At 39.2% G+C, this 72089-nt stretch overlaps 1 protein-coding gene and 1 non-coding gene across 2 annotated transcripts; both read right to left on the reverse strand.

Moving 5' to 3' along the window:
* Window positions 1-15575: 15575 nt before the first annotated feature.
* On the reverse strand, window positions 15576-16353 carry LOC141607627 (putative mitochondrial protein AtMg00860). Its single transcript, XM_074426976.1, has 2 exons — window positions 16200-16353; window positions 15576-16060 (listed from the first exon to the last, which is right to left on the reverse strand). Exons 1-2 carry the CDS (start codon window positions 16351-16353, stop codon window positions 15576-15578), a joined length of 639 nt encoding a protein of 212 aa, XP_074283077.1.
* Window positions 16354-52185: 35832 nt separating this feature from the next.
* Window positions 52186-52292, reverse strand: LOC141609893 (small nucleolar RNA R71). The gene has a single exon (XR_012527797.1). It is a non-coding gene; the product is annotated as a small nucleolar RNA R71 (small nucleolar RNA).
* Window positions 52293-72089: the final 19797 nt, after the last annotated feature.

Raw genomic sequence — 72089 nt, forward strand, 5'->3', positions numbered from 1 at the left:
CTTATATCGTTGTTCAGTCTCAACTGTGGCTATATTGTCGCACATAGTCGTGCGAATTATATAAGTTTCGATGTTATGTGTATGAATTAAAATGCTAAACCAAATTGTCTCAGGTAATCTCATGTTTAGGGGTTATACCTCTCGTTGCATAGTCTGTATAAATGTATAAGAAAGTAATTGATGTCATGACTGCTAGTTGATGATAGTATATCTCGTGGTGTGATTTCTGTTTTCGATGGTTTCGTATTTATATGAGTCAAACTTGTGTAATGTCAAGAAGTATATTGGTTAACATGAGTCAAGGTTTGCATTGCGGTTTGTAAGTAATGTCAATGTGGTATTATATGTATCGGTTTGTGGGACAATAAAGTTGTTTACTGGTGAACTTCGGGGACGAAGTTCCTTTTAAGAGGGGAAGAGTAATGTCGCGTAGAAAATGAAGTAATTGTAACAATTTTATAGTGTTTTCATGACATCTTAAAGTATTATAAATGGTGGCTTGGATGATTTTGTAGTAGTTATTGTGTAATTGAGTAGCAGGTTATAATTGTTGAATAGAATAGCGTGTCGTTGTACCTTATTTTCAATTAGTTGTTCATTGTGTTGTCATGTTAATTGGATGTTATTAGCAGTAATGGAGTTGCTATTAGTAGAATTGTGTTGTGTGGTTAAAGCAATAGAGTGGAATGAATAATGTGTTGTTGTGAATCAATAGTAGGACCGTTGTTTTGGGTGTTTTTTAACTGATAGTTGTTGGCAAGTAATTGATGAAGGAACACTCTGATAGTTGCGTTGGTCTACATTTGAGTAATATTATGTAGTAAGTGCAAGTGATAGTCGAGTTAGTCGTTCTTGTGGACAATATGCGTTCGGTGATAAAAAAAGGAAGTTGGTGATTCGTTGGGAGTCGTGTGTGTATTATGTGCTAGGGTAGGTGATGATGATGTTTGATGAACATACACAGGGGGATGGTACTCTTAAACGATTATGTTGACCTGTGTCGGGTACACGGTGGTGTTGACCTTGGTTCCTTTGTCTTGTGTCGCGGGGGAGGATGAGTCGAACTTCGGGGACGAAGTTCTTTTTAAGAGGGGAAGACTGTAATACCCGTCCTTTTAGGGACCCGTTGACCGACCTTGACCGACCTTTGACACCTATCGTGACCTTCGGGAATCTTACAAATGATGTATGGTGACGATGTGAGCTTTGGTTTGCGTGTTACTCGATCTAGCTGAGGCTTCTCGATCGAGTAACTTGGGAGCTCGATCGAGTAGAGGTCACTCGATCGAGTAAGTTAGTTACTCGATCGAGTAACGGGTTTGCAGCGGGGAATTATAAATTGATAATCGTGAAACCTCAAATCATTTCCGAACCTTCTTTCTAAACCTAGATGCCGTCACCTTCCTTTCTCCTTCACCATAATCCTTTCTCTTGAGGTCCTTGAGGATGTTTACACCATGGGGATGGAATGCTTGAGTCAGGTAGCGATCTTGACGCCGGTTTGCTATATATAGTTATGTTATCGTCATCATCATCATCATCATCGTTGTTTTCAGTTAGGTTGGTAGAAATAGTGATAGATGGTTTTACTGTTGGTATAGGTGGTTTGCTTGGTTGATTGATATCTTTTGGTTGGACGCGGGATCTCTGCGGTTCGCTAAAGGTAGGTTCGCCTACTCAGTACTGTTGATTGTCTAGAGAGTCTGTTGATGTTGTTTGGTTGGTTTAGTGTCAGTATCCATGATTGGTTGTGGTAATTGGTTGGACTTGTGTTGTTTCGATAATCATTGTTGTGGTACAACTGATTGTGATTGTTTGTCTGTGCTTCTCGAGGTGCGTCCTCGGCTGAGTGGAGTCACTTGCGGGAGTAGCTTCACACCCGTAGTTCGCACTCCGTGGAACCCGCCACGGGAGGGGATGTGCACATTAATGGACATGGGTTTATCGCTCGGATAGATGAGCGGGGCTTAGGTGGGAACGGCTGCGGTCCCCCACTGGCAGGGCTGGTCCAGTGGACAGTCAGTGATGGTGGTTGGTTGGAGGAGATGTGGTGTGTGTGTTGTGCTTGTGTGTGTCTGTTTTGTATGTTCATTACCTTAGTTACTGACCTTGTGTGGTTTTGTTTTGTTGTTTGCTTCTGTTGTGTCTGCTGTGATCCACTATGGTGAGCAGTCAGTCTTAGCAGGTTGTCGTTTGGATCATAGCTGGGTGCTTGGAGGGACGAGTCTATCACGAGTCACGACAGAAGTAGTTCACATAGTAGATAGTGGTTTTGAGTTGTATCTTTCCATATCGTCTGTTGTTAGTAATCACTTGTAATATAACTTACTTGTTCTTTTATCGACATTTGATTATTACTGTCCTCGGGCAACCGAGATGGTAACGCCTTTATATGCTAGGGAAGATCTTGTTAAGGCTCCTTGGTATATGGGGGTGTTACAGTTAATTTTAATATTACTATTATTAATACCTAATTAATTTTTCATATACGAACTTTACTCTTTCACATACACTTTTTCATAACGTTCTATTTTGTACCCTTTTCACCTAAAACTGAACCAAGTGTAATACCCCGTATTTTGATAGTAGTTTATGATAATAATTTATGTAATTTAATAATTGATTAATGGCATTTCTAATAATAATAAGACGTTAATTAAATAATAAATTAAGTATCCAAGTCGGGAATTGGGCTTAGCTAATAATTGAGCATTGGGCCGTGTGATATGGATTAATAGGCTGATTATATTTAGGCCTAGTATGAGTAGTAGTCGGGATTTGAAGTGGGATTTAATTATAATATAATAATAAAATAATAAGTATAATAATATGCTAATTCATAATAATAATTAGAAAAGGCAATAGTTTCCTAATTGGCCTCATATACTCCCTAAACCTAGACTATAAATACTGCAGCAGGAGCTGGATCAGGGGCTCCCAATCCTGACCAAGCCACAGTCCAGGTCCAGGCAACACCCACTGCACCACCAGAGATACCTGCCAAGATATTCACAAGATCAAGCTTTCAGCTGCCACCATGGCCAGCTGAAAGGAGCCTCAATTAAAAGTCCAAGCAAGGCCCTAAGCATCCACACCAGTCATCCTAAAAATGCAATGTAATCCAGCAGGAAATTCAGCAACAAAGCAAGGCTGTCACATGTTGAAGTTAAAAGCATAAAGCAACATTTCCTTATTTGGTGAAGCATTTGTGAGGCTCCTTATAAAGAGCACTGCAACATTTTCCACAAAGCCTGCCACAATCAACAACAAGAAGCCTGGCCTTGACTTCAGCTTGCCACAAATGAACAGGAAACTGTGCACAAGAAGACAAGTGACAGTGACAGCCTGCAACAATGCTTTATTTTCAGTCTGTTTTACCCATTTGCTTTTATTTTCACTTGTTCACTTTATTTACCAGTTTGTAAGATAATTTATGTTGTTTGTACTCATCTTAGATTAATTCTGGACCTTTGGATGCTAGGGTTCCGAATTGTGAAGCAAAGACAAGGCCTATATAAGGACCTGTGTCTCATCTGTTTCAAGCAGATTATTTTGAATGAAAATTAGCCTTGAGACTTCTCTCATTTCTTTCAAACTTGTGTTTAAACTGTAGTTTAGAACCCTGGCCTGATAGTTAACCTGTGATCTCTGTGGTTAATTGATCAAAGTCAGTTTGGCACCATTAAATTGAACCTATGCCTGTCTGTGGTTCAGTTTGATTGTATTGAACAAAGTTCAAACTTTAATCCTGTGCTCACTGTGGATTTTAGTCTGAAATTTGTTAAGTTAATATCTTAAATTTCCTGTGAATCATCTGTGGGAGTTTAAGGTCTTGACTATATCATTTCTTTACACAAAAACAAGTCATACACTCAGTTGAATCAGTTGTCTGCAATCTCAGGATTCAGGCTGTTTCAGTTGGGATTAAAAAATACTTAGAGTCCTCCTAAATTTATGAGAATTGGTATAGTTTTAGATTAACATTAAATCTTAATCCTCACAAAATTTCAGATTTTTACAAGCTCATTTGGTATTTTTGAAGTGTACTGCAAGCCAAGGTAGCATTATTGCCTGTCCATAAGGTTTATATTGCATTTTGGTAATCAGAGCTCAAGTTTAACACAATTCCACATTTGTGTTAATCTTGGGTTGAGAGAAGCTGTAAGATTATTACCCCTACCTACATTAAAAACACAAAAAAACAACCATGAGTGAAGAGAGACTTGCTGGTATTGAGACCAGAATAGAAACACTTGTAGGAAATGTAGACACACTACTCAATGCTGTTCATGTGGTGATGGAGAGGTTTCCAAACCATGATCCAAGGAGACAGCCACCTCCAAGAGGAAGAGGCAGAGGCAGGGGCTTCTTTGTAGGAGCAGGGAGAGGACAACCACCGGCTGGTTATGAGTCAGACTCTGAGGAAAGTATCAGAACACAAGAGGAGGCTCTTGAGCAAGCAGACATGCTTCTAAAGGTAGAAATTCCTAAATTTTCTGGTAGTCTTAACCCTGATGACTTACTAGAATGGATTAGGGATGTTGAAAAAATATTTGAGTTCAAAAATTACAATGATGCTAAGGCTTGTAAAGTTGCTGTGTTAAAATTAAAAGGATATGTATCACTATGGTATGATCACCTTAAACATCAGAGGTTAAGGGAAGGGAAGGGGGCTATTAAATCTTGGTCCAAACTTAAAAAGAAATTGTTGGATAAGTTTGTTACCAAAGATTACACCCAGGATATGTTCATTAAGTTATCTAAGCTTAGGCAGGATGAGAGACCCTTTAGACCTATTTGAGGGAGTTTGAACAACTAACCTTACAGTGTGAGATTAATGAGAAGCCTGAGCAAAGGATTGCTAGGTTCTTAGAAGGGCTTGATAAGAATATTTCTACTAAGGTTAGAATGCAACCACTTTGGTCTTATGATGATGTTGTCAACTTGGCACTGAGAGTGGAGAAAATGGGGAAGTCTAAACCTGCTACACCTAAACCCAAACCTATCTTTAAACCCTATACTGGTGTTAAAATTACTAAAGCACCTAAACCAATGTCCCAAGCAGGAGGAGACAAGGGGAAGGCACCTATGTTCCCTAAGTCCAACCCACCTCTGACCAAAGAAACGATTAAATGCTTCCAATACCAGGGGTATGACCACTTCAGAAAGGACTGTCCTTCCAAGAGAACATTGACAGCAATGGAAGTAGAGGAGTGGGAAAGAGAGGATTCAGTTGAGTATGAGGAGGAGCCAGTAAATGAGGAGACAACTCTTGAGGAGGAACCCAACTAGGAACAAGTCTTGGCTCACCCTAATACAGGCCGTAGTCTTGTTCTGTGGAGGGTGATGCACTCTCAACAGGCACCATTGGAGGAGGATCAAAGATCCCTCATTTTTAGGAGTAGATGTACTATTCAGGGAAGGGTATGCAACTTGATCATCGATGGTGGGAGCTGCACCAATGTAGCATCTGTCACCATGGTTAACAAACTCAACCTCAGCACCCAGGAGCATCCAAACCCTTACAAGCTCAGATGGTTAAACAAGGGAGCAGAGGTCAAGGTGGATAAAAAATGCCTGGTTCTATTTTTAATTGACAATGTTTATAAAGATGAGATCTTGTGTGATGTGGTCCCTATGGATGCTTTCCACCTGCTGTTGGGTAGACCATTTTTAATTGACAATGTTTATAAAGATGAGATCTTGTGTGATGTGGTCCATGGCTCCACTTAGCTTCTCACTAAGGCAGCAAGAAGATCACATTGACCCCTCTACCACCCAATCAGAAGAACTATGGGAGTCCAAGTGTGACTGATGGACTCAATGGGGGTAATGTTCCTATCTGAAGCAAAAATGGTCAAGGAAATGCAACAAGAGCAGCCTGTTCTTATCTTGTTGTCCAAGGAAATTCATGAGGATGTGGAGCATCAACTGCCAGCAGAGGTTAGGCCATTACTGGAGCAGTACCAGGATGTCTTCCCTGCTGAATTGCCTAGTGGATTACCTCCACTAAGAGGTATTGAGCACCAGATTGACCTTGTGCCAGGATCTGTACTCCCTAATAGACCTGCATACAAGTGTGATCCTGATGCTACAAGAGAATTGCAGAAGAAAATTGATGAGCTGATGAACAAAGGATTTTTGAGAGAATCCTTGAGCCCATGTGCTGTCCCAGCACTGTTGGTACCTAAGAAGGCTGGCACTTGGAGGATGTGTATTGATAGCAGAGCCATTAACAACATCACAGCCAAGTATAGGTTCCCTATACCTAGGTTGGATGGCATGCTGGATGAGTTAAGTGGTGCCAGGATCTTTTCTAAAATTGATCTTAGGCAGGGTTATCACCAAGTGAGAATCAGGGAGGGTGATGAGTGGAAGACTGCCTTCAAAACTAAGCAAGGGCTTTATGAATGGTTGGTTATACCATTTGGGTTATCAAATGCCCCCAGCACTTTTATGAGATTGATGACAGAAGTGTTGAGGCCTTGTTTGGGGAGATTTGTTGCGGTGTACTTTGATGACATCCTAATCTACAACAAGTCCACATGAGAGCACTTGAGCCACCTTGAAAGTGTATTCCAAATCTTGAGAGGCAGCAAATTGTTTGGAAAATTGGAGAAATGTACCTTCTTGGCTTCTGAGATCAAATTCCTAGGATACATCATCTCTGGAAGAGGGATTTCTGTAGACCAGGATAAAATTAATGCTATTAAGTCTTGGCCAATCCCTAAGAGCATCACTGAAGTGAGAGGCTTCTATGGTCATGCTTCCTTTTACAAAAGATTTATCAAAAACTTTAGTGCTGTTGCTGCCCCAATCACAGAGTGTATGAAGAAAGGAGAGTATAAATTGACCGAGAATGCTCAACAAGCATTCAACTTGATCAAAAGAATGCTGTGTGAGGCACCTGTTCTCAAACTACCTGATTTCAACTGTTTGTTTGAGGTAGAATGTGATGCCAGTGGAGTTGGCATATGAGCTGTATTAATTTAGGAGAGAAAGCCTGTGGCCTACTTTAGTGAGAAGCTAAGTGGAGCCAAGCTGAGCTACTCCACTTATGACAAAGAGTTCTTTGCAATTGTCAGGGCTCTTATGCATTGGAGCCATTACCTGAAGCCAAAACCTTTTGTGCTGCATTCAGATCATGAAGCTATGAAGTCCATCAATGGCCAGCACAAGCTAAATCACAGGCATGCCAAATGGGTTGAGTTTTTGCAATCCTTCACATCCTCAAGCAAGTATAAAGAGGATAAGAAAAACATTGTTGCTGATGCACTGTCTAGGAGGTATTCATTACTGACAGTCATGGAACAGAAAGTTATTGGGTTTGAGTTCATGAAAGAGCTATACAAGGATGATCTTGATTTTTATGAAGATTGGTTAGCTTAAACAGAAGGGACTAGGGTTCAGGGAACCAAATTCTTGTTGCAAAGGGGTTTCCTGTTCTGTGGAAACAAGCTATTGTTAGGTTTATTTACCTCTTATTAGACTCCTCTAATAATGAACTAATTAACTTCTTAATCAGTTGTTCTTTAGATCTAGTGCATGCATAACAAAATGAAAGATTTATAAGAAAAACAATGTCTCTTAAATTGAAGCTTGGTTCGAAAATATGGGCATAAGTAAGGTCACCTTCCTTCACTTGTTCTTGAGCTTAATATGATGGTTGATCCTCCTAAGACTCCAAGTATAGAAGACACTCCAATAAGTTGCACCCAAGATTTAACCCAAAAATTCCTACTAATATTAACTAGATATGTAGTAGAAATGCTTCCTTAATATCACTAATATTTCTAATATTACTACTTCTAGTAATAGTTGGAGAGTATTAGTATTTTAGAGTGTTTGGAGGATTTTGCATGTGAGGAAAGTATGAGAGAAAACAAGCAAAAACCAAGAAGGAAAAATGAGCAACAAATGCTCATATTTAAGAGCCAAAAACCGGTGGCCTCTTACATGAGGGAATCTTTTCCTCTTGTTTTTACTTGTTTGTATAGCATAAGTAGGGTGTAGGGGACAATTATGTAAGATGTAGTATGATTAAGGTTATGTGATATGTCACTATCACACTCTAACCAAAATAAACAAAAGACAAATGGAGCATCCTTTGCTCTCCTTTTGGCCGGATTTATGGAGCTCTTTTGCTCTATTTTTGCCTCTTGTCATTTGTTCCACAAATGCTTATAAGTCATATGTTTAACTATCTTACATAATTAATTATTAATGTAATCATTTAACACTTAAATATTACAATTAATAATATAATATACACTTCACTTTTTGAGTAGTATACTACCATTATATCAACATATAATGGGTCCTATAATTACTAGTTAGTTAAAATTACAACTTCTTGTAACTTTAAATAACTAATTACCTCTACCTCAAAACTTATATAAAACCTCAACTAATTTAGTAATTTAATACTTAATTACTAAATTAAATCTTATTTAATCACATTACAATAAGACATAAAATTGCACTCCTATAATTAAGGAATTAATCAATTTGTATCGCATACAATTAATTAAACATCTATTTGGGCCTCATCCAATAGGTGTGACCTAAAGGGATCAACTGACCACCACCGTCACACGACAGTAATGTCAAACTCTAGTTAGCCAATTATTACCGATTAATGACGATCAGTTGACTATACAAAGAATCATCCCTCACGTATTTTTAGTATGAGATTTAATTATGATATTAAATCATGTGATCGCACTATTGTTGAGGACACATTTTCCAACAATCTCCCACTTGTCCGAGACAAGTGTACGTCACCAATTCTCTTGTCCTATTACAATCTCCCACTCAATGCAAGGTGTCTTGCAGGTCGTACTTACACTTGATCATATCTTGAGTGGTTTCCTCGATATGGAGAGTAACTGTCTGACCGGAATTATCTACCATAGATACCTTCCGAGCGTGGTCACGCATTTCCAGTTAACTACTCCTCGAGTGGCCTTGAGATTTCAAACAACCCTGACAAGGGGTGGACAATTCCTATCGCCCTATTCCCTTCGTTCAGCCACAGTCCATCATAACCCAAAATATACCCAGTTTGACCTCATTTACGAAATCGTAGAGTATAAATCAAAGCTAATAAGAAGTTGTTCCAACTTGGGCAAATAGTCTCTAGTAAAAAGAATTGACTCATAAGAATACTATAGTAGCTCTTGCCACGACCAGGCTTTATGAATTACTAGAACTCTATAAGAGGTCACTGCCCGACAGAGTGTCCCATATAGTCTGCCTATGTGATCGACTAGTCATCCCATATGACTCTATGACACTTGAACTTGCCATCAATCACATCACAATCTAGTCACTTCCAGACGTCACCTCATATAAGTAACTAGGGCGAATACCATGTCAATCCAGTTCACTTTAATGGGGTTCAATTTGTCTCTACAACCCATTCGGATACGACAAGGTAGCGGGTGAGTTTAATGAAACTCAAACGATAAATGCGATTATAACATATGAAGAGTCAATACACTATTACTACTTCATATATTATAATCTTTAGTGTACTATTAACACTAGTTTAGATGCAATAAAAGCTTGGAAAGTGAATATACCCTACATCCATATATTCCAACTTTTCAATTGCTTTTTCCTTCCATTCAATGTCATCTCCAATGACATGAATTTATCTAAGTATATGTCTAGACTTATTACTAGACTTGGGCTCTTTAACTTGAAAGATGCTCCCACTGTTATCGCATAACTTGTGACAAAATCATTTGTAGAGGGATTCACACTTAATCCCTACATTGACGATTTTATCACAATTTACTTAGATTCCTTTTGTAGAATTTGCAATGTGCGAAACTAAAACACTTTTCTAGTCGCTTACTCCTTAGTCAATAAGATATCCTAGGATTTCAACAAATCCCTTTTGGTTTGGAAACTAAAGTTTGTGCAACCCTTCAACACATAACTTAGTTTATCATCTAAACATATGAACGAATCCTTAATTCTTCTCAAGAATCTCAAGGATGTTCTTTAAGGCTTCCACAAGCCATATCATGGGAATTATCTTGTTATTGACTTATCATGTTCTTAACATATATCATATCATGGCATGTGCGTCTGTTGGCATACATGATCGTTCTAATGGCGGAAACATTAACAATCGATTTCATGTGATCAACAACTTAATAGGTTCAGTGAATGACTATGACTCCATCATAGTATTTCCACTTCTATCAACATGAATATCCTATTTGACCTTGTTGATGTACAATAGGTATGAAAGATCTTATCATCATAAGACTCTCTACTCTATGCCAATATTCTCTCACATAGATTCAAAAATCTAGAATACTTTGCATCCCATTCCAAGTCTCTCAATCACTCTTGCCAGAAGAGAGCATTAGTACATTATTCTCAATAAGTAATATGTCTTCAATATATAAGACATGGAAACATGATTCTGGCTCCCACTTAACTTCATGTATAATTATGATTCTTCAATCATGTGTATGAAACCATTCACTATTATCACATGAAAAGTATAATCCTTTAATGCTTGCTTAAGACCATCCTAGGTTCACTTAAGAAAGCTACACATAAGATGTTAGGACCCTTAAATCTTTATCTAAGGTTTTGTGTTTCGAACACTTCCTTCTCTAAATTCCCATTTTAGAAAAGCGAATTTTTATTTGCCATTCTTCATTAGAATAAAATGCGGCAATTCCTAACACAAATTATCTTGATCAACATCTTCATAATCTTATGCATTTGTGTACTCTGAAGCTCTATTTACCTTTAAAGAGACCTTCACTTTAAAGTAAATCTACTCATGAGCAACCATTTTTGGATTGTAATGCTTCGGCTCGTATGTAACAAGGTCATGATACTATCACTTTCACAAAGTAATATTTTTAAACAATAAGACATGTGCGATAAACTCCCACCGAACTATGCCCCCACTCTATAGTTTCATTACTTTTACAAAGTAACACTATAAGACATGTTTGTAACGATCCAATCTACTCCCACTCTATCTCTCAGAAATACATCTATCTTCTTGAGAGATAGCTTTATGAGTTACAAACATATATATGTTGGAGTATTAGGAGTTTATCTAGACTATGCATTAGCTTTCAAAAGGCCATCCTTATCATGGCAGTTTGATTCATGTAATATGCGAGTCTTATCCATGTCATCTGTTTAATAGACTCTCTATTCTAGGTATCTCCTGGTTGACCATCTGTTTAGAATAATGTGTCCGTATGGTATCGTAAATTCCCTACTTTATGAGTTCAATAGCTCATCACAACTTTATAATTGTACTTTCATAAGTAAGTTGTTACATTTAGTAACAATGAGATAAGGAGAATCAAATTCATAGCTTATGGACATATAATGATCTAATCATCATAATCGTCTATTTGATCAATTTGAGTTGTCTATCTAACGTTTTTCTACGCAAGGAATTAATGATGATGATTTTAGAACAAGTAATAAAATAAGTGATTTGGGTTGAAAACCAAATCACAAATATCCAAAGCACAACAATTGTTTAAAGGATTACAAACCAATTTCCAAGTCACACAAGGAAATCAAAATAGTTCTAAAAACTTCAAATACATCATAAAATTAAAGACAAAACAAATTAAAGCCAAGCTTCCAATGATCCATCACCACGGTTGGCTACTCTAGCTTCCCATATGATCCTCTAGGCTTGCTTCTCCTTGCCTTTGTCCTTGCTAGGAGGCCCTATTTACAATAAAAAGGGTAATCATCACAACTTGTATCATCATACCAAGGTTGAGATTGAAACATAAAAGATAGGGATCGTTATATACCTACTGGAATAAACTTTCCAGCTTTGATGTCGCCAAGGTATTTGGAACAGTTTCTCTTCCAATGCCCAACACCACAACAATAGTGGCACTTGTCCCCGGAGGAGGCACTGTACTTGGGCTTGGAGGAGCTTGCTTCATAAGTCTTAGCTTTGTTCCTGTTGGGAGTTCGCTTCATTTCCTTTTTCCCGCCTTTCTTGAAGGTTCCTTGCTCTTATGATTGACATTGAGCACATCTTTGGTGGTGCTAACACTTAGCCCCATGTCCCTTTCGGCTTGCACAAGCATTTTGTGCAACTCATCAAGGGAAACTTTCTTATCTTGCATATTAAAATTCACCCGGAATTGAACATATGCTTTGATTTTGTTAAGGGAATGAAGACTTCGATCAATTTCGAGTTCATCGGGAATTTCCACCTTATGCATTTTCAAGGTCTCAACATGCTCCATCAACTTGAGCACATGAGGACTCACTTTTTTGGCCCTCCTTAATGTTAAGATCAAAGAATACGGAGGCCGCCTCATATTGTATGACCCTAGGAGCTCGTGAAAACATGTTCACAAGCTTCATGTAGATCTCATGAGCGGTGCTAATCTTTATAGCACTTCGTTGGAGTTCGACCTCCATTGCAAAGATCAACACGTTTTTGATTGCGGCCGACTCCTTTTGGTAAACCTCATAGGCTAACCTACCGGCGGCGGTGGACATAACATTAGGTTCGGTGGGAGATGCCTCGGTAAGGTAACGAAGCTTGTCGTCACCCTCCGCGGCCAAGCGAAGTTGCACGTCCCAATCGGTGAAATTGGACCCATTCTTTTCTAACTTACAACGATCCATGAAGGATCGGAGCCATGACACATTGGTAAGTGTGGTGGAACTAGTAGATGTGCAGTGTAAACTATGGGGACATACACAAATTGAACACTCCCTGAAACAGACAAAGAGCAATGTTCAGGGAATGCAATAAACTTGAGGATTTTTGTAAAAATAGTAAATGGACTTGAAAAATTATGAAACTTGGTGAAAATTTAGTTAAAATGATAAAATTAAACTGTGCCAAATATCAGAATTTTACACGCATTCTAAGTATTTTTAATAATTAGAAGACCAGGCTGACATAGGTGAAATCTCAGACAGTTTCTCAGGAAGACTCTTGTGACTGTTTTTGTGATATTTTCTGAATAAAACAGGGATATAATCATCAAATTTACTCTCAAGCAAGCACAGAGACTAAATTTAATAATTTGGAGAGATTAAGACTAAATTGTTCAAGCAAGCACAGAATCAACTCAAGCTTAATCAGACAATGCACTTAAAACAGTTCAAGCAAGAATAGACCTGTTCTAAGTAACACCACAGATCCTTAATCACCTTCTAAGTAAGCACAAGAAGATATTAAGTCTGACTTACAACTAAGACTCAACAAAGTTAATAAGATTTGCAAATTTTGAGAGAAATCTCAAGGTTTTTTCATTAATCAAAGTCTGAGTAAAACAGACTGAGGAATGGTCCTTATATAGGCCTTCTTGTGAAGTTTTCAGTACATGATAAACCCTAGACAACTCCATCTAAGGGCCAGGATTAGACTTAGGAAACAAACAAGAGTAGTGAACTTATTTTAGAACGGATACAAAAGAAAATTAAGGCAAACTGAGTGGAACAAAAGAACTGCAGGTTGATAGTGACATGTTGTCCTCTTGACTGTTGCATTTCTTTGGCTGGTTTTTGGAGTCAAAATGGCCCTGGTCCAGGCATCTTGTGTAGCTCAAGGCTTCATCTATAAATGCTGAAATAAGTCAGTGCTTTCTTTGTGGAGAGTTTTCACCTGCTTGGCCAAAAATGGCAAACTTTGCTTTATCTGAATTACCCCACCTGCAACTTGCTTCAGTTTTGATTTTTCTATGGAATTCTTTAGGATTAGTCCCTGGCTCCTTAGGATTAACTTAATATTAGTTGAAAAGAGAGTCAGCTGGCCAAGGTGGTTGTTGGTGGCCGGCCTGGCTGCTGTTCTGGTGGCCTGATGAGACTGTACTGCCAGATGAGGTTGCCTGAGTGTTGTTCCTGGTTTGATTTATGCCTGGTATCCCTGACTCAGCATAAGTGTGCCTTGCTTGCTCTTGTTCAGCCTCCAAAAGAGTGTTGGCCTGGGTATCAGCTCCTACTGCAACTCCCCCTAGCTGAACAGGGCTTGACCTCTAGCCTGGATCCTCCTCCTCAGAACCTTCATAGAATGGACTGAGATCACCCACATTGAATGTACCATGAACCCCATAGTCCCCTGGCAAGTCAATTTTGTAAGCATTTGGGCCAATTCTTTCCAAGACCTCAAATGGTCCATCTGCTCTAGGTATAAGCTTGTTCTTTCTCTTGGAAGGGAATATTTCTTTCCTGAGGTGTAGCCAAACCAGATCTCCTGCCTCAAATTCTTTTTCCTTTCTAGGTTTCTTGGCTTGCTTCTTGTACAGCTCATTGGACCTTTCAATTGGTTTCCTTACAGTTTCATGCAGCTTCAGCAGTTGTTCAGCTGTTCTCTTGGCATCAAGACTGAGCTCTCCCCTTGGGTCAGAAGACAAGTCCAAGGGCATGAGTGGATTAACCCCATAGACTATCTCAAAAGGACTATGACCAGTAGCAACAGATGGTGCTCTGTTGAATGCAAACTCAGCTGCATCTAACTTTAAATCCCAATCCTTCAAAGTCTTGCTAACTAGACACATTAGAATCCTCCCCAAAGTTTTGTTGGTGACCTTAGTTTGGCCATTTGTCTTGTGATGGTTGGAGGTACTGAACAAAAGCTTTGTTTTCAGCAGCTTCTATAGGGTCTTCCAGAAGTAGCTCATGAACTTGGTATCTCTGTCTGATACAATTATCTTAGGAACCCCATGGAGTCTCACAATTTCTTTAAGATATAGCTCAGCAACACTAACAACATCCTCAGTTTTCTGGCAGGCTATGAAGTGAGCCATCTTACTGAACCTATCCACAACCACCATGATTAATTCTTTGCCCCTCTGTGTCCTAGGTAGTGCCACAATGAAATCAAGGCTCACATCTTCCCAAGGCTTATCAGAGATAGGCAGTGGAGTGTAGGGTCCTGCTTGGAAGGAGCTCTTGGCTTTCTGGCATGTTGAGCACCTTCTAAGGTCTGCTTGAACATCACCTATCATCCTAGGACAATAAAACTGATCCTGCAAGATCTCTAGGGTCTTCTGTACCCCAAAATGTCCCCCTAGTCCTCCTGAATGGACTTCCCTGATTAGAAAATCCCTGTAAGATCCCTTTGGCACACACAGCTTGTTACCATGAAACAGAAATCCTTCTTGCAGCATGTACTTCTTGCCCTGAGTTGAACCTCCTTTTGTGAGAGTAATCCACTCCTCAGAGAAGTCAGGATCCTCCCCATACATCTCCTTCATGAATTCAAACCCAACGACCTTGTTACTCATGACAGTCAACAAAGAGTGCCTCCTTGATAGGGCATCAGCTACCACATTTTGTTTTCCTTCCTTATACTTTCTTGAAAAGTTGAAAGCTTGCAGGAATTCTACCCACTTAGCATGTCTATGGCTCAGCCTGTGTTGGCCATTAATGTATTTCAGGGACTCATGATCAGAATACACCACAAATGGCTTAGGTTTTAGGTAGTGATTCCAATGTGTAAGGGCTCTTATTATTGCATAGAACTCCTTGTCATAAGTTGAATATTTCAGCTTGGCTCCATTTAACTTCTCACTAAAATAGGCCATAAGTCTCTGGCCTTAGATTAGGACAACTCCTATCCCAACTCCACTGGCATCACACTCTACTTCAAACAATTGTTCAAAGTCAGGCAGCTTTAGAATGGGAGTCTCACACATTAACTTCTTGATTTTCTCAAAGGACTGCGGAGCAACTTCAGTCCATTGGAAATCTCCTTTTCTCATGCACTCAGTGATGGGTGCAACAATTGAGCTGGGATTCTTAAAGAACCTCCTGTAAAAAGATGTTAGACCATGAAATCCTCTTACTTTTGTGATTGATTGTGTGACTGGCCAAGTTTGTATAGCCTTAATCTTCTCCTGATCAACTGATATCCCTCTTCCTGATATAATATATCCCAGAAATGCAACCTCATTGACCATGAAGGTACATTTCTCAAGCTTCCCATATAGCTTCTGTTCCCTGAGTATTTTAAAAATGGCTTCCAAGTGTAATAGATGTTCAGATGGACTGCTGCTGTAGATGAGTATATCATAAAAGTATACTACAACAAATTTTCCAAGGCAAGGCAACTTCAGTCATTAGCCTTATGAAAGTGCTTGGGGCATTAAATAACCCAAATGGCATAACAAGCCATTCATACAACCTATGTTTGGTTTTGAAAGCTGTCTTCCACTCATCACCTTCTCTCATTCTCACCTGATGATATCCTTGCCTGAGATCTATCTTTGAAAAGATTTGAGCCCCACTGAGCTCATCTAACATGTCATCTAGCCTTGGAATAGGGAACCTGTACTTGACTGTGATGTTGTTTATAGCCCTGCTATCAGTACACATCCTCTAAGTTCCATCTTTCTTAGGTAATAGTAAAGCAGGCACTGCACATGGACTCAATGATTCCCTCACAAATCCCTTTGTCATTAATTCTTCAATCTGATGCTGCAGTTCCTTGGTTGTTGTGGGATCACATCTGTAAGCTGGCCTGTTAGGGAGCACAGAACTAGGTACAAGGTCTATGTGATGATCAATGCCCCTCAGGGGTGGTAAACCACTAAGCAACTCAGCTGGGAAAACCTCCTTGTATTTCTGAAACAGAGGTTGAACCTCTGCAGGCACATCAGGATCCTCCTCAGTGTTGATTTCCCTTGACAGAAGAAATAGCACAGGTTGCTCTTGTTTTAACTCTTTGATCATGGCTGCTTCAGATAAAAACAATACTCCATTAACCTCCTCAGGCATATTAGGACTTCCATAACCTCTCTGGTTTGGTGGTAAGGGAGTCAGGGTGACTTTCTTGCCATTATGCTTGAAGACATAAACATTTTCCTTTCCCTGGTGAATGGCGTTCCTGTCAAATTCCCAGGGTCTTCCTAACAGCAGATGGCAGGCATCCATAGGGACCACATCACATAACACTTCATCCTTGTACACCTTTCCAATTGAAAAAGGAACAATGCACTACTTGTCAACTCTTACTTCAGTCCCTTTGCTTAACCATCTCAGCTTGTATGGACTGGGGTGCTCCTGGGTAGGCAAAATCAACTTGCTGACCATAATGGTGGAAGCTACATTGGTACAGCTCCCTGTGGACAGCGGGCCGCCCACGGGGGCGCTTGGTGAGAAGCGAAAACAAGCGTTTGCATTTTGTATGGAGTCGCCACCAATTTTTATGGGAAATTGGAACCGTTCGAATACCTCGTGTCATGTCAAGACACAAAGTAGTGACATGAACACTAAGCAATCGTTACCCTTAGCATTCTATGTCTAGAATGACTCTCGTGGATGCCAATGAACACGGGTGCTCACGGAGATCTGGAGTAAGGGGCGAGGGTACGTATTAGGAAGCTCTTTTGATCGAACACCTAATCCCGCCCGCCTCGATAGCGGCCTCTACTAATGATTAGGGAAGTTATTCGTACTTGATATATCGTCGGCTATAATGCATGCAATGCAACATCCATAGATTAATCCTAACATGTGAAGAATTAGACTAAGTCGGTTAACACGTAGTTTAGCATACAATTGATGTCGAAGTAAGATTTAATGTTGATTTACATGTGAAAACATACAAATGAAGAAAGAAATACAATAATTGAAAATTACAATAATGAAAATTACATTAATTACATTGGATTAGGCGATTTATGTCGAAAATACCGCTAAAACGGACAATTTGAGAAAAAGAATAAAAGAAAGAATCAAATAAATTAACGAACAGAACAGAAAGTGATAATACGGATATTAGTTAATTATACGTAGACTAATTAATTACGTCAAGGCAGAAAAGGAGTTCAGGGACAGAGCTCATCCTGGAACAGGCGCAGCAGGACTGCGCCCTCTGGAAGAGGCGCAACAGTTGCTGCGTCTGTTCCAAGGGTGAGTTCTGGCTGTGAAGCCGGAACTGCAAACCGTTAATGTCGATTAGTGAATTTAAAGGATGATTGATAATATTTACTCGGATGAAAGTGATTAGCAGATTAATTACATGTGAATGATGGTCATAAAAGCGATAAACATGAATGAGACGGAATATAACGAATTAATTACATGATGAAGCGATGTTAATGAATGAGTCCTCTATTGAAATCAATTAACTAGGTTGGATATGACGAATATACAATGAATATGTGAATAAACAAACGAAAACTATATCAATGACGAATCCCAGAAACCCAATATGAACAAATTGAATCTCTGAAATCCGGGTTTGAATATTAATGACGAAAACCCGTAAATATTGAATTACTTGGGATTTAAGTCGGATTTGAATAATTAAAACATGTTAATGATGAAGGAATTATGTGATACAATATACATGTGAATATTAATGATGATGGACGAAGAATTTAAGAAAACAAGTGAAAAATAAATAAACAAAGACGAATTACAGAGGACGAGGAAGAAGAAAAGAAGCAGGAACTGCGGCAGCCTCACGAAGAGGCGCAAAGAGAATGCGCTCCTTCAAGAGGCGCGGCGATTCTTGCGTCTTTTCTCGATCGTCGATCTTACGAAATCCGCAAAAACAGAGTTTTAAAGCACGGTTTTAGAAATCGGTTTTAATGGTGTATTCGACATAAATCTTACAATGATGATACGATAAATGAAATACAATAAATAAAGAGAATTATACACCCTCAGACTTACATGTTGACGAAACGAGATGAACTAAGAATCGACTAGTGAATGCTCGACGCGAATGCAAAGAGAGTGCCCTCGTAAGAGGAAAACGATTAAAACAAATTGATTAATTAGATTGATTGAGTGTAGTTGGTCAAATTGGTCGGTCATGCAACGGAGAGGCTGGTACCCGGAAAGATCCGAGCTTACGTGGTCGGAAGTCCAAGCACGTAGGCGCCAATTAGTAAGAACGAAGTCTAGAATGCAAAGGGAGAAGAGAAGGGCGGACACTCGCGTGAGAAATATGAGGAACGAAAGCTCCTATTTATACTAATCACGCGAAGGAATAGGGTTTCGGAGACTCTTTGGAAGTGAATCTCGGAAAGATATAAAAAAGATACGTAAATCATGCAAAGAAGGGCCTGGGAAGAGGCGCGGCGAGCCCTGCGTCTCTTGGAAGAGGCGCAACACTGCTTCGTCTATTCCCGGAGGTTTCCTCCCTTGAAGAAAGATTTCCGCGTTTGAGTTATGGTAGGACGGAAATAATCCGATTATCTTGTGAATATTACGGGATATTGTTTGCCAAAAGATAAAATTTGTAAAATATGGAATAGAAATATCCGGAACATTCCGAACATTCGACTCGGGATTTAACATTATCGAAAAATGGAGACGGTTTTTGAACCGGACTCCGAATGTACTCTAATTACTGCCAAAACGACCGTATCGGGACGTAGATGACAACTAAGAGGTTGACATTAATATTTGAGCAATCACTTGACGATAATCTTACGAATCGTCACAAATCGTTCCGCGTATCAAACATGCGGCCCAATCATCACCGGTGGTTTGCGGGAGGTGCGAAACGAGGTGTCTCTGAGCCCCCACTTTGACAGAGGCTTGTACAAGGCGAAAGTCAAAGTATAGCCATCAGGTCAATCGAAGATTACAACCTGACGACTATGGCGACGCGAGGCGGCTCAAGGGGTCTGAGCCAAGGACCTATCGTCGGGAACATTTTAGAGTCTGTCGACTATCGGGGAGGGTCGTTTAAAGTCCATTAGACTACGTAAGGAGGCTCGCCATCCATAAGAAGAGATCATACCTGAGACTTAATCGAACTTCGCGGGGAAACAAGAAATATTGAAAGCAGCAGGACGTCGGTAGAAACTGCTGGGGAATCCGCTTGCGTCGGTCTCAAGCGAACTCTGGCGAAATTTGAGGTTGAATCTGCTTGCGTCGGTCTCAAACAAATTCCTGTTGGGGAATATTGACGACTAGGAACATCTTGATCGTCGCGGAAGGAAATCTCGAATGAGCAGTACTGCAAAATACTACTGCGCGGGACAGACGACTAGGAACATCTTGATCGTTGCGGAAGGAAATCTTGAGTGAGCAGTACTGCAAAATACTACTGTGCGGGACGAATTGAATTTGGACAACACTGCAAAATACTGTCGCACTGGATAAAAATGCGCACCGAAACGAAAGACAATCATCGAAACGGACCAAAAGAATATAATAGCGTTGAAGAAGAGGCGCACCAAGGATGGGCCCACAAATAACGAACTCATAACGAATTTTTGAAAATTCGTATGGAGGGAACACAAGGAAGAGGCGCAGCAAGAGCTGCGTCTCTTGGAAGAGGCGCAGCGCCTGCTGCGTCCTTTCCCCAAATTGGCTATTTCCGCGTAAAAACGCGAAATCAGAAGGATTATAATTCATTATTTCGAAACTCAATTCCTTCAATTTCTCTCTCAAATCTTCACCATTTCCGTTGAGGTTGGATTCAAAAGCTTGCATTAAACATGATTAATCGAGGTATGTGTCTTAATCTTGCATTAATCATCTATATTTGTCGAATTTTGAGCCGCGAGAATTAGGGTTTTCGACCCTTTTGATCGAAAATTTGGGGCTTTTCCCCCAAATGGATTTGCTTTGCTAAATTGATGCTAGAAATGGATAGTAGGCAATGTTAGGAACATAACCATGTATTTGCTTCGAATTTTCATCGAGTTTTGAGCCCTTGAGCGAATTTTGAGACGGTTTCACAGCTGAACCGTAAATTGCTTCGAAAATAGCCTTAGGATTGCCCATTGGCGATGAAATTTGATATTTGGGATCCTTGGATGATGGGTAAACTTCCTGCCATCTCAGAATTTTGGTTTGTGACAACTTTTTCAGGACACTTCTGTAGGGCATAATCGCCGTTATAACGAAATGCTGCCGAACTTTCGACTTGAACCCGGAACTAGGCTTTGACTTGGACTTGACTTGACCCAATTTGTCACATGAGTGACTGGGTTGGCGGGAATATGGCCAAAGATGGCCTGGAAAGGACAGTTTTCAGGGCTCTGGGGCTCGAAAACTCCTTAACAAAGGCTTGTCGTCATGCGACGCGGCCTAAATTTACTTTAATGTTGCAGGTGATGAGGCTTCTACTTCTGGGAGGACTCCCATGGAGGTAGACGCTGCTGTTGAGGAGGCTTTGGAGCAGGTCTTCACCGATGCGGTGATGGCTACTGGAGGCGAGGCTCACGAGGAGGAGGCCGTCGAGGAGGAGGAGGAGGCCCCGAGACGGGCCAACGTGAGGCGAGGAGGTCGTTAGCTGAGGGGAGCTCCTGCGTGGGCCGAGACCTGGGAGAGTAGGCACCTCGTGTGGGCTGCAGAGGGTCACCTGTCCTACAGGACGGTGAAGAGCTTGGTAAATAAGAATTCACTACTCATTACCTATTCTCTTTTCATTCTTTTTGTCCAAACTTCTTGCAAATTTCATTCAAAACTAAAGATAGTTTTGTTTCAAATCATAATAGGAGGCCGGGAACATCAGGTCGTTCTCGGGTTACACGACAGCGATGGAGCACTACGAGCGGCTGTCGGCGGAGGAGAGGGCCATGATCGAGCGTGGAGCGTTTGGTCCTCTGGTTCAGGTTTGGAGGGATATCGTGAAGAGGAAGCTGCGGCCTAACCTTAGCCTGGTCCGCGCTTTCTTGGATCGATTTTGGGATACGACTTCCACGTTTCACCTGCCTTTTGGTGAGGTGGTAGTTACTTTGGAGGATTACGGCATGATTTCTGGTCTGCCGTGCGGGACCGAGGAGGTGGTGTGGCCGGAGGCTGCCATGAGGGCGGATTCGGCCGAGGCGAGGAGGTTGATCGGCTGGAACTTATCGCCAAAGGTCGTTGCGATCTTGGGTTTGGTACCCGCACCTACGTCCGAGACTACTTTGCGGGGAAGACCCGGTGTCGGTGACGATCGATGGGAGGGAGACGGCTCCTCCTCCTGTCTGGTGAGCGAGGGCTCGCTTGTGGCTTTGGTGGTTTCTGTCTTCGATTTACCTCGGAGACAAGGGTGAGAGGTCACGACGAAGCTTCTTCCCTTTCTTTCGACTGAGTTCCCTAGGACGCCGGGGCCGGGTCATCACTGGTTTTTGCGGTCCTCATTCACTTCATGAGGGCCATGGTTCGTCCGGAGTTGATGGAGAAGGGGACTTCTCCTGGCGCTGTCGGACCTGGACTACTGTTGGAGGTATGAACCTTCCTTTAGACCAAGGTAAATTCTTTTCTTTATCAAATCACGAAAGATCGTCATTGATTATTCTGTTTTACAGGCGTGGGTGTACTCTTACTTCCCGAGTCTCGCGCCCAAGAGGACAGAGCCGCTGGAGAAGGCCTATCCCGTGGTGAGGGACTGGGTGATGTGCCGGACGAAGAGGAAGCGCTCTTCTCACAATGTCTACCGGCGGGATGTGAACGCCCTTCAGCTGAGCAGCGTGAGTATCCCTCTCGTATTCATATTTCTTGTACTTTTGCTTTTAATTGATCATAGGAATGATCTTTGCCTTATCTTGTCGCAGTGGGTGCCCAGACCTTGGGCGGAGTACGCTGGAGCGCCTCCTTTTGTTGCTGAGGTCCTTCGACCTAGGAGCCCGAGTCGGCCGGGCTTGTTGTGGACGTCGATGGGTCCCGTGTGGTATCCGGGCGAGCGTTTGACTCGTCGGTGCTCTCGGGCGCGTTGACGGTTCCCATTGACCCTCCGAGGACGATGTTCGGGGAGCCTGCGAGGCCGAGAGGGAGGCGGACTTGGGCCGGTGCCGGTGGCGACGACCTTCTTCGCCAAAGGGACTACTCAGCGTTCCTTTACGGGAGGTTGGCGTACTGGCCAGTAGTGGTGAGTATCCTTTATTTTTCTTGATTTGATTTTGGGAATTATGATGAAAGATCGTCGATTAATGAGAGCTACTTGTCTTTGCAGGAGGTTGAGGCGGCGGGCATCGAGCCCCCAGTGTACCCCGAGACCCTTGAGTACACTGACGCGACTGGGAGGACGACGATCTCCGAGTTGCGTGACTTTGACGTGGCTGTGACGGATGCTGGCCTAGACGACTGGCAGCATCTGATTCGGAGGGTGAGCCTCCAGCTTATATACCCTTCGTGTAAGAACACATTTGATTAAACTTGTTCAATTTACTGAGAATTCTTTTGAAATGCAGGTCGCGCCATCTCGGTTCGTGGCACTATGGAGGGTGGCCAACCGGCTACGAGCTACCGCCATCGAGGCGCTCGTCGGTGGTCGAGATCGTCAGGTATGAACCTCATTTGATTTCTTTTGATTTTTTTGGTTTTCAGTTTTGTTTGAGTTGATTGACATGAGCCAATTTATTGTTGTCTACAGGTTGGTCGTGAGCTGGAGCGAGAGTTGACCCAGTCTCGGGAGGAGACGGCTCGCTTGTCGAGGGAGCTCGAGTTTCGGGACGCCGAGATTGCTGCTCTTACGGCGAGGGTTGCTGAGTTGGAGGGTGCCCAGCAGTAGTTTTGTGTAGCTTTGTAGGCTTGTACATCTGATTTTGAACGTTTTTGGACTTGTTTGGGCGCAAGCCCCGGTTACTGGACTTTGGACTTGATTCGGGGCGCGAGCCCCCAGTTTGTTTGTACATTTGTATATATGATGGCCTGAGTGCCTTTGCTGCTGGGTTGTGTTGCTTGTACCTGCAGGTTAGTTCTTGAACAGGTTTGGTAGACAACGGTTTACTCCGTCATGCTGCCGAAATTCACATAGAAACCACGCAAAACATACATTTTATACACATATGGCCTTAATTAGCGCAAAGAAAAGAGACTCAAAAGGACAAAAATGCAAAAATGCAAAAATTTTGCCGGAAATGACCGGACGGTAGGGAGGGTTACCCCCTAAAAAAGAAAAAAAATAGAAATCCGTAAGTGTAGGAGTGAAAATGTTGAAATGTGTTAGAAAAATGAAAACAAAAGAAAATTATTTCCTAAAAAAAATGAAATTAAAATGAAATTTATGAAATTTAATTAAAATGAAATTTATTTCCTAAATGAATTAAAATAAAAATAAAAAGGAGAAATAAGTGTGATGAAAATGGCGAAGGTGTCGACGTTGCCTCGAAATGCGTGCCCGCGAATTTAGAAAATTTGAAACATGGTAAACTGCTCGCATTTGCCAAAATAAAATCCCGTAGGAATAGGAAATTATTCTTTATAGAATTAGGAAAGATCCAAACGCGGAAATCACAGAAAGTTAGTCTGGGGAAGAGGCGCAGCATGAGCTGCGTTCCTTTGAATAGGCGCAGCAGGAGCTGCGCCTGTTCCCAAGCCTGTCTCTTCTGGCGGATTTTTGGAAACAGCAATTAGTATAAATAGAAGCGTCGACGAAGCTTTAAATCATATAATTCTTCCGTCTCTTCTCCGTTAATCCACATAAAAATTCTCAAAATAAATTTTCAAGAGAAAATTGTAATCATGAATACTTTGGAGATCCGCTTGAAGGAATGGACTAATGAATTCTCGAATATTGAGAAGCACGACATGGGTGCTCATAACCTTGGGTCTCTATTGAGTTTGAAACTCATTAAGGTTGTAAAACCGTTCTTGGATGCTTGTCTTGACTACTGGGACCCAAATTATCATGTTTTCGCGTTCCCAGGTGGTGATATTTGTCCTTTTCCGAAGGAAATTGCTGCTATTGGTGGGTGGGACCCCGAGCATCTACCTGCCATTCCTTCCACTTCACAAGGGTACAAGACCAAATTCAGAGACCTGCTCGGATTGACTAGACTCGAGGTGGATCGCTTGGTTACCCCGAAAGGCGTGAGAATGCTGGACTTTGTAGACCGATTCATCAACAGGGCTGATCCCACTGTCTCTTATGTTGCTAGGAGGAGAGCATTTGGCTTTTGTTTGCTGCATGTGTATGTCTTCCAGGGACATGTTGATGAAGATTTGCGAGGTGATCCCCGTCTTTTGGGTCTTATCGAGCAAATGGAGTCGCGCAGAGCCCGACTTGCTTATGCTTAGGGGAGATTATCTTGGGTTTGGATAATAGGAAATCCAACCGCGATCTTCCATTTTTGGGGAGTCCCGTTATCTTACAGGTAAAAGACACCTCTTTTTTTTCTTTTTTTCGTTCTTCTTTTTTTTTTTTTTTTTTTTTTTTTTTTTTTTTTTTTTTTTTTTTTTTTTTTTTTTTTTTTTTTTTTTTTTTTTTTTTTTTTTTTTTTTTTTTTGCGGTGTCTAATACCTGCTTTTGGTAGGTTTGGCTTATGGAACGGCTCCGATTGCTCGAGCCCCCAGTTCATGCACTTTCCTATCATTCCCGTATGATTGCGATGAGGACGCGGTTGTACATGGTGGACTTCACCCGGTCTCGTGACTATTGGAAGAACAAGTCAAGAATGATGATGGCCCGTTGATTAGGTGGGTCGTACCGTGGTGGCACCTCAAGTCTGTCACTGGAGTGTCTTCTTTGGATCCTACTAGGTCCGTGCGCATTCCGGGATTGGAGTTCATGGTATGCATCTTTCCGGAGAGATTGATGAGGCAAGTTGGTTTGAAGCAGACTATCCCGAGGCTTGATACCGTTCCAGATCGTCTATAGCGCTTACCACCGAGAGCCGAAGAGAGTGGGCTATCAAATGGGCCCAAAGGAACATGTGGTTCTTGAGCTTCTCCGCCAATGCTTTGTGGGTGTCAGATTCCTATCTGAGGTGGAGAAAGGCTGCAACTTTGGAAGAACGCGAGAGACTGAGGAAACGCGAGCCTGTTGACTACAAGGTGCGCGAGGGAGAGAAAGAGAAGGAGAAGCATCTGACAGAAGGAGAAGAAGAAGCTGGATTTCAGGTCATTCATCCTTCGAAGAAATCAAAGGCTACTCCTGTTGCATAGATGGTGGTTGGCAAGAGTGGAAGGGTCAGGCCTCGAGAAAGACCGTTGGTGATTAGGTCTGAAGTGGTGCAAGAGCGCCCGGCTCGAGGTCGTGACAAGAAATATGACAAGAATGACAAGGGCAAGGGGAAGATGGAGGAATAGCCCGAGTCCTTATTTATTATTTGAGTATTATTAGTATTGTTGTAATAAAAAGGAGGGATTTTTAGAATCCTAGCCTATTCTATTTTTTATTATTTGTCGTATTATTATTATTAGAAATTGAATGAAATAAAAAAGGTTAAATGGTTAAGAAACCGCCGTGATTTTCTTTTATTATTCTTGTCGAATTCCAAATGCAATGCAAATGTCCTTCTATTTACATTTTAGATGTAATGGGTTGAATCCCGTGAAGGATTGCCTACGTATTCACTTAAAAAAAGGCGAAATCAAACCCTTGCGCGTAGTTCGAGTAAATGTAAAAGAATAATTGTTCGAAGCAAGAGCTTGTAATGAACATAGAAAATAAGCATGAGCTTTTGCTTGTTCTCAAGGTGCGAATTTAGTTTATTTGATGATGTGAGGATGACAATCTTGTCAAGATGCAAGAGCATAGTGACACTTAGCTTATTTCAGCTTGGCCAGGGGCCGTTTATTTAGTGCCACAAGAGCGACACATGGGTTTACGCGAGGCGCGTTTTTGTCCTAATCTAGGCATAGTATCGTTTCAGTTGGTCGAGGTTTGTGGGGTTTGAAAACTCATTCCCATCTAGGTCTGTGATTCTAACCGCACCCCCTGGAAGTATGGATTTGACTAGATATGGTCCGGCCCAATTAGGTTTGAATTTTCCCCTTGGGTCGACAGGTAAAAGAGCTCTAACCGATTTGAGTACTAAGTCTCCTTCTTTGATGTTTCTTGGCCTAACTCTTTTGTTGAAAGCTCCTTTGATACGTGCTTGATATGTTTGGACATTATGTAAGGCGCGTAGCCTACGTTCATCCAGGAGGATGAGTTCTTCATATCTATCCTTCTTCCAATCGGCTTCAGGGATTTGGCTTTCGAGTAGAATGCGCAAGGATGGTATTTCTAGCTCGACTGGTTGTACGGCCTCCATGCCATAGGTCAAATAGAAAGGAGTAGCCCCAGTGGGCGTCCTAACTGATGTACGATATCCCCATAAAGCAAAGGGTATCTTGCTTGGCCAATCTCTGTAGTTGTCAGTCATTTTCTTGAGAATCGTGACAACGTTCTTGTTTGCCGCCTCTACCGCGCCGTTAGTCTGTGGTCTATAGGGCGAAGAGTGGTGATGCTTGATCTTGTATTTGGCTAGCAATTGCTCGGTTTCAGCTTGGAAGTGTGACCCATTATCGCTGATGATCTCATGTGGGCAACCATATCGACAGATGATGTTGTTTTGTATGAATTTTGCCACATTTTTAGCCGTAAGAGCAGTGTAGGAAGCCGCTTCTACCCACTTGGTGAAATAGTCGATTGCTACTAGAATGAAACAGTGACCTCCTGTTCCGTTAAATTTGGGGTTATCTTCCCGATTATGTCAATTCCCCATGCGGAGAATGGCCAAGGAGATGTCATCGTGTATAGCAACGAAGGAGGGACATGTTGTACATTCCCGAAGATTTGGCAATTGTGGCAATGTCTCACGTATTTGATGCAATCGGATTCCATTGTGGTCCAATAATACCCTAAGCGTGTGATTTTCTTTGCCATCATGGGCCCACTCATGTGAGGACCGCATTCTCCGTCGTGGACTTCTTCCATCACCTTTCGTGCCTGTGAATGATCAAGGCAACGTAGGACTACACCAAGAGGTGTTCTTTTGTATAACTTTCCTTGCATCAGGATGTATTGGGAAGCTAATAGGCGTATAGCACGTTGTCCCCTTTTGTCCATATCCGGTGGATAGGTACCATTAAGCTTGAAATTCAGGATTGCTTGGAACCAGTTCCTGTGCGATTTCTTCTTCATCGGTGATTTGATGGACATAAGCCGGCTCCGACCGTCGTTCGATACACAAAGGCATGTCCATCATGTGGTCTGGCATATTTATCAAAGATGCAAGTTTCGCAAGAGCGTCTGCAAATTGATTTTCCTCTCGAGGTAGGTGTAAGTAGGTTACGTGATCAAAGAATTGAGCCACTTGGTCTATCCTAGCTTGATAGGGTGCGAGGCTTTCGCTTCGGATTTTCCAGGATCCTGTAACTTGGTTGATGATCAGTGATGAATCCCCATGTACTCAGAGGTTTTTGATGCCTAAGCTTACTGCCGCTTGTAGTCCGATGAGACAAGCTTCATACTCTGCAGCGTTGTTTGTCACCTCGAAGTCGAGTTTGACAGCAATCGGTGTATGCTCACCTTCAGGAGAAATGAGCAACACTCCTATTCCGAATCCTCTTAAATTTGATGCTCCATCAAAGTATAGATCCCAAGAGTCTACATCTGTTTGAAGTATATCCTCGTCGGGAAATGACCAAGTGTCTATGGTTTGTGCGTCGTTGATAGGATTTTCCGCGAAGAATTCGGCGACGGCGCGACCTTTTATGACTTTTAGTGGCACATATTTGAGGTCGAATTCTGAGAGCATCAGGGTCCACCTTGCAAGACGTCCGTTGAGGATGGGTTTCTCGAAGAGGTATTTGACTGGATCCATTTTGGAATATATCTTGACGGAGTAGCTAAGCATGTAGTGACGTAGCTTCTTTGTTGCCCACACAAGAGCGAGGCATGTCTTTTCGAGTTGCGAGTACTTGCACTCATATTCCAAGAACTTCTTACTTAGATAGTAAATAGCTCTTTCTTCACTTCCTACGGTTTGAGCCAAAGATAGCACCCATGGCGCTTTCGATTCTTGTGAGATATAAACCAAGAGGTTGATCTTGTTGTGGCGGCATGAGCACTGGTGGTTTAGCCAATATCTCCTTGATTCGGTCAAACGCCTTTTGACAGTCATCATCCCACATGGTGTGGTCTGTTTTCTTGAGTTTCTTGAAGATAGGCTCGCAAATCATGGTAAGTTTCGATATGAATCGACTTATATATTGTACCTTTCCCAGGAATCCTCTGACTTCTTTTTCTGTTTGAGGTTGTGGCATTTCGATCAGAGCTTTGATTTTGGAAGGATCTATTTCTATTCCTCTTTGACTAACGACATATCCCAGGAGTTTGCCGGATGTTACCCCGAATGTGCATTTCTGAGGATTGAGTCTCATGTTGTACTTTCGTAGCCTTGCGAAGAACTTGCGAAGGTTCGCGATATGTCCCTCTCTTTCCTTGGATTTGACGATCATGTCATCTACATATACCTCAACTTCTTTGTGCATCATGTCATGTAGGAGTGTAGTTGCGGTGCGTTGGTATGTAGCTCCGGCGTTGATTAGCCCAAACGGCATTACTGTATAGCAATATGTTCCCCATTGGGTGACGAACGCGGTCTTGTGCATATCCTCCATGGCCATCTTGATTTGGTTGTAACCCGCATATCCATCCATGAAGGATAGTAATGCGTGGTCTGCAGTATTGTCCACCAATATGTCAATGTGAGGTAGAGGGAAGTCATCTTTTGGACTCGCTTTGTTTAAGTCCCTAAAGTCAACACAAACACGGATTCTCCCGTCCTTTTTGGGCACAGGTACTATGTTAGCTACCCAGTCAGAGTACTCGGAAGCTTTGATGAACCCGGCTTTGAATTGCTTATCAACTTATTCCTTAATCTTTAGAGCCCATTCTGTTCTTATTCGTCGAAGCTTCTGTTTCACAGGTTTGAAACCCGGCTTAATCGGAATCCTATGTTCGGCGATATCCCTGTCGATCCCTGGCATGTCTTTGTAGGACCAAGCGAAAACGTCTTTGAATTCATTTAGGAGGTCTATGAAATCGGCCCGTTCGGTAGAGCTCAAGGTAGTCCCTATCCTAAGTTCTTTGGGTTCTAATTCGGTTCCTACGTTGATGGGTTCGGTATCCTCTATTACTGGTCCCCCTTCCCCTTCTTGTAATATTTCTTTTGCTACGTAGGGAGGTATTTCGGTCAAGTCTGGGTCTTGGTCATCCTCAGTATCATCATAAACAGAATTGCACTCGAAAGAACACAGAGAGTAAGCGGAACCTGATTTATTCATATTAAGATTTGAGTAAAGTTGAAACAAAGAAGCCAACTGATCCATGGTCAGTGGCGGCAAAGGAACAGTAATTGGGGCATTCCCCGAACTACCGTGACTACTCGAGGCTAAGCTAGGAGAAACGAAGGGAGTGGGGGTGACAACAGGAGTAGACTCTCTAATGACTTCTCTAGACTCCGACTCCGACTCCGACTCGAACTCGTCGTCTTCTGGTTCTCCTTTGAACATCTCTCCTTCTCCAGTAGTGAGCTTGAAGAGCCTTCCTTGGTTGTTGGTCCATTTGATAGATTTTCTCCATCCTTTCTGCTGCTTTGTGTCGATTTCTGTGATCAATGCGGTGGGATTGAAGCGATCGTCTTGAAGTATCATAGTAATGATCTCATCCTGCGCGGCCTTAATGAATCGGTCCTCTCCAAATAATAGGCTAACAGCTTGTTCGTCGAAGCAAGGTGCTTGACGAGTTTTGACGGTAGGAACCGTTTCGGGAGGAATGAAGTAGCAATCATGAAAGATCTCGATTCCGGCTAACTTCCTCTCAAGATAATGCCAAGGTTCGGGAAATCCATGGAAGAGTTCTGAACTTCCTTCTTGAACGAAGTATCCATTTAAAGTGGGGAGATACGGTCTCATTTGGACTCCCACGTGCTTGCGATTTTGGACTTGAGCGAGCATTTCGAGAACTTCTTCAGTTGTGGGTTTGTATCCTAGTCCAAGTGGTATCCTTGTCGAGTTACCTTTCTTGTAGGGTGCGAAGGTGTTCTTCTGAATTGGGTTCAAAGGCATTCCAGGGAAGTATCCCTGGGATTTGAGTATGTGGTTGACCACCAAGTTGGAGTAGGGATTATAGTATAAGGGTGCCAACTCGCTTTCTATGACGTTCACACTTTGGAAGCCCCCAAGTTCGTATATGGGATCTGCAAGGACTTGATTGTTTGATTGCTTTTCGATTATTGCCTTGATGGGTGACGAAGTGATCGTCACAACTTTGCCATTTAGTGGGATCTTGATCTTTTGATGAAGGGTGGATGTTACCGCTTTGGAAGCGTGAATCCAAGGCCTTCCCAGAAGTATGTTGAATGAAGCTTCGATGTTCACTATTTGGAAGTTAACTTTTCGTTCGATTGGTCCCGTGGCTATGGTTAGGCTAGCAAGTCCGACCACTTTTCGTCGTGTACCGTCATATGCACGTACACCTTGATTTGTAGGAGTCCAATCCGACTCCTTCATGCCTAGCTTGTATGCTGTTTTGAGGGGTATGACGTTGACCGCGGAGCCATCATCTACCAAAGTCATTGGCACGTTCTTCTTTAGACAAATGACAGTGATGTATAGAGCAAGGTTGTGACTAGCGCCAAAAGGTGGCAAGTCTTCATCTGAGAAAGTAATAGGATTACTTAGCCTCGGTGATTCTTGGAAGACGAAGTTGACTACATCTTCAGGAGTGGAGTTATGTGCTACATTCAATTTGGCCAAAGCTTGCAGTAAAGCTTGGCGATGCGGAAATGAACTTGCCACTAGTTGCCAGACTGAAAGATCAGCCTTGGTTTTTTGTAATTGCTTGAGCAAATGATCAGTGGGGTCGTCTTCATTGTCATTTGGTGTGATGACGTTGGTTGGACCGTTTTGAGTAGTGCTTTGATATGGGCGACCCGAACGAGTTAGGTGATCCACATCTTGGTCTTCACCATTTTGGACTATTTCCTTGACCAAGGAGTTTTCAATGAGATATTCGTCTTCATCATCATCGGCCCAAACCCCATTGACTGCAGCTAGTTCCTTCATTCTCATGATATCACTTTCTAGTTGTATGATTTGATCGACTAGCTTATCAACCACGGCGACTACTTCTTGCATAGTGGCGTTTTGAGAGAAGGTCAATGGTACACGTTCTTTAGGCATTGCATTGGGATGGCTCAAGGCCGTTACCATGTTTTCTAGTTCCCACACTTGTCTATCTACACTCCTTGCCCATGCGATGAAGTCGGAAATGGTAGGGGAGATGGTAGAGTAGAGCCTTTCTTTATGAATTTCATTTTCGGTGGGAGAAATGAGGTGTGAGCAATCTAAGGTAGATTCGTCACTTGTAATCACTAGAACTCCAAGAGGATTCTGAGTGTTGTTGGGCTTACCTCCTGGTGGGATTGGAAGTCGACCATCTTCGATCATATCTTGAAGCACGTGTTTCAACTTGTAGCATTTTTCTGTGTCGTGCCCTTTGCCCCTATGGTATTCACAGTAGGAGTTTTCATCCCAGAACTTGGACTTCTTTTCGGGTTCGGGAGTAGGTCCAATGGGTTGGAGTTTACCTTGCTTCATTAGCCTTTTTAGAGCGTTGGAGTACGTGTCTCCAAGGTTTGTGAACTTCCTTGGTGGGCTAGTTTTCTTGGATGGCTCGAGAAGGTTAACTTCGTCGGTCTTGCTAGTAGAGCCGTATGAACGACTTGTGGACCCTTGATATCCTCGACCTACCATTTTGGACAAGAGTCCTTTACGGATGTCATCTTCGATTCGTGTCCCTAGCACGGTTAAGTCCTTGAAAGTCTTGATGTTTTGATATCTCAAGTGACTGGAATATATGGGTTTGAGATTATCCACGAACTTCTCCACGAGAGTAGCCTCATCCGGGCGTTCAACTAGTTGAGTACTAGTCTTCCTCCACCTACTTAGGAAGTCGGTGAATCCTTCTTTGTCATTTTGGGTAAGAACCTCTAGAGTACGCATGTTGACTTGGATCTCGGCATTATCCGCGTATTGTTTTGAGAATTCGATCGCGGCGTCCTCCCAAGTAGCGACCTTTTTGTGATCTAAAGTGTAGAACCATTGCTTCGGAATGGTGTCAAGAGATGAAGGAAAGATCCTTAAGAACATCTCGGGTTTGATGCCTTTGATAGACATGTAGTCCTTGAAGGCACGGATGTGGTTCAAAGGGTTCTCATGTCCTTTAAACTTAGGGATATCCGTTATGCTAAAGTTAGTGGGCAATTTGGAGTTGACGGCTTCATACTTGCGATTGTCTTCCCTATAAATGTCATCCCCCTTAAGGTACATCAATTGCTCCTCTAGGTATTGGAGTCTTTTCTCAGCTGCGGTTGTCCCTAGGACAGGATTCTCATCTTTAGACTCGTCATCAGAAAATTGCAGTACTTCCCCTTTAAGGGGAGGCAACCTTCCCTCTACATCAAAGATACGGCCTTCGATAAGTTCAAGGCGGTCATAGGTTTGTTCTTGAGTGATTTGCATTTGGGTTATCGCGGCTAGGATTCGATCATTACTTTCTTGAATTTGCTGGAGGTTCGTTTCACCACTTGATCCGGGCATCTTGGAAACTGGATAAGAGATCGGCGACGAATCAAAACACGATCGACCATTCTATCACACTTACTAAAAGAAGAAAAGTTTTGACTCGTGAAGTGGGTGTATGCCACTTGTGTTGAGTGAGTTTTGAAGAAAGACAAGGTCTTTGAAAATGTGTGTCCTAGTCAACTGTAGTGTAGTTGTAGGAGTGGACTCGAAGTGAGGTTTTGAAATGGGCTTGCGGCCCGAATTTTGACTTGACAAACGGACAGAGTTTTGACCGGATTTTGCGCTAATTAAAGGCCTACTTTTTCGAAATTCTTGTTTGAAAATGAGGATTTTGATTTTTGAAAATTCGTCATGGTTTTGTTTAGAAGTGGTGATCACGTAAGGTTTACACATTCATACAAGCATTATAACGGGATGCTGAGTGCATTTTAGAAGGGTTTTGGTTTAAAGGGTGGGTTGCCATACCGAACCATCAAACCCGAAGTCTGTGGAGAGGCTCGTGCCAAACAAGAGTAAGGCCGATTCCTAGTCCATTTCCTCAAGTAGTGAAAGCCCTTGATACAAACAAGAGTAAGCATCATAGTATGGATGACGTCAATCGCTATCCATCCTTAGGCCCAAATAAGAATTAGGACCGTTTAGACGGGACGATTGGTCGAATGGGTTGGGTTGGGCCTAGGAAGGCCGAATTAAACGGTCTAGGAAGACCGAGTTATGAAAACCGACAATTGTCTTGTATAAACTTATTCCCTAACCTTGTTCAAGTTTCACCCTTGCTACACGTAAGTGTATTATCCCCAGCGGAGTCGCCAAACTGTGGACAGCGGGCCGCCCACGGGGGCGCTTGGTGAGAAGCGAAAACAAGCGTTTGCATTTTGTATGGAGTCGCCACCAATTTTTATGGGAAATTGGAACCGTTCGAATACCTCGTGTCATGTCAAGACACAAAGTAGTGACATGAACACTAAGCAATCGTTACCCTTAGCATTCTATGTCTAGAATGACTCTCGTGGATGCCAATGAACACGGGTGCTCACGGAGATCCGGGTAAGGGGTGAGGGTACGTATTAGGAAGCTCTTTTGATCGAACACCTAATCCCGCCCGCCTCGATAGCGGCCTCTACTAATGATTAGGGAAGTTATTCGTACTTGATATATCGTCGGCTATAATGCATGCAATGCAACATCCATAGATTAATCCTAACATGTGAAGAATTAGACTAAGTCGGTTAACACGTAGTTTAGCATACAATTGATGTCGAAGTAAGATTTAATGTTGATTTACATGTGAAAACATACAAATGAAGAAAGAAATACAATAATTGAAAATTACAATAATGAAAATTACATTAATTACATTGGATTAGGCGATTTATGTCGAAAATACCGCTAAAACGGACAATTTGAGAAAAAGAATAAAAGAAAGAATCAAATAAATTAACGAATGTAATGAAAGTGATAATACGGATATTAGTTAATTATACGTAGACTAATTAATTACGTCAAGGCGTAAAAGGAGTTCGGGACGAGCTCATCTCGAACAGCGCAGCAGATCGCGCCTCGGAAGAGGCGCAGCGATTCCGATTTGCGTCTTCCTTCCAAGGGTGAGTTCTGGCTGTGAAGCCGGAACTGCAAACCGTTAATGTCGATTAGTGAATTTAAAGGATGATTGATAATATTTACTCGGATGAAAGTGATTAGCAGATTAATTACATGTGAATGATGGTCATAAAAGCGATAAACATGAATGAGACGGAATATAACGAATTAATTACATGATGAAGCGATGTTAATGAATGAGTCCTCTATTGAAATCAATTAACTAGGTTGGATATGACGAATATACAATGAATATGTGAATAAACAAACGAAAACTATATCAATGACGAATCCCAGAAACCCAATATGAACAAATTGAATCTCTGAAATCCGGGTTTGAATATTAATGACGAAAACCCGTAAATATTGAATTACTTGGGATTTAAGTCGGATTTGAATAATTAAAACATGTTAATGATGAAGGAATTATGTGATACAATATACATGTGAATATTAATGATGATGGACGAAGAATTTAAGAAAACAAGTGAAAAACAAATAAACAAAGACGAATTACAGAGGACGAGGAAGAAGAAAAGAAGTAGGAACTGCGGCAGCCTCACGAAGAGGCGCAGCAGGAACTGCGCTCCTTCGAAGAGGCGCAGCAGTTGCTGCGTCTTTTCTCGACTGTCAGTCTTCTGGAAATCCGCAAAAACAGAGTTTTAAAGCACGGTTTTAGAAATCGGTTTTAATGGTGTATTCGACATAAATCTTACAATGATGATACGATAAATGAAATACAATAAATAAAGAGAATTATACACCCTCAGACTTACATGTTGACGAAACGAGATGAACTAAGAATCGACTAGTGAATGCTCGACGCGAATGCAAAGAGAGTGCCCTCGTAAGAGGAAAACGATTGAAACAAATTGATTAATTAGATTGATTGAGTGTAGTTGGTCAAATTGGTCGGTCATGCAACGGAGAGGCTGGTACCCGGAAAGATCCGAGCTTACGTGGTCGGAAGTCCAAGCACGTAGGCGCCAATTAGTAAGAACGAAGTCTAGAATGCAAAGGGAGAAGAGAAGGGCGGACACTCGCGTGAGAAATATGAGGAACGAAAGCTCCTATTTATACTAATCACGCGAAGGAATAGGGTTTCAGAGACTCTTTGGAAGTGAATCTCGGAAAGATATAAAAAAGATACGTAAATCATGCAAAGAAGGGCCTGGGAAGAGGCGCAGAGCCATCACGTCTCTTGGAAGAGGCGCAAACACTGCTTTGCGTCTATTCCCAGGAGGTTTCCTCCTGCTGAAGAAAGATTTCCGCTTTTGAGTTATGGTAGGACGGAAATAATCCGATTATCTTGTGAATATTACGGGATATTGTTTGCCAAAAGATAAAATTTGTAAAATATGGAATAGAAATATCCGGAACATTCCAGAACATTCTGACTCGGGATTTAACAGTTATCAGAAAATGGAGACGGTTTTTGACCAGGACTCCGAATGTACTCTAATTACTGCCAAAACGACCGTATCAGGACGTAGATGACAACTAAGAGGTTGACATTAATATTTGAGCAATCACTTGACGATAATCTTACGAACTGTCACAAATCGTTCCGCGTATCAAACATGCGGCCCAATCATCACCGGGTGGTTTGCGGGAGGTGCAGAAACGAGGTGTCTACACTCCCTCCATCGATGATCAAATTACATACCCTCCCTTGGACAGTGCACCTACTCATGAATATCATGGACCTCTGATCAGCTTCTAGAGGAGCTGGTTGGGAGTGCATAACCCTCCATAGGACCAAACTGTGCCCTGTATCAGGGTGAGCCACAATTTGTCCTTGATCAGTTTCCCCCTCAGCTTCCATTTCTGATGGAACCCGTGTCTCTTCTTCCTCATACTCAACTAGACCTTCCCTCTCCCACTCTTCAATCTCCATAGCTGTGAGAGCTCTGTTACAAGGACAGTCCTTCTTAAAATGGCCAAAACTTTGGCATTGAAAGCACTTGATCTTATCCCTGGATAAAGGTGGGTTGGCTTTGGGATACATGGGTGCCTTCCCTTTGTCTACTGTGGGTTGGGTAGCTGTTTTAGGTATCTCAGTAATTTTGACACCAGTATAAGGATTGAATGTTGTTTTGGTGGGAAATTTGGGTGTTACAGGCTTCACTTTCCCGAGTTTCTCAATTCTTAAGGCCAGGTTAACTGACTCATCAAATGACCAGACTTGTTGCATTCGTACCCTGCTAGCTATATTAGGATCTAAACCCTCAACAAACCTAGCAATATTTTGCTCAGGCTTCTCAGTAACCTCACATTGTAGGGTTAGCTGCTCAAAGTTCCTAAGGTAGGCCTCAACAGATAACTGCTCTTGTCTCAACTGAGTCAGTTTAATAAAAATATCCTGGGTGTAGTCTTTGGCTATGAACTTCTCTTTTAATTTCTTTTTTTAACTTAAGCCAAGACCTGACTGGTTCCTTTCCATCTCTGATCCTTTGATGTTTCATACTCTCATACCAAAGAGATGCATAGCCCTTGAGTTTTAAAATAGCAACTTTAAAAGCTTTTCTGTCATCATAATTTTTAAACTCAAAGACTCTCTCAACAGATCTAAGCCAGTCTAATAAGTCCTCAGGATTTAAACTACCATGGAAATCAGGGATTTCTACCTTAACATCCTTATCTCTAGCCAAGAAGTTACCTTCTTCCATCATGGATTCTTCTGATTCTGAGTTGAGTTCTTCTTCATCCTGATGGTATGGTTGACCCCTTCCTGCTCCAAGGATACCTCTACCCCTGCCTCTTCCTCTGTAGGGTGGTGGTCTTCCTCTTTATGGAGTGGGAATGTTTGCCATTACAGTGTTCACAGCTTCCAGGTCACATTAACCAGGTTGGTTAACTGATCCATCTTTGCTTCCATCCCTGCTAATCTCTCTTCACTCATTGGGTTATTTGTTGTGTTTTTGTTGTAGTTAGGGTAAAATGAACTCACTTTTTCTCTCACTCAGGGCTAACACAAGATAGGATTGTGTTATAACCGAAGCTCTGATAACCAGAATTTGCAGTGTAAACTATGGGGACAGACACAAATTGAACACTCCCTGAAACAGACAAAGAGCAATGTTCAGGGATGCAATAAACTTGAGGATTTTTTTAAAAATAGTAAATGGACTTGAAAAATTATGAAACTTGGTGACAATTTAGTTAAAATGATAAACTTAAACTGTGCCAAATCTCAGAATTTTACACGCATTCTAAGTATTTTTAATAATTAGAAGACCAGGTTGACATAGGTGAAATCTCAGACAGTTTCTCAGGAAGACTCTTGTGACTGTTTTTGTGATATTTTCTGAATAAAACAGGGATATAATTATCAAATTTACTCTCAAGCAAGCACAGATACTAAATTTAATAATTTGGAGAGATTAAGACTGAATTGTTCAAGCAAGCACAGAATCAACTCAAGCTTAATCAGACAATGCACTTAAAATAGTTCAAGCCAGCACAGACTTGTTCTAAGTAACACCACAGATCCTTAATCACCTTCTAAGCAAGCACAAGAAGATATTAAGTCTGACTTATAACTAAGACTCAACAAAGTTAATAAGATTTGTAAATTTTGAGAGAAATCTCAAGGTTTTTTCATTAATCAAAGTCTGAGTAAAACAGATTGAGGAATGGTCCTTATATAGGCCTTCCTGTGAAGTTTTCAGTACATGATAAACTCTAGACAACTCCATCTAAGGGCCAGGATTATACTTAGGAAACAAACAAGAGTAGTGGACTTATTTTGCAACGGATACAAAAGAAAATTAAGGCAAACTGAGTGGAACAAAAGAGCTGCAGGTTGATAGTGACAGGTTGTCCTCTTGACTGATGCATTTCTTTGGCTGGTTGTTGGAGTCAAAATGGCCCTGGTCCAGGCATCTTGTGTGGCTCAAGGCTTTATCTATGAATGCTGAAATAAGTCAGTGCTTTCTTTGTAGAGAGTTTTCACCTGCTTGGCCAAAAATGGCAAACTTTGCTTTATCCGAATTACCCCACCTGCAACTTGCTTCAGTTTTGATTTTTCTGTGGAATTCTTTAGGATTGGTCCCTCGCTCCTTAGGATTAACTTAATATTAATTGAAAAGAGAGTCAGCTGGTCAAGGTGGCTATTGGTGGCCGGCCTGGCTGCTGTTCTAGTGGCCTGATGATACTGTACTGCCAGATGAGGTTGCCTGAGTGTTGTTCCTGGTTCGATTTATGCCTGGTATCCCTGGCTCAGCATAAGTGTGCCTTGCTTGCTCCTGGTCAGCCTCCAAAAAAGTGTAGGCCTGGGTATCAGCTCCTGCTGCAGGATGCTGACGTGATTGGAGTTGCCATTGCGGTTGATAAAACAAATTTGACTACAAAATAGGAAATAAGGAATTAATTAACATCTATCGTTTTATAGCACTCGTATATTTTAATAAAAGTATTTAAGCATCTATGTAGTGACCTCCACCCAACTAACATAAATGATTCCGAGATCCAAATTCATATTAATACGGGTACGGTAAGCCAAGTCATCCCTTATTAATATAACTCGGTGGATTAACCGCTTAATAGATTCTACTTTTAGAACTCTCGGTTGATAAAAATTACTCTAATTCTCATCTTTAGCCCGAAACACATGCGACTATGGTCACGAATACTTCCGTTGAGCTCAATCCAAATTTCGATGTAATAACATTTTATTACCCACTTACCCAATGTAACAAGGTTTGTATTACGGTAAAGCCGGCTTAACTCCCTTATGAAATTGGGATTCATGGTTTCTACTATTTGGTAAGGCTATTTCTCAATTATTATATGTGAGAGGTCTTGTCAATTTATTATCTATCACATTTAAGTGAACTAAAGCGGTGAACTACGATAATTATAATTGACACGGTCGATGACTCGATATGATATACATGTGTTATTATGGCGATTTGGCAATGCATGTAACATATTAAAACAAATGCAAAGCAATAAAAGTAAATTTCTAGTATGGCCTTCCTAAAATAGAAAATCTAATAATCTATTACATATTCAAAAACCAACTCCTTTGGTCCCTTGAATCTTCAAATGGCACGCTTCCCAAGACACCGTCTTCGTCGGATCACCTTTCTGAATGGCACCGTCTTGAAGATACTCCATAATTACAAATAATAATAAAAATACAAAGCTATTGCTATTATACATTTGTAAAATGGAAAAACTAATAAAAAAATAAAAAAAAATAAAAGTGATGCGAGATCACATTAAATTACAACCGAATCAATATTCCCTTTCATTACGGGTAATATCGATTAAAACTAAGGCCATACTAAGATAAAATTACATAATTCAAAATTATATAAATAAAAAACATTCAACAATTGAAATATGAAGCATTATAATATGTACCTATCATGCCAAATGATGTGCCAAATCGCCCTATTTAACTTATATCGTATATATAACCCGGTTTTACGGAAATGCGTGATAATAACCTCTTAAAATCACAAATTAACACTTAAATCACATCTAAACTCAATTTAATTATCCTAAAACTCTTAAGACTCAAAAATTAGTCATCACTCAATTTTTGACAATAATTGAACTTGATTTAAGTTTTATGCTCATTTTTGACCTTAAAATCATAACATTTATGAAATAAATCCAAATTAAATTACAATAATTTCAAAATTTGAATTTTAAATTTTTGAACATTCTGGAATATTTCCATGACACTCATAATGTCAAAAATCATGGTTAAAATGTTTGAATTAATTTTGAGAAAATATAGTAGCAATTTATCGGTTTTATCTCATAAAACATCTAAAGTATCCAGAAATTACTCCCATTAATTTTACAACTTTAGATCTGATAAGTGGGATATTTATGCAACCTAAAATAATTTTCTCATGCCATGAAATTCATTTTAGCTATTTATGCTAAAATAGTCACTATTTATGCCATTTTTACTCTAAAAATTCATAAATGATGCTAAAGGAGATAATTTAATCTCCAAATTTACTTACACTCTGTAAATTATTAATGTGACAACATATTAAAGTTTCATGACCTGGTTCAAAGTTTAACTATTTTAACCATTTTACCTCTTTTAATCCATTTTTATCTCATAAAAATCATAAATCATGCAATATTAATCCAATTAATACTAGATTTTACACAAAACTTATAAAATATGCATATGAAGTCATATAAAATTTTCAAGGTCATAGAGTAAGTTTAACCATTTTTAGTCATTTTAACCTCCATTTATGCCATTTTTACACTAAAAATTCATAAATCATGAAATATTAATCACATTATATGATATTTTACATGCAATACATAAAATATTCATGTGAGGTCATATTAAAATACCACGGCCAGTAGTGAAGGTTAACTTATTTTAGTGAATAAAAGTTCATTTTAATCATAAAAATGTAATAAAATCACTAAAAATCATTATAATGAGCTATAAGTTTCCATAAATCATAAAAATGACCTAAAACTATTTTAGGACCAGAATATATAGCATGCAAAATTATTTCGTGGCTTACTCATATAAATCACAAAATTTTAGTTTTATATGTTAACATTTTAACTCGGAAAAAACAATAACCGATTATGCATGCAACATCCAATGCTCTGATACCACTTGTTAGATTTATTTACCTCTTATTAGACTCCTCTAATAATGAACTAATTAACTTCTTAATCATTTGTTCTTTAGATCTAGTGCATGCATAACAAAATGAAAGATTTATAAGAAAAACAATGTCTCTTACATTGAAGCTTGGTTCGAAAATATGGGCACAAGTAAGGTCACCTTCCTTCATTTGTTCTTAAGTTTAATATGATGAATGATCCTCCTAAGACTCCAAGTATAGAAGACACTCCAATAAGTTGCACCCAAGATTTAACCCAAAAATTCCTACTAATATTAACTAGATATGTAGTAGAAATGCTTCCTTAATATCACTAATATTTCTAGTATTACTACTTCTAGTATTAGTTGGAGATTATTAGTATTTTAGAGTGTTTGGAGGATTTTGCATGTGAGGAAAGTATGAGAGAAAACAAGCAAAAACCAAGAAGGAAAAATGAGCAACAAATGCTCATATTTAAGAGCCAAAAACCGATGGCCTCTTACATGGGGGGAATCTTTTCCTCTTGTTTTTACTTGTTTGTATAGCATAGGTAGGGTGTAGGGGACAATTATGTAAGATGTAGTATGATTAAAGCTTATGTGATATGTCACTATCACACTCTAACCAAAATAAACAAAAGACAAATGGAGCATCTTTTGCTCTCCTTTTGGCCGGATTTATGGAGCTCTTTTGCTCTATTTTTGCCTCTTGTCATTTGTCCCACAAATGCTTATAAGTCATATGTTTAACTATCTTACATAATTAATTATTAATGTAATCATTTAACACTAAAATATTACAATTAATAATATAATATACACTTTACTTTTTGAGTAGTATACTACCATTATATCAACATATAATGGGTCCTATAATTACTAGTTAGTTAAAATTACAACTTCTTGTAACTTTAAATAACTAATTACCTCTACCTCAAAACTTATATAAAACCTCAACTAATTTAGTAATTTAACACTTAATTACTAATTAAATCTTATTTAATCACATTACAATAAGACGTAAAATCGCACTCCCATAATTAAGGAATTAATCAATTTGTATCGCATACAATTAATTAAACATCTATTTGGGCCTCATCCTAGAGGTGTGACCTAAAGGGATCAACTGACCACCACCGTCACACGACAGTAATGTCAAACTCTAGTTAACCAATTATTACCGATTAATGACGATTAGTTGACTATATAAAGAATCATCCCTCACGTATTCTTAGTATGAGATTTAATTATCATATTAAATCATGTGATCGCACTATTGTTGAGGAAGGACACATTTTCCAACAGCTATGTGTTCCAAGAGGTTCATACTGGGAACTACTGATCAAGGAAATTCACTCCAGTGGGTTAGGAGAGCATTTTGGGGCCCAAAAGACTCTGGATATATTACAGGAGCAGTTTTATTGGCCCAGGGTGACGGGGGATGTTCAAGTAGTGCTAAGGAGATGTTCCATTTGCTAAAAAGCCAAAAGCACCTTTCAAGCAGGCCCCTACACTCCATTGCCAGTGCCAAACAAACCCTGGGAAGATGTGAGCATGGACTTCATAGTGGCATTGCCAAGAACTCAGAGAGGACATGATTCAGTGATGGTTGTTGTTGACAGGTTCAGTAAGATGGCCCATTTCATAGCATGTAAGAAAAATGAGGATGCTGTGAGTGTTGCTGAACTTTATTTCAGTCATATTGTCAAGCTACATGGAGTTCCAAAGACCATAGTGTCATATAGGGATGTTAAATTCATGAGCTATTTTTGGAACACACTATGGAAGCTCCTCAATACCAGGTTGCTGTTCAGCACCTCTCACCACGCACAAACAGATGGCCAAACTGAGGTCACTAGCAAAACCTTGGGAAGGATATTTATGTTCCCGACAGTCCTACAATAGAGGAGATTGTTAATCGTCCTAGAGTTCGCCGCACTTCGTGTAGCCTCCTAAAAAACTCCTCTTATCCTTTGTTGATTGATGTTCCTGACAGCCCTATTGAAGATGGGATTGTTGATCTACCTTGTAACTGGCCACACATTAAACAGATTGTGAGGGACAAACATGAGATTCTTAGGGCCACCTTAGGAACAAGCTGTGCAGAAGTGCCACCGATAGAAATTCTTGCTCATTTAACTGAAACACCTATTCAAACATTGTATCAAACATACCAGGTTTTCAACAAACCACCTACTTCTGCTAGCAAACATATAGCAGCTCTTCGTAAAGTGAGAAAATTGATTGCTGAGAGGAATAAGGATGCACCTACAAACGCTGTTGTGTCATTCAGTTTAGGTGTCTTCCTGGAAGATGAGAACTCTTCTGTTTATGCAGAATCAGAGCGGGGTAAAAAAATAAAGAAACTATCTGCTGATCGTCCACCTTTATATCCGAAAACAGGGAATCAATATCATTTTAGTAGGAGTCCTTCCTGTGAACCTCTCCTTGACGCTATTTACGACACCAATCCCTTCATACCTTTGACATTAATGCAATATCAGATTTCAAATTACGTGTTCACTGGCCAGGGTTCTGTGGATAACGCTTGGTAATTACATACAGAAGTTTTAATATTTTACAATTATCTTTACATATCTGGTGCTAATCATAATTCTATTACTGTTTGTGTGCAGCAATACGTTATTTGAGTTCAAAAATAATGTCCTTGGTTGGGATCAACTGTTGTCATTAAAGCCGTATCACTATATCTCAAGCTTTGTCATAGATTCTTGGTCGGCATACCTAAACTACAAAGAAAAGGATGGAAATTCAACCAATCCCACATGATTCTTTTTTAGTACACTTATATATGTAAGTTTGGTCATTGTTTTCATGTATTTCAGTTTAATATTTCCAATATTTTCACATTACTAAAATTTTATCTTCATTGTGCAATTGTTATTAATGAAGAGCACAGGTGCTTCTATTGATGATCATCGTTACAAACCTTTCAAGCGTCGCATCGAAGTAGAATTAAATGAGTTTGAGTGGATTGATCTACCATCCATTGAACTAGTCAGTCCCTCACTTCATTTAGTAATTGAAATTAAATTCAGCATTACTATAGTAGTCTATTTGAATAGAAGTCACTGAATGTACTGTCAAAGTTTTCAAAATGTGCTATTACTCAACATGAAATTAGCCTTTACCTGTCAGTGACCTTACAATTATTTCTTTCCCTGATGCTAGTTCTTCTTCCATATTGCACTTGAGAATCATTTTGTGTTGTGCGTTTTCGACCTGCCAAGGAAATGTCTCATGATTCTTGACAATCGCATTAGAAGGGGAAGTGTCTTAGAAGAGTATGGTGATAGTGTACTTGAACTGGTAATTTACATTCTCCTCAAATATGACTTGTTTTCTTTCACTTGCATTAGTAAGTTCATGTACATTATGGTTCATCTCGTCTAATTTTTATTATTGTGTTACAGGGTGACGCTTTTGCATGGTTTTTGGGTGAAAATCAATCAACTATGGAGAAAAGTAATAAATTAATGGGCATGAATCCTACAATAGCAATGCTTCCATGGAGAAATAACAAAAATATTTTTGACTGTGGTATTTACACCATAAGGCACATGGAAACATTTAAGGGAATAGCCAGTTGGGACTGTGGACTGTCCAATATTGATGTGAGTTTTACATTTCAATTGTAACTTATTTATATCAACCAAATCAATGTTATCTTGCGGTTATTAAATTCTAATTTTATTTTATTTTTGCAGATGAGATCGTTGATAATGCTGAGATTCAAGTACCTATGCACACTAATAACATTTGAGCACAACAAACATCGTAACAGCGTTATTAGACATGCATTAGCGTGTCATTGACACTCACAAATAGTTCCTGAATATGATTTCTTAGTTTTCTTTTGTGCTGTCGACATATCTGGCGTTAGTTGATGTCTATTGGGTTTGCTGTATTGATAATGTACATTTGATCTTTGGCGTATGTACACCAAAGTTGTACTAGATGTGCATTTATCTCAACCTATTTGGTATAATGTTCATTCTATAATGATCAATTGTCCATTTTAAGGAAAACAAATGTACACCAAAATCGATGATGTTCTTGCTTTAATATGATAATGTTCATTTTAAGGAAAACAAATTTACATCTTGTGTAACTTTCCCGCTTTAGGATCTCACAATTGATTCAATTAATTTATATCGTGCGTGGTCGGATTGCAAAGTGGATAACAAAAAAAAATACTCCATATACACTAATATTTAAACAGATCATATGAGAAGAGGGCAGAAAAGAGAAGGGAAATAGCAATATTCGAAATTGAGTAAATATGTACAATTAGTATTTTAATTTAACTATTACAGAGTACTTCTATTTCATATGTTGGACACAATTTTCCTACTTGCCCCAATTACCCCAACACACGTAAATCAAGGGTGGACCTAATAATACCTATGGTGGAAGTATAGCCAATTTATGTTCAATTATAACACACAATTAGGTGTAAATCTAAAATAGATAAAATGCATACTTCTTTCAAACCAACTTTACAAAGAAAATACTTCTTTCAACTACGGAGTTTTAGGTAACTTTTCCATAAATTTTGATTATATTCTACCTTCGTTTTCAATACTTCTTCATTGCCAGGTAATCACATTCATTTAGTAACTTGTCCTGAATTTCGACCATTGTTTTGGTGTATTTCTTAGGTTTTTATATTTGCTTGATTTAAATCAATGACAAAATCAGCTGAAAATCCTGCCCCTTTTGTTGGTTACATTTTCGTCGTTTTCAATTTAATGGGATGTTCATGTTAAGTTTGCTAAACATTTGCAAATAATCTCTAACTGTCCTCAAGGGGTAAAAATAATATACATTTAGTTTAGATTTGTTAATTATTGATTACAATTGTGTGAGATTTACGTGTGTTGGGGTAATTGGGGCAAGTAGGAAAATTGTATACAACATATGAAATAGAAGTAATAGGTAAATTAAAATAGTAATTGTACAAATTTACTCAATTTCGAATATTGCTGTTTGGAATATCTGGTAGGAAATTTAAAGAACTGATTATGGTGTATGATGTTTAAAATGCTATTGTACCTTTCATTACATGCTTCCACTTTAACTGCTCACAGTGTTCATCATTCAATTAATAGTGTTTTTAATTTTTACAGTATGATGCTCTAAATGCTATCGTTTAATGAACATTTTGAGATAACCATTCTTAATCTGTCTACAAAGGAAAACATGTCATTATTTTGCTTGGGATTGGCAACAAATTCTGAAGAGGAAGACAGAAAACAATTCATTGAACATCATCTTGACGCAAAGAAGACAATGCTAGGATGGCTATTTAACGGGAAGGACGCCATAATTGCAGGGGTGGAGGACAACCATGCAAAAAACACAGTACTACAAGATGAAACTTACATGCTACAAATCTTTCAAAAAGTTAATCAAGCTGACAAACATAACATGGAAGCAGTATGCAAGTGTTGGGCTAAGATGTTTATCTTACACAATGAGGAAGTCCGTTTAAGAGAGGAATATGAAAGGAGATTACAGACAATCATTTCATTTGGGGTTAGAACGACTACCAGGGATACTGTAGTGGTTTTCAGAAGGTGTCTTTGTAACTTGACAGACAATCTCTTTACAAGGAGGACATTGCACCTGTTTCAATATCATTTGGCACCCGAGTTAGGAAACCTTGTTGTAGACGGTGTAGAAGAAGATTTTGACTCTATCCTGACATCAATTTCCCGACCAACGGTCGAACTTGCTTTTATTCTATTAAATCAAACCGAGTAATACATATAAACAGTTGAGGTACATTTGAATATAAGTTTTATATTTATCTCATACCCCTTCTACCTACTGTTGATTTTCAATGTCCATTCAGAATATAAGAATATAAGTACATTCTCTTATTTGTTAATGATATTTCATTATATTGACGTAGTACCTTTTGTAATTTTTGGATCTTCGATACATCATGAAAAGAATTGTCCCATCACTGTAATTACAATGTCCATTACGTGCATTAACAATGTACCTTTTAAATTAAAAAATATAAATTAATGCATCTAATAATCACACTCTCACATGCAAGTTGTAAATTAATTCAGGTGAAAAGACACCACTATTCATGATAATTTGATTGACAATTAAACTTAATTTAATTATATGAAACATGTGGGAAATGGCAGTTGTAAATTAATGCATGTGAAAAGGAAAATAATACTAAACTCATAAATTGTAACTTCTCCTATTCTTATCTAACGCAGTTGAAATATAAAACTCACTATAAATACTTGTCTAAACTAGTGTGCTAATTACAAAATCTAAGGAATAATCATAGAAAACGTCTTCACTCCCTTGAAAAGGTACTCTGGTTTCTGTTTTTTTTTGTTCTTATTATTTTTTCTCTGCAAAAGAAATGCATAACTTATTTGTAAATAAGTATATTGAATATTATTGCATCAATAATGCAGTAATCGAATTCTAATATGCTTTACAAAGATTGGTAATTTATTTTGTACAAATAAAGGTTCATATATAATGTATTCCTGCCAATGTCTATTGTCATGCATTTAAAGGAACATTTATTTTATTGCTAATGTTCATTGAAAATATTGTTGTCCATTTTGATATAGGATATATAAAATGTATTGAATATTAATGACAGTAAACAAAGAAATAAATGGCATAATACTATTTCATTAATATTAGAAATATTTACAAAAGTCATTCAAGACTATTTCATAATCAGTTTAAATATAAAACTCACTATAAATACTTGTCTAAACTAGTGTGCTAATTACAAAATCTAAGGAATAATCATAGAAAACGTCTTCACTCCCTTGAAAAGGTGCTCTGGTTTTTGGTTTTTTTTTGTTCTTATTATTTTTTCCCTGCAAAAGAAATGCATATCTTTATGTAAAACATTCTGATTATTTCATTTATAAGAGTATTATTTGATTAATCAGTATGTTTTTTTATCTTGCAAAACGAAATATATACTTTAGTCCCCAAACGAATTAAAAGTTGCTTTGGGTCTGAAAATCAATTTGCATTTGTGGCTGGAACGTTTTGCCAAAATTAAGTATAGTAGATATTTCAATATGGCAACGTGCTTAATATTTGCAGGAGAAGATTATTTTAACTTTTGCTGTAATCTGTTTTCACAATAACATTGTTTGCCCTTTGCTTGATTATACTATTTCAAAGCCCACGTTAATTTATTTTACCCTATAGTATGGCCTTAAATATGGTTGAAGTTGATATTTCCCATAATGCCTTAAGTTTATTGTCACTCTTTTTAAAATATATTTATTTTTTGCCTGAACCAGAATATGAGTTCCATTACCGATGCGCAAATAATGTCGGATATCGAGCAAAAACTCGCTGACATTAAGTATGATCTCGCTGAAATGAAACGCGAAAGAGATTCACTGGATGAATATCTTATTGAGGTGCTTGGTAAAAATTAAGTATTAGAAGAACATTAGGAAGAGCTTTACGAGAAACTGGACATAGCTAAAGTGAATGCAAAGTCACTACAACAGAGGCTAGACATTGCTGAAGCGCAGATGAAGTTTATCACGGCTGAAAGAGACAGCATAGCCCGACAAGTTGAAGCTAATAGACAAAAACAGTACACAGAGGCTGACATGGACCGTCAGTATCTCACCGCTGTCACAGATGTACGAGACTCATATGTTCTTGTTGATCGTGAAAATACTATACCTTGGCCAGTAGTCGTGAAGGCTATGGAATTAATGGACGGTTACAAGAAACGTCTAAGGGAGGACTTGCTAGAGGGTGAGAGCAGTGTTCATGGCTCTGTTTGCAGTAAACCTAGAAAAGGATAAGAACTTTGATGTTAATTCATGTATAATTATATTTGTGAAGTTAAATTTAGAAACATATGCATTTTCTTTTACTATTGTCAGAACATATTTGCAGTTTATTATCAATGTTTATTTGAATCTAAATTATTATCATGTACCTAAGCTTTAACGTTTTAGAATTGACCCTTTTTAATTTGAAGCCAGTTACAAGAGTGATCGACCATGATGTACCTTCAACATTTTACAAATGTCTATATTATTATGTAACAATGTACCTAAGCTTTAAACCCGCATTTCTTCCTAAGATTATCCTCTTAAAATAAGGGAATGGGTTTAGGGTTGGATTAGGCGGATCCGCGGTAGCGGTCTGCCTAATCCATCCCTAAACCCTTTTCCGTCCCGTTTTAGGATACCCGGCCCCCTAGTTTTAATCCCGTTCCCAAAAAGGGTTCACTCAGCCCCTCTAGGGTGTCTTTTTGTCTTGCCGCCTTCGAATGAGAAGAAAGGGAAAGGGTTTAGGGTTGGATTAGGCGGATCCGCGGTAGCGGTCCGCCTAATTGATGTGATCAATATTTGGCATATTTAGTCCCCAAATTAGCCTCGTTCCTATGCTTTTTAGTGCATATTTGGGTCATTTATTATCTTTAGTCCTTTGTTTTTCGTATTCTTTGAGGTTTTGTTTCCTTGGTAGGAGACCTTTGTACATAATGTAGTAGATGGGCAATGATGAAGAAGATCCTTGCATCCCCGACAAAATCCCGGAGGATTGTTGGAAGAAGAAAAGAAGAAAAGGAAGCTGAGTCCCAGGACGCTCGTCCAAACCATCGGGACGCCCGTCCAGCAGCTCCCCAGGACGCTCATCCAAACCACCCAGCCGCTCGTCCAGCAGCTCCCCAATCCGCCCGTCCCGACCCTTGGACGCTCGGATTGTACTCTAGAGGGACACATCCTCTTCTTTCTTCGTTTGAGATGCGCATATTTTTGGAAGACTAGCTAAAAGGAGACCCGTATCTTTTCTTGAGAGGAGCGATTCCTCAATGACTTAATCGTCATTTAAGCCCTTAGTAACCCTAATTCGTGCACCTAATCCCCACTATAAATACCCCATTAGTCTAATTAGATTATCATGTTCTTCTTATAAATCTTTAGTGTAGTTTATATTATTCTAATCTCTATTTAATCTTGTAATCAATTTCTAATCAAGTATTAATACAAATCTCATTTCCTTAATTTCTCTTTTGTTCATCTTTTATTTTGGGTAATTGAAGATTATTTGGGTTTATTGGGAGATTGACAACCTTCCATCAATCATCAAGTACTTCTATTATTCTTTGCATTATTATTTTGGAATCATCATTAGGTATAATTCTCTCAATCCCTTTTTAATTATTGTTAATCATCTTCATTTATTCATCATGTTTTGCTTTGTTAATATGATTGACAACCTTGTTAACATGTTAAACTTGATAATGAGTGACTAGTTTCCTTAACTAGGGTTAATGGGTAATTAGGAGAAACCAACATGGGGGATGATTCATGCTTAATTTAATATGTTTTCATAATTTATGTACTTGCTTGTTGTGATCTCAACTTATGCACATGTTAAGTTTGATGAAATGCGAGCCTATGAATCCTTGCATTTTTTACCCATCACCTACCTTTTCAATGAGACTTGTAAGACATAAACCAACTCAAGTCTCATTAGACCATGCATATAGTTGAGTAGGGGGGATTAAGTCGACTTGTAGGTGTTGTACAATCTAATCAATTCTGCTCCGGGACCTAAACCTTAGCTTCCTAGGATTGTAAGATATAAACCAACTCGATCCTATCACAACAATAATTGCTTGCTTATAATTTGAGAATATGTTTGTATGATCAATTCCCATGAATCCCCTATGAACCCGTGACACCCTAGTGCTTTTAATCAATTGTTTACATCTCATTTTAGTCATCTTGCTTGTTTACTTTTATTGTTATTTAGTTTAGTGGTCTTCTTATCTCAACCCAAATTGTGACACCCTTAGACACCACTACTTGCAATCGAAAATCCTACATCAATACCCGTCCCTTGGGATCCGACCTTTAATTGCCTCTTTACTAGTAGTAGAGTTGTTTGTGAAGTTATAAATATTGTTTTGGTCTAGGTGCTCCTAACGACAAGTAACCAAAATCTAAGCTCAAAGCCGACCGACCAAAAATGGCGCCGTTGCCGGGGACGGTGTTAACTTGATTTGATTTTCTTTGATTGTTATTAGTTGTATCTTTCTTTACCTTGGGGAAGTAAAACTCCTAAAGGTTTGTTCTAATTGTTTTCGAGTTGTTTGATATTTTGCATGTCTAGAAGATCACAAGGTAACTTGTTACCCATTGATCACGAAATTGAAAGGACTTTGACAACCAATAGAAGACTTGCTAGAAATACTTTGAGAGGTATTGGTGAGGTTGTAGATATTCAACCAAACACTATTTAGTTCATCAACCCTTTTGCAAGAGAAGGTGAGGAGAACCCAACACAAAATCAATCACAAAATCAATCCACAATGCCCAAGTTTTCATCACATTCCGTACCAACCGAGGAGAACCTACCCAATGGAACTCCCACACCACAACACTTAACCGGAAATTTTATGGCAAAATCCACATTTATCCAATTAGTCAAAAGAAGCCAATTTGGGGGGATGCCTAGTGAAGACAATCATTCCCACATGGAAACTTTTTGTGACTATTGTGATGCGATTTCACAAATCAGAGTGACTCAAGACCAAATTCGATGGATCTTATTTCCTTTTTCTCTAATTGGCACCGCAAAACAATGGTTGAAAAGCCTTGATAAGGCTACTCTTGGAATTGACTCTTGGAAGAAGTTGGCTCTAGCTTTCTACAAAAAAATTCTACCCTCTGGAAAAGACTAACATGCTAAGAGCTCAAATTACGGGTTTTAAGCAAAGGGATGAAGAATCTTTGTATGAAGCTTGGGAGCGATTCAAAGGGATTTGTCGCTCATGTCCTCATCATGGACTTAGCGAGTGGTTCTTTGTACAACAATTTTGGAATGGTCTTTATGAAGACTCAAGAAACATTCTCAACATGGGATCAAATGGTATGTTCACCGAAGTTGACGATAATCAAACTTGGAATAAGATTGAGGAAATGGCGGTCCATAATTCACAATATAGTAGACCTCGCAAGGCTACTAGAGGAGGAAAGTATGAAGTGGACTCTATTACTCAATTGGGTGCTCAACTTAGTGCTCATATTGATACCATCAACTTAAAGTTTGAGAAGGCTATGGCTAAGCTTGAAGAAGCCTCAAAATCACCAAAGCATCATGTTAATGTCATGGTGGCATCTTCATCAATCCCAAGTGGGATATGTGAGAATTGTGGAACTTTGGGACATGACCAAAGTGAATGTAGGGGAACAAATGAGCAAGTGAATGCTTTTCAAGCATACAAAAGTGGTACCCCTTATTCCAACTATTACAATGAAAACACCAAATTCCACCCAAATCTCTCATACAAAAGCCAAAATGTTCAAAACCCTCAACCAACATACACCCCACCTCCCATGAGAAACCAAAATCAAAGACCCTTTTTCAACCAAAACCAAGGTTATCAAAATAAAACTCCATACAATCAACAAAATGACCAAGGTTTTGATGTTCAAAAAGCGGTCCTCCAAATGCAAAAGAATCAACAAGATTTTTTCACTCAAATGCAAAAAGATAGCCAAGCAAAGGACATCACCATCAACCACATACTAGCCCACACAAAAATGTTGGAAACTCAAATGACCCAACTAGCATCTTCAAACTCTCAAAGGCAAATGGGGCAATTACCACCTCAAAGTAATCCCCTAAGACATGAAACGGTTAGTGCCATTCACTTGAGGAGTGGTACGAGATATGAAGGACCAAAGAAGCAAGTTGAGGATGAAGTTGTGGAAGCTAGTGACAAGGAAAGAGTTGTGCAAAACTCTAGGGAAGAAGAACCCACCAATCAAGAAGTTTCAAAGAAAAGTGAAGAAAAGGCCAAAGAGAGGGAGCCCATTATGATTAGACTTCCATTCACGAGTTCTCAAGCTAAGCCTAAGTTTAATGACCAACTTGGATAATTCATGGAAATTGTGAAGAATTTAGAAGTCTCGATTCCTTTCACGGAATTGATCAATCACATTCCGGCCTATGTAAAGTACATGAAGGACATCCTTACGAAGAAGAAATCAATCCGGAAGCTTGAGACTATTGCCTCCACTAAGGTGAGTAGTGCCATCCTTCAAGGGAGTTCACCTCCAAAACTCAAGGATCCGGGAAGTTTCTCCATTCCATGCACTATTGGTGACACTACAATCAACAAAGCTCTATGTGACCTTGGGGCAAGTGTTAGTGTCATGCCATATTCGGTTAGCAAGAGGCTAGGAATGGGAGAACTCAAATGTACCAACATCACGCTTCAAATAACGGATAGATCAACAAAGACACCTTTAGGGGTATGGGAAGATGTTCCCGTGAGAATTGGAAAATTCTTCATCCCGGTGGATTTCGTTATTGTTGACATGGAAGAAGACTCCAACATTCCTATTATCTTAGGAAGACCTTTCTTGCACACCGCGGGAGCGGTGATCGATGTGAAGCATGAAGAACTTACCCTTGAAGTGGGAGATGAAACCATCACTTTCAATCTTGACAAGACCATGAGAGCTCCCCGATTGCATGAGCCATGTTTTATGGTTGATCACTATAGCAGGAAGGATGATAGGAAGAAGTTGGAATTTCAATGGAAAAAGAAAGTTGATGATGCTCCATCAAAAGAGCAAGGAAATAGCAACAATGAGAGCTTGAAAAGCTCACTCATGACAAGTGAAGAAGATGGCCTCATTGGCCAAGACAAGAAAGAAGGAGAGTTGTCTCTATCAACTCAAGAAATTTTTAATGATCAAGTAGACGAAGTTTGCGGTCTTTGGGATGATGAGTTTGGAGGGATATTCAATCCCTATATTGGTAATGCTATGAACCAAGACCATGATGGAGAACAACAAGTGCAAAAATCTATTGAGGACCTTTATCATGACAATGAGCAAGCTTTCGACTACTTCTTCAAGGTGTTGAGTAACATCAACAACACCTTGAACATGCCCCCTTGACATCTCACATTGGATGAGAGTTTGGTAGAGTCCTCCCTAAACCACCACTTGTAAATACTCTAACTCCCTAACTTGTATTTCAATTATTACATTGCATTTTTGTCATTTTTTGATTTATTTTTGTGCCTTGATCAAGATATTCATCATTTTGAGAGAAGTGAGGGAGGGACTTATGATTTTATTGATGTGTAGTGCTTTACCTTAGTGTGGGGATATCAATTGCCTAGGCTATTCATGCCTTTGTAGTGCCCCTACGATGAAGAACACGAGAATTGAAGAATGAAAATGACACGAGTTACGAAGCACCCACGGATGGACCTAAATCCGTGTGGTCAAGGCATAATCCGAGCGGCCAAATGGACAATCCGCTCGTCCTGAAGAACCCGAGCGTCCAAAGTCACTTGACCCTCGTCTGGTAGAGCTGCATAATACAAAAAACTGGTTTGTAAAAGAATCCGAGCGTCTCAGCTGAGAATCCGCTCGTCTCATTCTGGACGGCCGTCCATCACAAAAGACGCTCGTCTTTTCAATAGCCAAAAATCTGGGATTTTCCCTGTAAAGGAATCCGAGCGTTCACCCAGAAAGACGCTCGTCCTTCCACAAAGAATCCACTCGTCTTAGAAGAAAGACGCTCGTCCTGTGGTGTCTTTTCCTGGGCCAAACATTGAAGAATCCGCCCGTCCCGATGCCTGGTCCGCTCGTCCTCTGCTGCACTTTCAAATATAACGGTTGATTTAAACCCTTTTTCTTCCATTCATTCTCATTTCTTCAACATACAAACACTGCCCACTACCCAAAAACCCTCATCTTCTCCATCAACAAAATCAAATTTCCTCAAACAAACTCAACCAAATCAAATCCAAACTTCCTCACAACAAAAATTAATCACTCCTTTTGCAACAACAAGTGATTCAAACACCAAAATCTTCAACCTTTGAGTCGATTTTTAGGATACAAAGCAACATTCATTCATCCTAAATCGATTTGGGTATCACTAAAAATTGAAGATTTCAACCTTTCATTGGTGTAATCCAGCAAAGGAGAATGGCAAGAACTAAAGGAGGTAACAAGGCACCCCCAAAGAAGACACTTTCCAAAAGGCAACTAGTTCTTCAAGCAAAACAATTGTCAAAGGCATTGGTAGTCCAGTCCACTATCCGGGCATTAGAGTATGACATAAGGTCATTGGGAATACTTTGATAGCTAGAAATTGCACAAATCATCTTATCAAAATCGATTATATTCTTCGTGAGTCGGCCTTGAACATTGGGAGGGAATTTACCAAGCCATCTAAGACTTTTGGTTGAACGATGGCTTAATGTGGATTGTGGCAAAGAAGGCACCGCCGTTATTGTCAATGGAGGACTAGTTACCCATTTGGCTAAGCATTTTAACCGGGATTTCAACAAAAACAACACTTATGTGCCGGTTAAAGGAGGCCATCTTGTTGATATGGACACCATGATTCACAAGTTCAAGTGGGTCAAGCACGACACTCTTGACAACAAATATGGGTGGTTAAAAAATGAAGCTAGATCCTTCACCTTGCCTTCCAAAATTTGCCGATTGAATGTTCACCGACCAAACTACCTTCTCCCACTCTCCGAAGAGACCGAGTATATCATTCAACAACAAAGGGGCGAAATTGCCGAGCCCTCCTCCTCCATTATTACCCCACCTTACCCATTTGAATACCACGAGTTCAAACCCAAAGATGTCGAAGTGGGAAATGATTACTTGACTCTACTCATGAGGGAAATGCACAAGCAAGCTTACAATGATAGAGTGGATGCTTACAAGGCCCAATATCCGCCCCTCCTACATCTAGCTAGGCAAGGACTTCTTGATCTGTCTTGTCCTTTGCCTAGTTGGGCGGATAAGGAAGTATTCTTTCCTAGCATTCCTAGTGGTGGTAGACCGGGTGGAGAGGAGATGGTTGTTGAAGAGGGTGGTGACCAAGAAGGAGAAGAAGAAGAGGTTCAAGAAGAAGAAGTCTAAGAAGAGGACAAGGAAAGTGAGGAAGAACAAGCAAGTGAAAGTGAGAGTGGACATGATTCCACATCTATGGAGGTTGATGATGCCTCAAGAGATGATGATGATGATGATACGTTGGGTGAGGATTAGCAAACTTTGGAGGCTCCTACATTCTTACACCTCCCTTATGGTTTGTCTACTTCTCTTGTTTCTTGTTATTTTATCTTGATCATTTTATTGGAGTCCTAGCAACATGGGAGGACTAACACCTTGGCTTCATTAAGGTGTTCATTATCTTTGTTCCCAACTTGTAGAATACAAAATGACAATCTTTAGTTTCATGCATTGCATTCCATGTGTATAAACTCCCCCGAAATTCATGACATTAGAAATAATGTCTATTTTGGTTTGGGGAAATCCATGCATATGCATTGGGAGCTAATTTAAATTATGCTCTCCACCATAACAAAAACACATGCATCATGTAGTGTAGCTTAGTATAATTTGCATTTAGTTTAGAAATCATGCATTTTCATTGCGTAATTTCCTATCGTATTGGCCATTGAGGACAATGCCCATACTTGTGTGGGGATGAAAAATTCTAACTTGACTTTTATTCAAAATCCAAAAAAATCAAAAATTTCGAAAAATCCAAAAAAAATTGAAAAATTGAAAAATCCAAAAACATGTTCATTTCCGTTGTAGTGTAGTCTTGTATATATTGTTTGTATATATTGTGTTTGTTCATCCTTGTTCACATTGATCGACTACGCCACATCCGAGACATGAGGATATTGAAGACAGCATGGTATGATCTTTCCAATCTCCTTTTTACTCTTTATGTTAATGACTATGTGGCTTTATTTTGATTGATGCGGTATAAACAATGTGATTATAGGATTACATTTAGATTATTTGACATACTAGTTAGTAGAAGCATATGCATTAGGATGTATATATGTTAGTTGCATCATGGCATATAGTTGCATGTTAGAAAAATTTTGTGAAACCATCTATTTGGGAAGCTTGACAAGTGTACATAGGCCCTAGTAGATGCTTTTTCTTCTTAAGACTTGCTTGTTAGAATACTCGTAAAATACCCTAAGATGTGTCATGCTAGTATCCTTTGACCCATGGATTAAGGCCTAGTGAAGAGTACCTTGTGGTGTGATAACTCCTTGGCTACCGTTTATTCCAAGGTGACCCGTGAAACCATGCAACCATCATTCATCCATGTTCTACCATACATTTTGTCATCAAAGGGAATGGGCACAAAAATTATTCAAATTTGAGTTCAAGAAATGAAATGCAAAAGCCAAAAAGTTTGCAATTGCATCAAATGAAAAGAGGAGTAACAAAAATAAAAACTCCTATGCTTCAAATATAAGCACCCTCACTACAAATGGGGTGACTTTGAAAATGTTCAAAAATAAATGCAAAGAAAAGTTGAAAATTGTCAAGTATTGGAATGCCAAAAATCAAAAGAAATGGCAAAAAGAAAGTGTTCTCAAATGTTAATGCCACAAGAAATTGGGGGGAAAACAACAACAAAAGCAAACTCCCAAATGAAACTCAATTACTATTGATCCCTTTTATCCATCATATCCACTTTTGTGCATGGTAGAGAGGGGACGACCCTTCTTCTTGTCAAGGCAAGAAGGGGAATTCCGCGATCCTGCACTGTTTCTAACACCATAGGGAGTCTACTCTTGACGAAAGCATTTAACGATTAAGGACAAAGGTACCCTAGCTTGACACAACTTGGAGGTGAATTATTGGTATCCTTCTAGGCCTAGTAGTTTGAAGAAACCATATATATGAAGGAGTGTGTACCCTTGAATTGCTTCCCCTTTAGATAATTTCCGCCACTTAGATGAGGAAAGTGGCTATTCTTTTTGTAGATGCATCCATTACTTGATTTTGTGTGCTTTAATGATTGGATGTGTTGCCATTTTGGCAAGATCCACCTTGCCTTGCAAGAAGGCATCTTACCTCATGGTTGTCTTGTTGTGAGTTGAAGGGGCGGAGTGAGACCCGCTAATTGTCTCATATCGGCTATATTAGTAGGATAGTTTAAATAAGGGTCCTAGTTTTGTCACCTCTTTACTCAAGACGAGAAAAGGTTCGGTTTGGGGATATTTGATGTGATCAATATTTGAGCATATTTAGTCCCCGAATTAGCCTCGTTCCTATGCTTTTTAGTGCATATTTGGGTCATTTACTATCTTTAGTCCTTTGTATTGAATATTCTTTGAGGTTTTGTTTCCTTGGTAGGAGAGGAGTGCAAACCTTGCATTTTCATGGCAAAATAGAGCTAAATTGATCGAATCTAATGACCAAGGATCAAAGAGAAGACAAGACTAGAAGGCCTTTGTACATAATATAGTAGATGGACAATGAAGAAGAAGATCCTTGCATCCCCGACAAAATCCCGGAGGATTGTTGGAAGAAGAAAAGAAGAAAAGAAGCTGGACTGGGATCTGAGCGTCTCACCCCTCGGGACGCTCGTCCAGAAGCACCACAGGCCGAGCGTCCAAGATGCCTGGCCGCTCGTCCAACACCCACACAATCCGCTCGTCCCGACCTTCTAGACGCTCGGGTTGTCCTCCAGAGCAACACGTCCTCTTCCTTCTTCATTCGAGATGCGCATATTTTTAAAAGACTAGCTAAAAGGAGACCCGCATCTTTTCTTGAGAGGAGCGATTCCCCAAGGACTTAATCTTCATTTAAGCCCTTAGTAACCCTTATTTGTGCACCTAATCCCCACTATAAATACCCTATTAGTCTAATTAGATTATCATGTTCTTCTGATCAATCTTTAGTGTAGTTTATATTATTCTAATCTCTCTTTAATCTTGTAATCAACTTCTAATCAAGTATTAATACAAATCTCATTTCCTTAATTTCTCTATTGTTCATCTTTTATTTTGGGTAATTGAAGATTATTTGGGTTTATTGGGAGATTGACAACCTTCCATCAATCATCAAGTACTTATATTATTCTTTGCATTATTATTTTGGAATCATCATTAGGTATAATTCTCTTAATCCCTTTTTAATTATTGTTAATCATCTTCATTTATTCATCATGTTTTGCTTTGTTAATATGATTGACAACCTTGTTAACATGTTAAACTTGATAATGAGTGAGTAGTTTCCTTAACTAGGGTTAATGGGGAATTAGGGGAAACCAACATGGGGAATGATTCATGCTTAATTTAATATGTTCACATAATTTATTTGCTTGCTTGTTGTGATCTCAACTTATGCACATGTTATGTTTGATGAAATGCGAGCCTATGAATCCTTGCATTTTTTACCCATCACTTACCTTTTCAATGAGACTTGTAAGACATAAACCAACTCGAGTCTCATTAGACCATGCATATAGTTGAGTAGGGAGGATTAAGTCGACTTGTAGGTGTTGTACAATCTAATCGATTCGGCTCCGGGACCCAAACCTTCCTAGGATTGTAAGATATAAACCAACTCGATCCTATCACAACAATAATTGCTTGCTTATAATTTGAGAATATGTTTGTGTGATCAATTCCCATGAATCCCCTATGAACCCATGACACCCTAGTGCTTTTAATCAATTGTTTACATCTCATTTTAGTCATCTTGCTTGTTTACTTTTATTGTTATTTAGTTTAGTGATCTTCTTATCTCAACCCAATTTGTGACACCCTTAGACACCACTATTTGCAATTGAAAATCCTACATCAATACCCGTCCCTCGGGATCCGACCTTTACTTGCCTCTTTACTAGTAGTAATGTTCTTTGTGAAGTTATAAATATTGTTTTGGTCTAGGTGCTCCTAACGACAAGTAACCGAAATCTAAGCTCAAAGCGGACTCGACCAGTTTCCTCAATAAAAATAGATAATGGTTAAATACCGTTGTCAATTGACAAATATAACAACGGTTTTGCACGCAATAAAAACGTTGTTAAATATTGACATTTAAATAAATAAGATATCAAAATGAACCGTTATCATATATAATATTTAACAACAGTTTTGGAACCACTAAACTGTTGTCAATAGTAAACTAGGACAACGGGTTTGAAACCATCATTAATATTTAATAACGGTTTCTAAAAGTATACTCGTTGCCATAAACATATTTAACAACAGTTTTATAACAGTTCTTGAGTTGTCATAATGGTATTATAGATCTGTTATTGATGTTATATAACGGTCGCGTGTTTGTATACAACCGTGGTATATATTTCACAACAGTCGTTGCAATAACGGTTCCTTGTTTCTATTTAATAACGATAATTGCATTATCTAACCGTTATTGAAGATCTTATTTGGCGTAGTGTGGTAATTGCAGTCCTTGTAGGTAGATCTAAGATTAAAATCTACAAATTATTTGAGAACTATTTAATAGATATAAAATTAAAATAAAAGGAACTCACAAAAAAACGAGATTTGAAAAACGAAATCTTAAAAAAGGAAAATGCGTAAGATGAGATTTGAGAAAAAAAAATGACAAGACGATATTTTAAATATGAAATTTGAAGACAAAGAAAATATAGGGTTATTTCATAACAATAATCCATCCTATTGGTGGTATGCAATAATCACTTCATCCTATCAATAATCTTAATTAAATCCAACTTAAGCACCATACCTTCCAATAACGAACTAGCTGATATTTTTTTATGTTTATGTGTATCAAATAAACCAAGTACTTGATTCATCACTTGAAAATATTACACATAAACATCACATATATTAGCTAGGTTGTCGAAAAACTATCAAATATTCAAAAATAAACTTAAAAAAATATCAGCTGGTTTGTTATTAGAAGGTATGATGCTTAGGTTGGATTTAATTGAGATTATTGATAGGCTGGAGTGATTATTGCAGACCACCAATAAGATGGATTATTTTTATGAAATAACCCAAAAATATATACGAAGACAAGATTTGAAAAAAAAAAAAAAACCAAGACGATATTTAAAAAACGAAAGCTGAACATATAAAAAAAGAAAAAAAATAAACAACAAAAACAACGACACAGTCAACAAACAACAAACACAACTTTTAACCAAATAAAAAAACAACAAACACAACAAATAAAAAAAAGGGAAAAAGGGAAAAAACAACAACACAAACAACGACACAGTCATCAAACAACTGTAATACTACGGTTTTATGAATCTTTGGGTACTCTATCGAGTGGGGCTTACTCTGTCGAGTAAGTATGTTTGGTATACGAAAGAGTAGTTTGCCTGTAGGGTACTCGATCGAGTAGCCTTGGCACTCGATCGCGTAAGTGGCACTCGATCGAGTACGAGACTTACTCGATCGATTAAGTCGGTTATCGGGTGATTTGCGACGGGTTTGTTAATAATGCGAATTAATATATAATACTCCGTCATCTTTTTCCTAAACACTTTTAAAAACCTAAAAGCACAAAAAGGAGAGATTGCAAGTTACGTTGTTCTATTCATTCGCATTATTGGCAAATCCCGGAGCTAGAGGTGTCGCTTTCCTTTGTTCTTTACACCGTTGTGATCCTTGCCTCAAGGGTAAGTTCTACATATTAGTTTTATAGCATTTGGTTAATGTTGGTTAAACCCTAATTTGGGGATTTGGGGGTTTTTATGATTGTATGGTTAAGGTGGTAATCGTATGAATGTATGTATAGGAGGAGGGTTCGTAGAAGAGAGGTTTTGAGACAGCTGCTAGATCGTCTAATTCTATGATTGCATTCCAGGTAGGATTTCCCTACTCAGTATTAATTACATGATGTGTTTGGTGGTTTCATTGTGATTATTGTTAAAGTATATTGTTGGTGGTTGTGACGGTTGTTGGTTATATTGTTGGTTGTATTGTTGATTAATATAGTTGATTATTGTTGTATCTGTCTATGGTCTTCGGGGTGCGTCCCTGGCTGAGTGGAGTCACTTGCGGGAGTGGCTTCACGCCCTTGATTCGCCTTCTGTGGAACCCGCCACGGAAGGGATGTGCACATTAATGAACATGGGTTTATCGCTCGATGGAGATGAGCGGGGCTTAGGTGGGAACGGCTGCAATCCCCCACTGGCGGTGTGGAGTATCTGTTGCGATGGGTATGCTATCAGGGCTACACACTTTAGTGTGTAGTCAGTTGTGTGGAGATTGATTATGGAGACTGGGGTTTGATGTGACGATCGAGCTGTTTGGCATTTGTTTTATTGTGATTTATATTGTGTAATTAGTACTGACCCCGTTGTTTATTTTGTAAAACTGTGGTGATCCATTCGGGGATGGTGAGCAGTTGTTGAGCAGCTTTGATATGATGCATTTGGGCTAGCTGGGATGAGTCGTCACTTGGCAACTAGAAGAGTCTTCCGCTGTGTCAGACGATGTCCTTAGTTATTCAGTTTTGCTAGTAGACAGTTGTGGTTTTGGATTGTATTTGATTTAACAGTTTTGGTTTAAGACATGTAATCACTTAAACTATATTTACTTTTAAAGTACGTTTCTTTATTGTCTTATGATTATCATTGCCTCGGGTAACCGAGATGGTGACGTTCCTATACCTGAGTGGTCCTGGTAAGGCACTTGGAGTATGGGGGTGTCACAAAGTGGTATCAGGGCGACGATCCCGAAACCTGTAACCAATGAACCTAATAACATAGGTAGTCAATTAAAATGAACCCGGGGTAGAAGTTGTAGGAGCTAATGCAAAGGCTTCGGAGACGTCCTAAAGTCGCGAACTCGCTCTACAATTTTGAACCGGTCACATGGGGTACGTGTCGGGATCGTATGTATTATCTTCTTGTTTGTGTATCTATATAGTAACATGTGGTGTGGAATGGTGGATGTGTGAATGTGGAGGATAGGAGGTATGGAATAGAAGTTGAAAGATATGTGATTTATATGTTGGATTGGATGAAGGCATGTTGTTTGTTTTATAATGTGCATATTAGTGATATGAAGCCAAGTTATTATGTTGAGTATATAAAGAGTTGCGTTTATACATAAGAATTGATGTTATTGTTATGTTAATAATATAGTAGGTGAGCGGCTCGATCGAGTGGGTCTGACTCGGTCGAGTGGGTAATTTTGTGTTTTCTGGGCAGAAGCGTGTTTTTGGGCACTCGATCGAGTAGGTAGGGCACTCGATCGAGTGGGGTCAACTCGATCGAGTGGCTAGTCAGCTCGATCGAGTATGTTTTTGAGCAGTGTTCTGATCAGGTTCTGGACTCGAGGCACTCGATCGAGTAGGTGGGGCACTCGATCTAGTGACCTCAACTCGATCGAGTGGGTTTTGGCACTCGATCGAGTGGGTTTTATACAGGTCGTATGCATGTTTTGGGTTATAGTATGAGTATTTATGTCTACCTTTCTCTTATATAGTTACAAGATACCGCCAAAGAAAACCGCCTTGTATGCTAGAGGTGAGAGTATGACGGTTGATGACATAGTAAAAATGTTAGAGCACCAAGATGCTCTTACGGAAGCTTTGAAGAGAGTGGGGAAGGATAAGGAGGTTGATCACTCCAAGATCAGCATCCATATATCTAGGTTCAATCCTGTAGAGTATAAGGGAACTGGGGCGCCAATTCTTTTGGATAATTGGCACAGAGATATGGAGAATATCCTGGAGTTAGTTCATTGCTCGGATGAGCTAAAAGTAGAACAAGCTGCGTTCTACTTAAGGGAAGTGGCAGGTGAGTGGTGGGATAAGGTCAAGGTGAGTGCTAGGGAGATGTATATGAAGCAGGGACTACCTGCAATACCTTGGGATGAGTTCAGAAAGGCTATGAGACGTGAGTTTGTACCGGAACATGTGAGGAGTAAGCTGAGGGAGAAGTTCGATGAGTTTATGATGACATCTGACATGACGGTGGCTGAGTACTACCGTAAGTTTAATGAGAAGTCCAGATACGCTGAGGATGTGGGGCTGAGTGAGGAGAATCTAGCTTTGAGGTTTGAGAAGGGGTTGGCCCCCAAGATTATGGAGAAGCTACCGGTTGGAGTCCTTACAGATGTTAAGGAAGTCTATGAGCGAGCTGGGAGGGCTGAGAGGTTGCTTGAGATGACCAAAGAGAGAGGTGCTGAGTAGAGGAAAGCTGAGAGTAAAGGGGGTGGTCAGTCCAGCTATAAGAAGAGTAATCATAGTCAGGTGAGAGCATATTCTTCAGGCTCAGGGTTCAGTGTTGGGGCTTCATATGGGCGTGGTCATGGGAGTGGTAGCAGTAGCTGGGGAATGAACTGTTTTAACTGTGGCGGTGTAGGCCACAAGAGACATGAGTGCACTAGTACGATGAGTGGGGGTTTCCAGAGACCATCACAGGGGAGCTTGTCACAGGGTCCTGCATAGAGTTATGCTAGTAACAGGCCGGCTGGGTCATGGAACAACAGGGGAGGTCAGAACAACAACGGTGAGGGTAACCGCAATGGCGGTAATTCTTATCAGAAACCAGCTACGAACACCAACAACAACCAGGGGTCGGGTGCTAAGCCGACTACCTCAGCTAGTACTGTCCAAGGGAGGTGGGCAGAGACCAGTGGCAAGCTGTTTATGATGGAAATGAAAGCAGCTAAGGACGACGCTCATGTTATCACTGGTACCTTTCTTGTTAATGGTGTTTATATCTTTGTTTTGTTTGATTCGGGAGCGTCACAGTCGTTTGTATCATCGATTCATGTTAAAAGGTTGGGTTTGAGTGAGTTTGAGTCTGTAAGAGAGGAAGTTTTTATACCTTCGGGTGAGTCTATATCTTGTGGGAGGTTGTATAGAGGTGTATCCATGATAGTTGGGCAAGTTGATCTACCTGTAGACTTGCTAGAGTTTCCTTTAGACGGTTTTGAGATGATAGTCGGGATGGATTGGTTGGGAAAGTACAAAGCTAAGATAGATTGCCATCAAAAGAAAGTTTCTCTAAGAGGTCCTAAGGGGATTAGTGTGTCTTATCATGGGTTTTTTGTCAAACCTAAAGTTAAGTTGATTACAGCAGTGACCTTGAAGTACTATCTGAGGAAGGGGTGCTCGTTGATCTTGTGCCATGTGAGGGATCACAGAGTGGAGAGTCCGACAGTTGAGCAGATACCAGTTGTGGGAAAGTTTCCAGATGTCTTTCCAAAGGAGATTCCAGAGTTGCCACCAAAGAGGGAGATAGATTTCAGTGCTGAGCTGAAACCGGGGACGGCGCCAATCTCTAAGGCACCGTACCGGATGGGTCCTAAGGAGTTGGAGGATCTAAGGAAGCAGTTGGATGATCTGATTGAGAGGGGATACATTAGACCTAGTGTATCACCGTGGGGAGCACCAGTTTTTTTTGTGAAAAAGAAATATGGGAGCCTGAGGTTGTGCATAGATTACAGGGAGCTGAACAGAGTGACAGTGAATAACAAGTATCCTTTGCCAAGGATAGATAATTTGTTTGATCAGTTGAGTGGTGCAGCAGTATTTTCTAAGATTGATTTGAGGTCGGGGTACCATCCGGTGAAGATTAGAGAGGAGGACATAACAAAGACAGCTTTCACGTCGAGGTATGGCCATTATGAGTATGTGGTGATGCCGTTTGGGTTATCTAACACACCAGTTGTGTTTATGGAATTGATGAACCGGGTCTTTAGTAAGTTCTTGGATAAGTTTGTGGTGGTTTTCATAGATGATATCTTAGTCTTCTCTAAGACTAAGGAGGAGCATGAGGAGCATCTGAGGATTGTGTTGCAGACCTTGAGGGAACATGAGTTGTATGCAAAGTTCTCCAAGTGTGAGTTCTGGTTAGAGGAGGTTGCTTTTCTAGGGCATGTGATTTCAAAGAAAGGGGTAGCTGTGGATCCTGTAAAGATTAAAGTAGTTACTAAGTGGGAAGCACCAAAGAATGTGGCAGAGATCCGGAGTTTCTTGGGTTTGGCAGGGTACTATCGATGGTTCGTGAAAGATTTCTCAAAGATAGCCAGACCTATGACAGCCTTGATGAGGAAAGAGAACAGGTTTCGTTGGGATGAAAGTTACGAGACGGCGTTCCAGACATTAAAGGAGCGTTTGACCACAACTCCAATCTTAGCATTACCTGAAGGGAGTGAGAACTTTGAGGTATATACCGATGCTTCAAAAAATGGGTTGGGTTGTGCGTTGATGTAGAATGGGAAAGTGATTGCCTATGCTTCTAGGCAATTAAAGCCTTATGAGGAGAACTACCCTACACATGATCTAGAGTTAGGTGCAGTTGTGTTTGCTCTTAATATTTGGAGACATTACCTATATGGGGCGACCTTTAAGGTATTTTCAAATCACAAGAGTCTGAAGTACATCTTCACTCAAAAGGAGTTGAACATGAGACAGAGGAGGTGGATGGAGTTGATTGGTGATTATGACATGGATATTATCTACCATGAAGGGAAAGACAATGTGGTTGCAGATGCTTTGAGCAGGAAGAGTGTGCATTCCTTGTGCACATCTATATCTTTGATGAGATTGAGAGATGAGGTGGGGAAGTTCGGGATACATATGATCCAGAAAGGGGATGCTATGGAAGATTTGACAGTGCAGCCAGACCTTTATGATGATATTTGCAGTAAACAGGCGTTGGACCCCAAGATAGTAGAGTGGAGAGCTGGAGTAGAGAAAGGGACAGTGTCTAGATTCTCTATTCATACAGACGGTAGTGTGAGATTTGATGGGAGGTGGTGTGTTCCTAATGATGAGGAGTTAAAAAAGATGATCATGACAGAGGCTCATTGCACACCATACTCGGTACATCCAGGCGGTGACAAGCTATACAAAGATTTAAAGAAGACTTTCTAGTGGCCTGGGATGAAGAAAGAAACAGCTGAGTTCGTGGCTCGTTGTTTGACAGGTCAGAGAGTGAAAGGGGAGCAGCGACGACTACAAGGTAAGATTCAGTCTCTTGAGGTACCTGAGTGGGAGTGGGAGTCCATTTCTATGGATTTTATCGTGGGTTTACCGAAGAGTCAACAGGGTAACAACATGATATGGGTTATAGTGGATCGACTGACCAAGTTAGCTCATTTTGTGCCAATGAAAGATACATGGTCTAAGGCACAATTAGCTATGGCTTATCGGAAGAATGTGGTGAGATTGCATGGGGTGCCTAAAGATATAGTGTCTGGCAGAGATTCGAGGTTTATCTCATGGTTTTGGAAAGAGTTGCAGGAGTCTTTGGGAACTACCTTAAAGATGAGTACAACATTTTATCCTGCGACAGATGGCCAGACGGAGAGGACCATCAAGACTATAGAGGACATGTTGCGAGCTATCACACCAATATTGGCATGGCACCATTTGAGGCTTTATATGGGAGGAGATGTAGGACTCCGATTTGTTGGGACGATAGTGCTGAGGCAGTGGTTTTGGGACAAGAGTGTTGGAAAATGTGTCCTCAACAATAGTGCGATTACATGATTTAATATCATAATTAAATCTCATATTAAGAATACGTGAGGGTGTTGGGAAATGTGTCCTCAACAATAGTGCGATCATATGATTTAAATATCATTATTAAATCTCATTTTAAAGAATACAATTGGGAAGTATTTGTACTGTCAACTGGTCAACATATATCGGTAATGATTGGCTGACTAGAGTTTGACATTACTGTCGTGCGACGGTGGTGACCAGTTGATCCCCTTAGGTCATACCTAAAGGGTAACACACTTAATTGATCATTTAATTGATCGTATGACGATACGGGTTAATTAAATTACTTAAAATTGACGGACGTTTTTGGAAGTAATATTTACGTGTCTTATTGAAATTGATTAAATGAGATACGGTCTAAGTAATCGAATTGTTTCGTTACTTAGATGAAATTATTGTTTAAGGAAACAATTGCATTTGAATGAATAAATTATTATAAATACAAGATGTTGTGATTTATAAATTGGTAAAATTTTTGGTACAAGTAATTATGAATTACTAAGTCGTTTTTGTTTATGACGTATTTTTGATAATACGTTGATTTTTAATAAGTTAAAAATACATAACAATTTTATGTGACATGTGACATGTGACATATGACAAATTGACAAATTGACAAAGATAAAATGGAATCCATTTTATCTCATTTGGACCGAAAATTAGAAGGGAATATGGTGTTTAAATTATGTTATTTTTGAGTGGAAAACAACATAATTAGACCTAGCCATAGCCTTGAATGCCTATGTTTTCTTGGATAGAAAAACTTCACCATGCATTGGCTCCCTCTCACTCTTGGCAACCGGTTTTTTCAAGGGCTATTAGAGAGTTTTCTCTATCATTATTCATTTATACTTTTTGTATATTTTTCCTAGAGAAAGAATTAGAAAATGCTCTCTACATCTTATGAAATTAGAGAGATAAAAACTCCAAAAATGCTTCTACTCTATGCCGAAATTATAGAGTGCAAAATAATATTTTGGGTCAATTTTTGGTAAGATTAATATTGTTCTAGATCTAATAATATTAGTCTTTTTAGTGGTTACCTTGGGTATATGCTTTTGGGAGGGATTCTATACTTGAATCCTTGTTCTTCCATTTGGAGAGCTCAAGAACAAGTGAGTAGGAGAACTCACTTGTGCCCATAAGAACCGAAATTACTATGTAAGGGTGATTTCTTCTTTATTTTATCATTGTTTGCATGCATAAAATCCACATTTAATTTTATGACAAATTAATTTAGACATATATGAGTATGTTAATATGTATATGAATCTACATTTCCTTCAATTGGTATCAGAGCCACGGTTGTTTGCATGCAAATCGGTTAAAAGTTTTTCCGAGTTATAAGAATAACAAATAAAACTTGTAAAATTTGTGTTATTATGATATATCACGAAAATAATCCATGCATGTTAATATTTCTGGTCCTAAAATGTTTTAGGATATTTTGGTTAATTTTTCGGATTTTTATTGTTCATAATTTACAATAATGGCATTTAAATGTGATTTTATGAGTAAAAATGTCATTTTGGGTCTAAAATTAGCTATACTTCGAATTTTCAGTTGGTTTTTGGATATGTTGTCACATATATTATTTTGAGATAACCTGTAAATTTTCATAATTTTTGGATTTGTTATGCTGGAAAAATGAATTTTTCTTTATTAAATTCGGATTTAGGTGAAAAATAGGTTAATATGAGTTAAATTTCGAATCTGGTCATAGTTTTTTAATATGTTGTCACATGCAATTTTAAAAGATGTGTGTAAAATAATTGGCTATAAAGAAGTCTTTTTGCATGATTTATGGATTTTTGAAGAAAAATAGTATAAATAGTGACATTATTAGTGAAAAATTAATAAAACATAATCTATGACTTAGGAAAAACGTCTAATGTTGCTTTTTATTATATTTTTTCAGATCTAAAATTGAAAAGTTAGTGAAAATAATTTTTCCATGTTTTTATGATTATTTTATTAAAAATCGATAAACCGCATCATTGTTTTTCCGGAAATATTTTGAAATTTTTAACCTAAGATTTTGAACATTATGAGTGTCATGGAATTTTTCCAGAATGTTCATGAGTTTAAATTTCAAATTTTGAATTTATTTGAAATTTTGTGATTTATTTGAAGTTTAATAGCTTATTTTTGTAATTTTTTGGTCCATTTATGAACAATTTTGTAAATATGGGTTAATTATGGTCAAATTATTAGTGAAGACTAAATTTTGAGTCCTAAGAGGTTAGGGTAATTAACTTATGCATAAATATGAGTTTATGTATTTTTGTGATTATAAAATGTTGAAATCACGCAAATCCGTAAAAACCAAGTAATATACGATATTGGCTAATTAAAAGGCGATTTAGCATAAAATTGAGCATGTTCTTACATATTATAATGCTGCATTTTCTTTATGATTGTCATAATTTTTAATTTATGTAATTTTGAATTATGTAATTTTACTTAGTATGGCCTTAGATTTTAATTGGTATTTCCCGAAATGTATGGGAATATCGATTCGGTTGTAATTTTTATTGTGATCTCGTATCACCGTTTTGTAATTTAATAGATTTATTTTATTTTAGTTACAAATGTATAATAGGAAATTATGTAATTTATTATGTAATTTTATTCATTCCGGAGTTCCCAAAGACGGATTTCTTCAAGAATGACGATACATAAAGACGGTGTTACCTCGAGATGCGTGCCACAACCGAAGTTTAAGGGACCAATGGAGTTGGTTTCCGAATATGTAATAGTTAAAGAGTTTTTCTATTTTAGGAAAGGCCATACTAGGATTTATTTACTTTTATGCTTGCATTTTATTTTATGTCACATGCATTGCTAAATCGCCATAACTAAACATGCATTGTCATTTTATCGAGTTTATCGACCGTGTCAATTCGAATTATCGTAGTTCACCGCTTTAGTTCACTTAAAACGTGATAGATAATAAATTGGCATGACCTCTCGCTAAAACAATTAATTGAGACATAGCCTTACCAAATAGTAGAAACCATGAAAACCTATTTCGCGAGGGAGTGCACTCGGCTACCCCGGGGTACAAACCTTGTTACGTAGGGGAAGTGGGTGATGAATGTTAATCCACCGAATTCATGTTGATAAGGGATGTATCGGCTACCCCGTGCCCAAGTTGATGTGGGTTTGGATAATGGACACATTTATTCGAAATTTGGATTGAACTCAACAAAAGTTATTGATAAGGGTTGCATCGGCTACCCCGTGCCCTTGTTGATGTGTTTTGGGCTATAGATAAACATTAGAGTAATTTTATCGACCAAGAGTTCTAAAAGTAGAATCGATTAAAAAGTTAATCTACCGAGTTATATTGATGAAGGTTGCATCGGCTACCCCGTGCCTAAGTTGATATGAATTTGGGTCTTGGAATCATTTATCATAGTTGGGTAGAGGTCACTATATAAATGCTATACTTGTTTTTCAAGTATTAATAAAACGATAAATGTTAAAGTTTTCCACTATTCCGTTGTTATATTGTTCTATTTCTTTACCTCAATACATATACGATATCATTTCGATTTTTGATTCAAATCTCCTTAAAACATCGTAACTAAAGACAAATATGAATTTGCTTCTAAAACCTCATATGAGCCATTGCTAAGGATCTCTTGTAAAGAGTATAGATTAAAGTTATTCATTATCAAACAGGTTTTTTGATTCTTGACTAACACATCTACTTACAATGGATTATTATTCATATACTTAATTGAATTAAGTACCTTGAAGCGATAAATTGTTTTGGTGATTAGATTTTCAGAATTCGTAATTGACCAAAATAACGCAACCACTTCAATGAAAGTTTTAAGACTAAAACGAACAAATGAAGAGTAATCTTCATGAATTCAATTTTGCTTCTCAAAGCAAAGACTCATTGAAATAAGTGGGAGCATTCTCTTAAACCGTTAAGATGGGGACGAGGATCAAAGAAGTAAAGATTATAATGGAATTGATACAAGGTAATGTTAAAGGTAAAGTTGTTGAGAATGACGATACTAAACCTATAAATCCCGACCGATAAAGTTTCCATTGTCTTAAATGTTGGACACGAGAAAGGAAACTACCCCAAATTATTGAAGAATCAACAAGTTAGTTGTGGGACATCTAATGGGACCTTCTTCTTTAAATGTTTATTTGATTAAACATAAATTTTGCTAGTACTACTTTGTCAATATTAGAAACCGGTCGTGGTTTACATCGTTGTACTTGATACATAAGATGATTAGAATATGACGACTAGCAACAATAATGTCGAGAGATAGAGTAAT

Source organism: Silene latifolia, chromosome 10 (assembly GCF_048544455.1).
Source record: "Silene latifolia isolate original U9 population chromosome 10, ASM4854445v1, whole genome shotgun sequence".
Taxonomy (NCBI): domain Eukaryota; kingdom Viridiplantae; phylum Streptophyta; class Magnoliopsida; order Caryophyllales; family Caryophyllaceae; genus Silene; species Silene latifolia.

Excerpts from the sequence above, each read along its gene's own strand:
- LOC141607627 (XM_074426976.1), bottom strand. The coding sequence starts at position 16,353 with ATGTGTACTGATAGCAGGGCTATAAACAACATCACAGTCAAGTACAGG. Across the intron at positions 16,061-16,199 it reads TCAGGTGAGAATGAGAGAAG|TATACTTTTATGATATACTC; the intron begins GTGATGAGTGGA and ends AATTTGTTGTAG.